Here is a 72,089-nt window from a genome sequence, read left to right as displayed (position 1 = left end):
GAATATCTTGAAACATCTTCGAACATACATTATGGTTATAATCAACATTTGATTCTCTTTTTATCCAATCGCACGAAAACGGCAAAATAAAACACTGTGGAACGGTTTATTCGATCGGTATGGTTTCTTCGACAATATTTTGAACAATAATTTTGTCCATTCGAAAAATTAACCAAGTGAAAAAAAAATTTAAAAAATATATTCAGAAAAATTTCTACTCTTGCATATTTTTATGTTCCACAAATTATCAATATTAAACATTACTCTCTTTGGGGCGTCCCGCAAATGCCGACAAACGCTATAGTAAACTAATTCAACCGCATTTCTCTATCATCAGACGCCATACAAAACAAAAAGTATTCTGTTCTAGGATTAATGCCAAATAGTCCAGTCAGCGTCTAATTTGTTAAAATTCCACGGCCAAATCTACAGATGGAAAAGTTATCAATATTTATCGTTAATTTGGATGATCGCTTCTTATCGATAATATCGTTGAATTTCGGCGCTAACAATAGTTGTTGATTTATCGCTGACGCTGTAATTTGGAGATGGTTGAGGTGAAAATATCTCCAAAAACATCGAAATTTGTCAAAAAACTTCTTTATTTTGGGAGATATAAAATAAAAATGTTCTGCATAAACATGCATTTTTGGATGACTGATAACTTTGTAGAAAGTCCCTTATATACATTTTCCTGAAATCCATCCACGCTCCAGTCTAGTCCCATTCCTTTCCATCCACATTCAACAAAACGGCAAGAACACGTCATAGACCTTGATTTTGGAATCATCAACTGAACCCCACACGAATCCGCCAGGACCTGAGAACCCGAGGCCTTTCGTGATATCTTGGCTTGAACAACAGCGAACAACAACAACGAACCATAACCAGCAACTGAACCCCGCACAATACTTCCAGGACCCGAGGATTACAAGCCCCTGTCCCAGCTCATAACATCGTGGCTTAGCAGAACAAATCCATACATGCTGCATATTCATGGCCATTCGACGATCATCAGACGACCATTCAACTACAAAACAATAATTGAAAAATATATGCTAGTTTTAAGATAGACTCAATTTCAGCTCGTAGTCGGCAGCGAGTATAAAAAATTTTCTTAAAGATTTTAAGTCATCAGATATAATTGGCGCCGTTAAACATTAAATTGTATTTGTGCCGTGTCAAATAAACGATAGGTGAAGAAAAAAAAACTTTGTAGAAAGTTTGAAAACTCGGAAAAATCTGAGAAAAAAGTTATAATGAAAATTGTGATTTTCAGTACCTCTTAATAAAAAACTTTATGTTGCTCATAATATGTAAGCGATAGAAACATGATGTCTTCAGCCAAGTTTCTTGTTTTTAGATCACCTAAAATTTTGCCGGAGACATCAAGCATCTATCTTAATCTGATGAAAAAGTAAATTTTCTATCTCACTTTTAGGTGGATTGATCACTCATCTTCCTTCATCGAAAGATGCATTTTTGAATATCTTGAAACATCTTCGAACATACATTATGGTTATAATCAACATTTGATTCTCTTTTTATCCAATCGCACGAAAACGGCAAAATAAAACACTGTGGAACGGTTTATTCGATCGGTATGGTTTCTTCGACAATATTTTGAACAATAATTTTGTCCATTTGAAAAATTAACCAAGTGAAAAAAAAATTTAAAAAATATATTCAGAAAAATTTCTACTCTTGCATATTTTTATGTTCCACAAATTATCAATATTAAACATTACTCTCTTTGAGGCGTCCCGCAAATGCCGACAAACGCTATAGTAAACTAATTCAACCGCATTTCTCTATCATCAGACGCCATACAAAACAAAAAGTATTCTGTTCTAGGATTAATGCCAAATAGTCCAGTCAGCGTCTAATTTGTTAAAATTCCACGGCCAAATCTACAGATGGAAAAGTTATCAATATTTATCGTTAATTTGGATGATCGCTTCTTATCGATAATATCGTTGAATTTCGGCGCTAACAATAGTTGTTGATTTATCGCTGACGCTGTAATTTGGAGATGGTTGAGGTGAAAATATCTCCAAAAATATCGAAATTTGTCAAAAAACTTCTTTATTTTGGGAGATATAAAATAAAAATGTTCTGCATAAACATGCATTTTTGGATGACTGATAACTTTGTAGAAAGTTTGAAAACTCGAAAAAATCTGAGAAAAAAGTTTTAATGAAAATTTGTGACTTTCAATGAATAAGATAAGTTTTGTAAGTATTTGAAATGAAATATTACCGCCGTGATGAATTTATGATTGGTAGGCAAAATGTTGACGTTTATAGGCCCCTGGTTATTACTAGATCCGCAAAAAATATGCGAAATACATCACAAACAAACATTTTGCCAACGCTGGCTAGTGACGGTCTTCAGAAATTGGCAACTGCCGGTGTGAAAAAGAAGTAGTGGAACTGGTAATCCCCATTAGCAACGACCGGTGCGAAAATCGGTTGCTATCCAAAATAGCAACGGCCAGCGTTGTGAAAATAGCAACTCAAATGGCAACTCACCGGTGCGCTTGCTCTAAGCAATCAAAAGTTCGAGGTTAACTTAACACACGAACTTAGAAGTTCACATAAAGTTCAGATTTGGTTCCGTGGAACTTTCTTGCTGAACAACAGGACACATTACTCACAAACCGAACTTCATTCTAAATAAAGTACTGTCAAAACCTGAAAGCAACTTAAAAGTTCATGAGAAGCTGCTTGTTCCCCTTTATTGGAACCTTAAAGTTCACAAAAAGTTCACACGTGAACTTCAAAACCCCCGGAAATTAAAGTTCGATTAGCATTTTATCCGTACTTTTAATCAGCACGAAAGTTCATAAGAAGCTGCTTTCTACTCTTCATTAGAACCTTAAAGGTCACATAAAGTTCACAGGTGAACTTCTAAGCCGCCGGAAATTAAAGTTCGGTTAGCATTTTATCCGTACTTTTAATCAGCACGAAAGTTCAGGAGAAGTCTATGTCGTACTTTATTTCCACTTTAATGTTCATGCTAAGTTCCGACTCGGCTTTGGCGAAAGTGAAGTTTGCTCCACGATTAGAGATGAAAAATGGGTTTTTCAAAAACAATAAAGAAAAGTGGTTTATTCTATCATCATCGGATTTTTTTTTCTAAATAAACGGCAAAAGGAAAACAAAGCTATAATTCCAATAGGTAATATTAGGGTGTTTAAAGGCTTTCTCTACCTAAACACTTTCTTTTGTTATCTTACAGGAAATCAATTATGAATTCGGATTAACAGACAAAATAAACCGGATGTAAGCTGTGAATTTCCGTTAGACACTTGTTTGCTTGTGATGTTTTTATCCCTTAGCATTTTGTCAAAATATTGGGTGTTTTTTACGTTCGGCCACAGCATGATGTTGCCGGTTCTGGAGGTCCGAATCCATTTCTCGGACACCACTGAGAGTTTTCTATGTCACCAACGACTCGTTTCGACTACGGCAAACAGCATATCTATTAATCTAAAAAGTTTTTATCGATTTTGATCATTTATCATATTTTGTATATACTGCTTACCAGAATAAATGTTCAACAAACGTTTAAAAGGAAAATATTGCGTACACAACCTTTTTCAATTACATTACCAACAAACTGCAGTCAAATCAAAACAAACTAGAGAACTGTCAGACTTAAGTTCAGATTGCGTTCCGCGTGTACTTTTTCTAAACTTGAAACATTTAGCATAACGAGGGGTGTTATCGCGAGGAAATTTCGTGGCACACATGCACAATTTTACACACTTTTTTCAGACCGTTTGTTCGTCGCCTGTTAGTCTGTTCTCTGTGCTGTAAGCATGCACATGTTTTTTGTTATTACCATGTTTAAACAACGTTTTTTGTTGTTGAATCGACCACCGACCATAATTTTACCATGAAAAACATTGTCAGTGACTTCTAAACGTATGGGGAAAGTGCCTGAAAAATTGGGTCCAAAGCTATACCAGTTTTTATATATCATTTGAAAAAGTCGCGTTTTCTGAGCAAAACGTGATTTTAAAAATGTTTATCGTTTTCCTTAGATTTTTAAATGAAGAATAAAAAACTGCTTGAATGGTCTTAGTGATGTCCGCCCAGCAAACAATTTTGTCGTATAACGGCTAATTAAGCTTTAGTACCACCAAAATCCACAGAATAGCAACTTAACAAGCTATAATTCAACAAAATTGGTTGTTGGGCGATTACATCTCAATTAATCGAGTTAATCAATTATCTATAAAAATAATCGAATAATTTTTAATCGATTAAGCGAAGCACCGATTATTAGATATTGTCGCTGCAGCACTACTCTGCAATTCGCTGGTGAGTCCAGCGTCGCGAAGATTTCTACAACGCATTTTGTATGATTATTTCTCGCACAGTACAATGCAGTTTTAATGCTCTTTGATTAAATTGACATAGTTTTGCGACTAGAAAACAATCAAAACTATTAGAAAATATTACGGTGGCATATTTCGGGACATTTTATGTTGAATCAAAGACTACATTATATTAATATACTACGAAATTCGCTGGAAAATCCTTGTCAGACGAGCGACTCGCCGCTTCCGATTTTTCTCTGCATGCACAATAATCGATTAGATGACCTCGAGTAATGTCCGATTGGTGAAAGAATTTATGCAATAAAACTAGTAAAACAATAAGAGCCAAGTGAAGCCCAGGTACTATATTCCAATCCTGAATACGACCTTTTGTTTTTTCCGACACAAACATACATGCGACACATGTGCGAAATTTGTGAATGTACAAGCACAGACTAACAGACGTAACACTTCGAACAAATCTTCAATGAAATCATCGTTTGGATGATTCCAGTACTTTACGTTAGTAACACTAGCACCATCTGCTGTCGTGTTCGCGCTGCGTCATGTATTTCGACATCAGCGCCAGCGTTACTGCATGTGTCAAATGGGGAACTACAAAATATGTATGAGATTGCATGACAGCGCCCCAGACGACGTTTTCGCGCGATGACTGTTATTCGCTTTAAAATTTGAAATGAACGTTTTTTGTGGCGATGGAGCTAGGTTCCAGTGTTACGTCTGTTAGTCTGTGGTACAAGGTAGTTACGATGCTACTTTTCAATTTCATTGACTCAAACGTTTCATCAACTTTGCAATTTCATTGACTCAAACGTTTCATCAACTAGACTCAAATACAAACTACGCAGAGAACCCATGAAAAACGCGTGAGCCACAACATTTACGTGAATACACGAAAATTCCGAAGCCTACATAAATTTTGAAAATAGCATACATTCTAGTATCCTGAACGACTTATAATATCCACAAACGAAAACTGCACATGTAAAACATTTTCATGAACCTTGCTAAACACTAAAAAAACAGATGAAGAGCTGAGTTTGCTTACAAATAGCAATAGAAGAAATGGTCTCCATTTATGAATCAAGGTAAAAACCAAGTAAAAAGTAAATAGTCAGGAAAAAATTGTCAGGGCGTCTAACCCTGAAAATCTTGAAATTATCTGCAATGCAAGTTTGTTTTTAAATAGAAAAGTCCGGGATTCAGAACACTCAGAAAATATTTGATGTTCGAAAAGCATTTTACCTTGATGATCTGATTTAAAATTGAACATATTTTTTAAATTTACTATTTCTATTTTTTTTCTCGCTCTCATCCTCCTGAGGCTTATATCCATATCTAGTATATTTAGAAATTTAAAGAATATCCAACGTCGGAAATAAAATTACAAACGAAACAGATATTTCAACCAATTTGACCGGAATACAGCATAAATTGAAATTAATGATGCCGACAAGAATCGATTCCAAACGCCAAATTAATCCAAGGTGAAAACTCTAGGTTACTAGAAACAGCCGGAATGACCAAATGCCGGAACCAGAATGACACGCAGAGGCCAAAAATCAACTTCACAACAAGAATATTTAAAATTATTTAAATAAAAAAATGGCCAGGATGAAGTTTGCTGGGTCAGCTAGTTATGTATAAAACTAAAAATAACATCAATGGATTTCTATTTCAATTCTGATTTGATCATTTTGCGCGAAGTAATTTTTGCTTGTAGAAGTTAATACGATACATTGCGTTATGTATAGGGTAACGGGGGTATTTTGGCCCACATGCATATTTTGACCCACCCGGTTACATTTTACGCATTTTATCTGATAAATTCAATGAATATTAGAAAACTATGCATGCAACGTTGAATGACACATCTAAGAATCATACTACACTATAATTTTCGGCGAAAAACTGGCTCTAGGTAGTGTTATTTTGAAATTAGCTCATACATATTCAAAGTCATGGCTGAGTCAACCCAAAGTCAAGAGGAAGTGGTAATATACAAGTCAACGTCCGGAAGCTATTGTAACAAATATGTATGCTTTTGAAACAATTCGTTGTTGTAGTAACATCAATAAAATTTCATAGAAACAGTTTGTATACTCTAACATGTTGGAAAAAGTTGAAAAAGTGGTTAAACGCATGGCCGAAATATGTTTGCCTCTTTCTGAAGCAAACATATTTTGGCCATGCCAAGTTTTGACATCTCTTTGGTTACCGTTTGGCCGTGGCACGTGAACAAAGAAGCAGCTTGTGACAATTTACAGGTAATTACTTCTTAATTTATCACATTTAACGACATGAATGTAGATGAGAATGCCTTACAAACCGCAATAAACCAAATCTTCTCATTTTTAGATGCCTAAAATTTACAAAAATTCACAGCAGAAAGATGTTCTCCTCAAACCCACTATTTTTGCTCCTAAAATACCGATGATGATCTTAAATATAATTTGTCTGAACTATTTCCATACACGTCTGTAGATATAAAGGTGGGTCAAAGTAAAAATTTGGTGGACCAAAATATGTTATTAGTACTTCGTAGAAATTTTTATATTTCTAGGATATTTTTCAATATATTGCATTGTTGAACGGTGTATATTAAAGTAGACACTCAGCTTTTAACATTGGTATAATAGAGAAGGTACTAATGTTGAAAAATTGTGTTTGTTTTTAATGAACTGTGCGAACATTTCCCAAAGCTGGCCAAAATACCCCCGTTACCCTACTTGTTAAACTGTTTACGATTCGCGTAAATTTTTCTTGTGAACTGCTTCACATCGATGAAACATTATTAATTGTACGAGCTTTTCAATCCTCCATGAAATGTGTTGATAATTAAAAGTGCACGTCGCGTTACGAAGAATTCCTAAATGCTTCGAAGTTTTCTCCAATTTTGGAAAGCGCCAACTCAAATGATTACTTTAATTAATCGATTACTTTACGTCAAATAATCGATGTCGGTTAGCTGTCGCCGGGAAAATAATCGATTAAGTAATAATCGATTAGTTGAAAAAATCGGACATCACTAGCCCATGTACGGTATATAAGCAGGGATGCCACATGAACAGATTAATCTGTATTTTACAGATTTTTGGCCGAAGTAACGATACAGAATCTGTATATACAGATATACAGATTTTTGTCGAAAAGCACAGATTTACAGATTTTTCGAAATAGACATTAATTTTTAAAAACAATCCAAATTTTATTTCATTAAATATTAAGCATATTGAACATATTTTCAACTCCTCACACGTTTTAAGCTAAAAATTTTGTTTTTGTACCATAAAACTTGAAAAATACAAAGTTCTTTAAGTTTAAACAATACAGATTTTTTTTTACAGATATTTTTGTTCCAGATACAGATGCTCAGATTTTTTCAAGGGAAAACACAGATTTAAATGTGGCAACCCTGTGTATGAGAGAACTGTCATTAAAGGCATTTCGAGCAGTTTTTTATCCTTCATTTAAAAATCGAAAAAAAAACGGAAAACATTTTTTTCAAATTACCTTTTGCTCAGAAAATTGCACTCTTCCAGCTGATATATAAAAAACAGAAAATTGTTCAAAACTTTAGGACCCCATCGCTGTTGGGGGTTCTTTAGCGGTGGTCTATTTTTGGAACAACTTTATACTAGATTTACTCCAGCGAAACCGGAATAGAACCAGATAATATAGACCAACTTTTCGTTCTCCGCACCGGTGTTGTATATCTTGTTGTTTTAAACCGCTGACATCTGTCACACTGTCAACAATTCAATACCCCATGCTATCAGTTTATGAGACTTGTTATAATAAAAAGCACTCAATATTTAACAAACGGAAATCCGATAATTGTTACGCACATCAAACGATTACTTTGAAAAGACACTCTATATCCACAAGGCTTTATGGATTTGGCGGTTTGACCCGAGCGTTTGTGGCATTTCTCACGATGGATTAGTATGATCAAAAAAAAAATTTGATCGCGTAGATGTTCGTCTTCCGTTTTCATCTCATCAATATTTCAAAATCTTGCAGTTCTTCAAACTTGGGTTGGGTTTTGAAAACATTGAAACAAGCCTGCATTTTGAACATTTTCAGTTCAGTGTCTTCGAGGAACATTTTTCTGGCTTCTTAAGGTCTCCTCTAGTCCCACTACAATTAAGGCGATTAACAAATACCCAACATGTTTGTCATCCTGGTGGCTGATGGTTGCAAACCAAGTAGTTGAACCTACGGTTAAGGTCTTCCAGAATTCCCCCTTTTGCTGATCGGTTTCCTTGAAGCCGAAAACGACAAACCTGTTCATTTTCTTCTTCAGAAAATCCACAAAAATGAATTGTGAATTGTGATAAAAAGCTTTGTTTTATTTTTTCCCCAACACTCGCAAAACGCTTATATGAAAATAGCTAAAAATGAGGTATTCAATTGAAATATGACATTTTACCCACCTATTGGTAGCGTACAAGAACGATCTATTTCTTGTTCCAAAAAGTGACAAAAATAGACCAAAACATATACCAGTTTCAATTTTTTTCAATTTAGAACTGGTATAAAACAAAATTTACACCACCGGTGCAGCAGTGAATTAGAGTTTGTTCCAAAAAAAATAGAACAAAACAACGATTTGGACCACCGATGAATTAATGATAAGTTCAAACACGATTAATTTATGGGTGGTCAAACTTCAAATGCTTATTACTCAAAACAATGTTTTTGGCGCTTGGCTCGGTCTGGTCGCACGCCGACCGAGTAGGAAAATTGTTCACGCCCATGAGTTGCTTTTCAAAAAGGCGTATACACTTTGGCATAGTCTTTATTCAAAGCATTGTCTCTCAGAAATCGTTGGTTGAATAGAAAAACTATCTGAGGATGAGTTGTAGTCTTGTAAAAAAAAAGTATACACCCAGAAAAAAATGTTTTTATCGACTAAAAATATTGGAAATTACCACTAAATTTGAATTAAAAAAAAAAGTCGTGTTATATTAACGATCGCTTTTGTGGCTGTATTGAGCGCTATAAAACTTTGATGAAACCGATATTTTTACTTGGGTAATGAGTTATAGTGTCTACAAATGAAGGGTTGTGAATTTCGTGAACCGGATTCAGCAGTTAGCAGAACGTGCCGAGTTAAGGTGGTAGTGTGTGGAAGCCACCACGTGGTCGACTACGAATTTTCAGCTTAACTAGACTCGGGAATAGTTAATGCGTTATCTATGGCTATTATATGTTTTTATCATCATAACAAACATGATTATATGTTTTTACAAGTGATGCATTAACTATTACCGAGTGGTGAGCATTTGAAAATTCGAAGTTAACCACGTGGTGTCTTAAAGTCGGCCATTTATGGCTTCGACGCACTTCCACCTTAAAAACCATACACAGCACACACACAAATCATTCCATATCATAGACACACACACATCATACCATATCATACAGACACATACACATCATACCATATCATACAGACACACACACATCATACCATATCATACAGACACACGCACACACACATATATCATATCATACACACACACATCATACCATATCATCATACCATACACACATCATACCATATCATACACACACAGCAAGCAAGCTACCAATCAGAGGACCTTATTTTTATTTCAACAAGGCTTGACAATTTTCAATAGTGCAATAGTATTTTATTTCTGTTGAATTAAGCGGTGATGATCCCAACGAAACATATCAATAAGCAATAGTTCGTAGATTCAAACAACATTTTTCTGCATTTGGGCAGATGCGTGTATGTTTTCCAATCGATTGCTGCAAGAATGAAGAAAATCGGTTGAAAACCAACCGACCTATAAGCATTAGAAAAGGGACAAATTTCGTCCCAGTTTTTCAGTTTGCATCCCTGTGTGGTATGCTAAAGTAAAACGTAGTTCTACGTCGAAAATTAATTTAAGGGGAACATTTAATCCTTTTTCTTGGCTTAATGTAAAATTTAGTGTTTATTTTCTAATTTTCTCAACTTATATACAAAATAACTTGAAAACGGATGCCTTTACGAAGAAAATTGTTATAAGCTTTTCTTTTTGAAGTGGCCTTCTTTAAAACAAAATAGAAAAAAACTCAACTCTTTTTTCTTAAATTGGTATTTGGTGTTGATTTTTTGATTTATTTTGGTCAAATCAATTTTTTTTCTACGCAGTATATTTTTAACAAGGCATAACTCATTCTCACAGTTGTTTTATACAACCAACAGTTTCTGGGCAACAATGCTTTAAATGTTTCAGAATGAAAGCCCATGCCAAATCACATACGCCCTTTTAGAAAATAACTCATAGGTCTAAAAAATTTCTTCATCTGTGGAAAATACTCAGTTTGCTAAGCCGAATACGTGTGTAAAGTTTCATTAAAAACAAAAATGGTCAGTTGTTTGTATGCGAGAGGCCGCCGCTTCCGACGACGGGTCGGCGGCCGGCTCGGACCGCGGGAACCACGGCGGCTTTGTGCCGCCTCGGTTCCTTGCCCTCGATTATGCGTCTTCGCCGCATGAATTGTTTTATGTTAATTATAATCAACAAGCCGTTGAGACTAGTGTAAGTTATACCTACCATCGAAAAATTTCTCTCCGCGATGCCGTGAGACTCTTTAGGATCTGAGCCAAACCAGTTTGCGCGTTTCGGATCTAATAATTAGGCTTGATTTGCACCTTCCATCAAAACTGGTCATTGCTTGTGACCAGTTATTATGTCTGGTTACCAAATAATATTAAATAATAAATGTAGAGTAGCAGCTTTGATACCGTGACCAGGATTCGCACCAATTTGCTCACGCACTTGGCTATCGTGAGTCAGGTTTTGCTACCAGTAATTCTGCCTTTCGTGCCCTTTGAAATTCTGCCTTTTGAAATATTCTGCCTTGTGTATACGGTCATAGAGTTCTGCCTTTCATGATTCTGCCTTTCGTGCTTCTGCCTTTCGTGCTTCTGCCTTTCGTGATTCTGCCTTCTGTGGCGAACCCAAACAAGCCTACGCCTCCTTTGGAAGACACAGCGAATTGATTCTGGAGGCTCCCCGACCAAAAGGTCGACGGGCAATTGGTGTTGAGCGCAAGCGCAACATATGAAAAACAATATATCCGGAGTACTTCGTGTTAAGGGCGAATCTAACAAACTGTAAACAAATAGAGATTTTACCGAAAACTTATGAAGTGAACTACTATCTACTTTCAAACTTCGAAAAAATAATGTATTTCTTTTCCAACTATTAAAAAGTACGATGTTTGTTGAGGGCGAAATCTACTTTATATCAAAACGAAATAGAATGAGGAATACGCCCTTTTTGTTGTTTACGTTAGTAAAAGGCGAAACTTGACTTCGTCTTGATGAATGGGCGAAATCAAAGTTGTCAACAAAATAAACATTAAAAGCAAAGGGCGTATTCCAATACAATAACGTAAACAGGGCGTATAGTAAAGGGCGATACTGTCGAGCAAATGAAAATAAGGCGGCATCCATAAATTACGTAACGCACATAGGGGGGAGGGGGGGTTTCCTAGAGCGTTACGATTTGTTACACAGGGGAGGGGGGGAGGCGAGTTCAGCGTTACGTAATAAAAATTCTCTGGAGAGACTCTCCAAAAACGAGCATTTTTATCGAGCAAATCCTTCTATAGCGTTACGAAATTTTTATGGGGGGGTAGGTGCTGGCGTTACGTTTCGTTACGTATAGGGGGGTGGGGGTCCAAAAATTGGCTTTTTTGCGTTACGTAATTTATGGATGTCGCCTAAGGCGCATAGTAAAAGGCGATACTGTCGAGCAAATCAAAATAAGGCGCATAGTAAAGGGCGATACTTTCGAGCAGATCTAAATAATGTGACGTAGTGACTTAAGCCTGTAGTACACTCTTTGTCTAATGGTCAAATATTTGACCTTCTGACATAATGGTCAAATTTATTTGACATCATGGTTGTTGTTTGCCCGTGTTTGCCCCATGTTAAAATTGGAGAGTGACAAATAATTATCTTTGACCAAATTTTTATCTGTCAAAAAGTTTCAAATATTTGACGCTCGGTCAAAGAGTGTACTACAGGCTTTACTAACACTAATATGTAGTCAGAATGATACACCTTATATGTACATTTACTTTGTAACGAATCAGTACAATAAATATATCCAGTTAGTTCTAACGCAACAGCAACAGTACACTTACATGGTGTCAGAAACTAAATCAAAATTTTTCGGTATTTACTAGTTTGGATGAGAATTGCACTACGGAAATGCAGATAAAACCGACGAGGCTTTACGAGAAGCAAAATATAAATAATAAACGCAAGTAAAAGTGACGAACGAAAAGGAATTTCGAAAGTTATATGAAGCGACAAAATGGCGTATGCAGCGGACTCAGTTGGCTCTGGGCTGAAACCACCAAAGCCGCTAGTACTCAGTGAAAACATGGCTGATCAATGGGCGAAATGGTTTCGCCAATTCAAATGGTTCTCAATAGCGACACAACTGTGTGAAACCGAAGGAAGTCCAGGCAGCTACACTATTGAGTGCAGTTGGTGCCGATTGCATTCGAATTTTCGATACTTTCGGGCTACGCGCAGATCAAGAAAAAGATCTAGATATTATTGTGGCTAAATTCACGGAGTACTTTACACCAAAATCTTGCATAACCTACGAGCGTTATCAATTTAATAAAATAGAACAAAACGAGGACGAATTGTTTGATGTTTTCGCCACGCGAGTACGCGAACAAGCCAACAAATGCTCGTTCAGTGTACTACACGAGTCATTGATTAAGGATAAGTTAATTGTCGGTACAAAATTCACAAAGCTAGTGCCTCAATTATTGAACGACGAGCACTCACTGCAGAAAACCATTGAAATGTGTCGCACATTCGAATTGACATCCATGCAATCTAAGGAGTTACACAACACGGCTAAAATAGAGGTGATTAAATCAGTGAAAAAAGTGGATGATGTCAAGCGAAATAGTGGAAGCATAGCGGAGGAAGTGTTAGATTGTAAACGTTGTGGACGTAGCACAAAAGAGGCTCCTGTCCGGCGTACAATAAGCCCTGCCACTTGTGTGGCACAAAAAGCCACTTTATGGTAATGTGTACAACAAAGAAGTGAACCGAGAGAAAGAAAGAAGATAAAAAAGTTTATGAGCTAAAACAAGTAAATGAATATGATGACTCTGACACTGCGGAGAAATTCTATGTGCACACAGTGGAACAAAAATCTGAAAGCGATCGGTTTGAGAATATATCAGTTGAAGGAATACAATTCATGGTAAAATTGGATACAGGTGCACAGTGTAACGTACTTCTAAAAAGTGCTCTTCGTGATATACCGGTTAATTTGAAACCCTCAAGCACAAAAAATCTGCTGACATACAATGGTCACAAAATACCCGTGCTTGGTGAAATTACACCGATTTGCATGGTCAAAGGTCAGCTCATTCCGATTTCGTTCAAAATAGTCGACGAGAATGTAACACCAGTGCTGGGACGAAAAGCATGCACTGAATTCCAACTAGTGGCTCGCGAGCACGCATTTGATGTGGGGGAGCGAAATCTGTATGATGGATTGGGGTGCTTGAAAAACTACGTTTATGATATTGACTTAGTAGATAACCCGAAATGGGATATACGTCCGTGCAGAAATGTACCCTACAGTATCAGAGATAATGTCAGAAAGGAATTGTTAAACATGGAGCAACTCGGCGTTATTGCAAAAATCCATGAGCCTACGCCAGTAGTAAACGCTATGGTCATAGTGAGGAAGCACGGAAAGTTACGGATATGTATAGATCCGTCACAAGTCAACCAAAACCTTTTGAGAAGACACTACCCTCTTACAACGATTGAGGAGATTGCTGCTCGTTTGAAAAATTCTAGTCGCTTTACTATTCTTGACTGTTGAAGAGGATTCTGGCAAATTAGAGTTACCGAGCGTACGCCAAAGTTTCTCACATTCAGTACACCGTGGGGTCGTTATTGTTGTAAAAGGCTGCCTTTCGGATTAGCGTCTGCACCTGAGATTTTCCAAAGCATAATGCAGAACATAATAGGTGATTTAGAAGGTGTCGAATGCTCTCCCATGTGTTACAAGAGACAACAAAACTGGTAGTCAGTCTACTGCAGGCGGCTGGATTAAAGCTAAATCGAGATAAATGCGTTTTCGATCGACCGTCAATAAAGTTTTTAGGCCATGTCGTCTCTAGTGAAGGCCTAAAAGCAGATGATGAAAAATTAGAAGTGATAAAAAATCCCCAACCACCAAAAAATAAGCAACAGTTGCAACGAGCACTGGGAATGGTTACATACCTTCGTAAGTTCATAAATAATTTATCAGAGATAACAGCTCCTCTGAGAATACTTTTGGGAAAAGGTGTAGATTGGGATTGGAATAAAGAACAACAAATGGCGTTTGACAAACAGTTGATGACTTCTCCCCCCATTCTAGCATTCTATGATGTCAATGCACCTGTTACTCTGTCGGTCGATGCGAGCTCCAAAGCCTTGGGAGCAGTGTTGCTGCAAAACGGTAAACCTATCGCATACGCCTCAAAAGCTCTTTCGCTAGCTGAATTAAATTATCCGCAAATAGAAAAGGAAGCAGCTGCCATTCGTTTTGGGTGCAAGAAGTTTCAGCAATATATATACGGCAAAAAGTTGAAGATAGAAAGCGATCATAAGCCGCTTGAATCGATTTTTCGCAAGCCGCTAGAACGTGCTCCTCCACGATCAAAGCGAATTAGATTGGATGTTGCACAGTACAACCCGCAGGTAGTATACGTAAAAGGGAAAAATATACCGATACCGGATTTACTCAGCCGAGATGTTTTGAACTCCACTGATACAGAGCGTGAAGAGGAACTAGAAGTGCACATTGTGTTGCAGATGTCTAAACATTCAGCTTAGGAACTACGAGAACACGTACGCGAAGATCAAGAACTGCAACTTCTGAGTGCAGTGATTATGGCTGGCTGGCCAGAAAACCGAGCTTTAGTTGAACCGATGATCAGAAAATACTGGCATTTCCGTGATGAACTTGCTGTGTACGAAGGACTGATTTTCAAAACTAACCAAGTGGTTAATCCTCATTCAATGAGACGAAAAATGTTAGCAGTGATACATAGCGGGCATCCGGGTTTGCAAAGTGGCATTAGACGTGCAAAACAAGTGATGTTCTGGATTAACATGGCCAAAGATATTCAGGATATGACTGACGCTTGTCAAATTTGTCAGAAACACATGCGTAGTAACGTAAAACACACAATAGTATCAAAAGAAATTCTGTTGTTGCCTTGTGATAGAGTAGCCACGGATCTGTTCCATTTCCGAGGAAAAGAGTTCATTTTGATTGTCGACTCTAGCTACTTAGATTTCAAGAAGTTATCCGATAAATCTTTTCGTAACATAATTCAGTGCCTAAAAGAATGGTTTTCTGTTCATGGGATACCCCGAGTGCTCGAATCAGACAATGGACCACAATTTTCGTCCCAAGAATTCAGAGATTTTGCAAAGATGTGGTGTTTCGATCATTGCACGTCTAGTCCGATATTCCCGAGAGCTAACGGGTTAGCAGAACGCTACGTACAAACGGCCAAAAATATTCTTAAAAAGTGTGCTGAGGATAAATCAGATGTTCAATTGGCTATGTTGCACGTAAGGGACACTCCACGTTCCGAAGGATTACCAGCATCCTGTGAGAGATTGATGGGTAGACTGCTCCGCTCTAACCTTCCTATTGCATTGGAAAAACTACAACCGAAGACAGTGACGGGAGTCACGGAAGCCCTCGATGCAGAACGGAATCTACAGAAATGTCATGCCGATCGCGGCGCTACCGTACCTAAACATTTTCAGCAAGGAGAATCAGTTCTACTTCAACAAAGTGATAGAACATGGAAACCAGCTACTGTGGTAAAAAGTTTCGATGAAAGATCGTATGCAGTTGATGATGGTGAAAAGGTGCTCAGAAGAAACGCGCACCATCTACGACCGACTACAGTGAAAAACGTTGCGGAATCGGAAGCAGTGCAGAGGGATGAAGTTATGTCAACCAACTACGTAAGAGAAAATCTGAGCGTCTCTCAACCAACACAGCCAGTATCTGGGTCGAATGATACTACACAGCAAACAACACGATCTGGTAGACTCGTCAAGCCTGCTTTGAGGAAAGATTTTGTGTATTACTAAACTTCAAAACAAGAGAGATGTGACGTAGTGACTTACTAACACTAATATGTAGTCAGAATGATACACCTTATATGTACATTTACTTTGTAACGAATCAGTACAATAAATATATCCAGTTAGGTTAGGGGGAGGGCGGATATCATCATTTTGTGGCAAGCTTTGACAAGGGGGGAGGGGGGGTTGTAGTAAAATCGACGTAGCATTTTTTTTAAAAGACTAATTTTTTTGCAGGAAAAATGTATTCTAAAAATACACTAAAACATTGCACAAAGTATTGCAGCGAGATCTGTCGAAATGTTTTTATCTGTGGCATTCTGAAATCTTCTAAAAGCTATGCTACATAAACAATCACTTGGATTTCCAAACACACAATCTGTTTTGAATACAAAAATCGTTGCTTTTTTGTGGTTTTTAATAGTGAAAATTATTAGATACTCGTTTCATTTCTGGAATAGTTTCTGTGTTTTCTGAATCATACTATATTGTTTGAACACCTTTACTTCTTGTACCAAAACGCAAGCCCTTCGAAGCAGAAGATGCAGTCACGAGTCTAAAAGTTGTAAATTAATTGAATTAGACACGGTTTTTTTTTCAAGTATTTTTTGTATGTATGTTACTACAGTCAGGTTTTTATTACGTACCTCGTAAAAAAACCGCGTTAATTCGAAAATCCACGTAAAAAAACGCGCAAATTCAAAAATCCGCGTAAAAAACCGCGTTACTCAAAAATCCGCGTAAAGTGAACCAGCAAGAAGGGCTTGGAAAAAACCCGAGACGCTCTAGAACCAGTATTTCAAATTGTCCTCTTTGACGGTCATTCCGGATCTTTCGGAGGGCGGTGGGTATTTTTTGAACTAAGTCTTCTACTAGATAAACACTTAAACGTTTCTGGTTCCAAACCCAATTTAATTCGAAAATTCGCGAAAAAGTTTTTGAATTAGCGCGGTATCGCGTAAAAAAAGCGCGTTAATTCAAAAATCCACGTTAATTCAAAAATCCGCGTAAAAAACTCGTAAAAAATTCCGCGAATAAAAAATCGCGTAAAAACCTGACGGCATGTATTTCTGTACGTTTTTTTTTCAGAAGCGGTGAGTGGGGGAGGGGGTATTCGAATGCTACGTTTTTTTTTTCAGGGGGGGTTTAGGTTTTGTGACCAAATGCTACGAGGGGGGAGGGGGGGCTTAAAAATCATGAAAAAAATGCTACGTCATTTAAGTATGTTCCCTGAGTTCTAACGCAACAGCAACAATACACTTACAAATAAGGCGTAAAGTAAAGGGCGATACTTTGGAGCAGATCGAAAAGGTTGCATAGTAAAGGGCATGGGCGTAGCCAGAATTTCGATTAGGAGGGGGGGCAAGTTCCTCAAAATTTTAGAAGTAAACAAATGGTATTATAAAAGTATAGAAATAAATACTACAAGTTAGTGATCTACACGGATTTGCCCGGTACTTTTGCCGCTGCAATGTCCTTAGTGGATCAACTGAAAAACCTGTGCAATTCCACGCAACATAGGCCAAGCATGTCAATCAATTATTTTTGATCTGGCTGATACTTTACACAAATGTTTCAATGGGCTAAAAATGTCGTTTTGTGCTAACGTTTGCGTTAAAAAAAATGGACTTTTTTCGGATGGTGGTGAAAAAATAACTAAGGCAGATAATTGAGTTTCATAAATTTCCTATGGAAGGTGATTATGTTAGCTTACTTGCAAAAAAATTTACGATTTGCGTGCGGCCTTCCGGCAGTTAACCGGAACATTCGCCATGGCGGACGAAAACATGCGTGTAGTCATGTTTTTCAATTCTTTTTTTGTTTTATTTATCAATTCCTCCTGAAATTTCGCGACAAAATTGTTGAAGTAGATCTTACTTCAGGCTTGCCAGAAATCCTCGATGAGACGCAACTTGGGAATGTTGGGCGGGTTCGCTAACTTGGGTATCACATCGACATTTAGCCGTTCCATCTCCTCAAACAATCGCCTCGAATAGTGAGCCGACTCCAGATCCAGCCAAAACACCGTGTCTTCGGCCTTTTTTAGTGAACGACGCAACTTCCGGTCGATACTTCGTACTAGTGCTGGGACTATCCAGATTAAAATATCCGGATATCCGGCATCGGATATCCGACAAATATCCAAAATCCGGATCAAACGGATATTCGGATATTATCCGACAGTCAGCCACCGTCTTGGGGAACTTGGTGTGGAATTTCACCTTAGTGCTTACTTCTTTCGTGGTGGAAGTAAAATACAAAGTGCCCTACCAGTCGTTGCCGTCCAGGGTAAGACAGGACTCGTCGTCCATCACCACCGCCACGTCGTGAATTGCTGGGAAAATCGATTTGACCATCTTATTCAGGCGCTGCCGCTGCTTCATTGTCTGCAGCTCCGAGACTAGTGAACGGGTATTGGCCGTCCATGTTCGCCTGACATGTATGTCCATGTTCGCCAAGCACTGTTTGATCGGTTGCACAGACCTCCAGGCCAAGCGCACGCAGCGATGTAGCCACTTTGCCCTCGGTCTTCCTCTTCAGTATCCTTTGGAGCTTCTTGTCGCTCATGGTCGGCGGCCATCCGGAACCGGGCCATGATGTTGTAGATGCCAGAATGGGCGTATCCGGTGTCCACGAACTGCCGCACGATGTCCGTTTTCGACGCGGCGGGGTACCGTTATTTAAACGCACAAATCAAATTTTGTCTGATGACTCATGGGTTAATATGATTGTTGCTGCATGCGTAGTTTCGTGAGTGCTTGTAAAGGTAAACTTATGAAAATTTGACAATTTTTGTCTATTTTTTTTTTAGCGCAAACGTTATTAGAGTTATTGAAAACCAAATTCTGCACCAATTTCAACAATTAGGGGGGGGGGGCAACGGCCCCCCCTGCCCCCCTCTGGCTACGCCTATGGTAAAGGGCGAAACTATAAATTCTCGAATATACAATGTAAAGCGACTGAAATTCAAATTTAAGGTTTACCATGTACGAAGCTTTAACAATTTTGCTTTTATTAGAGTATTTGGATGACAAATATATTGTTCCACCGTTATTTAGGATTTGCATTTTTGATTGAAAACTTTGTTTGTCTTTTTTGAGTTTTGTAAGATTCGCCCTAATCACGAAGTAGTCCGGATATGTCAACATGAGATTACTGAAGAGAAACAGTTTTGTTGGAAATAATAATAATCATAATAATAATAAAAAGACATCTACAAACTTGGTTGTGGTGATACTTCCTTCTTTTTATCTGCCTTGGTTCTGATGTTTGTTTGGATCGGTTATGGTTGGTTGTGTTGTCTCTTTATTTTATTTGCCTGTCCTGATTTAACGATTATCGGAGAAATTCATCCGTTACTGTTTCTAAGTGTGAATCTGTGAATGATGAATTGTTGCCTTTCACCGATATCGTACTTATTTTATCGTGTGAGAGATCAGAAAAAAATGGCAAGAGAAAATAAAAATAAAAAAAAGGAATAAAAATTTGTTTAAGTGTAACAGTATATGAAGAGAAAAAACAACACCTGTACGAAAGAAAGAGTAGAACTGACACATGAATACTAAAGCAAAACGTGATGCGCAAAGAGTGAGATCGAAAACTCTTGTAAAACCGTTGAATTGAGGCTGCAAAGAAAATAATCTCGAGCTTAATATTTCGTACAAAATATGTGTTGTACTTAGAATGCATTTTTTGAATCACACACAATTGTAGTTCAACGAAATTTCTTCAAGTTGTGGTCAATATTGCGAGTGAGGCATTGGAACTCAAACGTTGCGAGTACAAACCTAAAAATTTATTTATTCTCACAAAGTTCATGACACCTTCCAGTGCGTACTTGAAGTCATGCGAAGTTAAATCTGATTAGCAGAACTGTTCAAATAAAATAAAACATGGTTGCCGTGTTTAATACGCTGAGCAGTTCGAAAATGAAAACGGTCGAATTTCGCCTTATGTTTTGTTTACACTTCAGTTGATATCATATGATATCACGTATCTTGATATCAGAATCCAAACATCTAGTTTTTACGGAAAATTTGTAGTATGAAATTTGATATCAAGATTGGTGATATCACATGACATCCACTGTAGTGTGAACGGGTTAATAATCACGCCGCTTAAAAACAACAAAATCAATATCACAGAAATACACCTAGTATATGAGTTTCCTTGTATACGCATCGGCCCGGTATCCAGTTAAGTGTTTAAAAAGAATAAATTCAATGACCGCCCCCTCCTTGCGCTCACTAATGAGATGAATGAAGATTGAAATCATTCAAATACAATCGCTACTATAGCACTCTAGTACAAAATTTAATAGTTAGAAGTTTTTAAGTTTACAGAGAACGAATTTATCTGCCAACAAATAAATTAGACAAAAAATTCTGGAAGGCAGTTGAATGCGAGACCAGTTTCCAGTCAGTGATCGAGTCTTTGCTAGCTTTCCGTTCCCGTTTCATGACTTCCCGTCAACATTTTTATTCATACCTAACAGAATTCACCTACGTTATGAAAACCTACGTTATGAACGTGGGACTACAGGTTGCAAATAGCAGGCTCGATCAGCGTTGCCAACCCTCCAGTTTTTCCTGGATATCTCCAGTTTTTTTGAAGATCGTCAGCGAAACAGCTGAAGGTTGAATATTTCCAATTTTTGAAAATTGTTCCAGTTTTAACCAGTTTTCAGTATTTTGTGCATTCATGCGCCTCGGTTGTAAGATTTTATTCGAAATCTACTCAATTTCAAGTACGCCAGTGACTATAATCTCCATGTGTAAACAATTTTCTTTCAGCCTTTTTGGTTACATGCAATAACACGGTGCAGTATTTTTGAACCGAAAATCAAATAAATTTATGTAAAAGCTTCAAATTTATACATTCAGTTTTCTCCAGTTTTTTATTTTGAATTCTTCCAGCTTTTTATAAAAAAAAGGTTGGCATCGCTGGGCTCGATTAACTAATAAGATGTTTGCCAAAACTAAATTGGCGATACTAAAAGCACATACATAAGACATACGTAACACTCAGGAAGAAATCTTCCAAAAAAGTTGGTACAAAATGAACCACTCGAAAGTACCAACCTCTGTAAAAAAAACCTCTGTTTGAGTAGTTTTTGGAGGTTGTGTACCTGCGCAGCCCTGCATTTGTCTCGTTCCCACTCGAAAAATGCAGCATTGATTTTGTAAACAACTTTTTGACAGTTTCGTAAGGGATTTTGTTGAGGGCTCGAGTAGAGCCGCTATGAAGAAAATTCATTCCGTTCATTTTCGTCGAGCATTTCATATTGGTGTTGGTACCGGGTGATGTGGGGCAAAGAGTACCAAAAAAAAATCGCCAGTGTTACGTATGTCTAAGTATGTGCTAAAAGTATCTTAGACACAAACCATTCTAAATTAACAAATATGTTCAAATTCTTGAAGGAAGCTGACCTGTATGATAAACTTTATGATTTACCTAGAGTTGAATGCGGACAAACCAGCCTCATCACTAATATTAGTTTTTAAAATTATTGTATGTACACAATTATATCACATACATAAGACATACGTAACACTGGCGTTTTTTTCTGGAACACGTTGCCCCATAGTACTCCGTACCTCGTCCTGTCATACTGCTCGACAAATAATGAACAAAATGAATTTTCTTTTTCTCGGCTTTATCGAGCCCCAAAGAAAATCCCGTAAGGAACTGTCAAAAAGTTATTTACAAAATCAATGCAGCATTTTTCGAGTAGGAACGAGACAAATGCAGGGCAGCGCAGGTACACTGCCTTTAAAAACAACTCAAACAGTGATTTTATTCTGAGTGTGGTACCATTCGAGTAGTTCATTTTGTACCAACTTTTTTGGAAGATTTCTTCCTGAGTGTTACGTATGTCTTATGTATGTGCTACAACTGTTTATGTTCAGGTAATTCCTCGCCATTTGAACTGAATCTGTGTAAAATCTGTAAGCTCGAGACTCGATGTCGAATTCTTATGGTTTTTTTAAAGCTCACTTATTGGCAAGCCATCGAGAAATTCCTTTTTATGTTCAAAGACTGAATCAGACAACAACTTCGCCATTTTGATTTCTGTGTATTTTCGCACGAAGAGTTCACGCGATACTTTATTCTGTTTGACGTTGCCAACAGAGGGGATTCACTGCTGTCAAATTTCATATATGTGTGCGTTATCGCAGATCAGCTCTGGTCCGTGACGTTTGTTGGTCCGTGACGTTTGTAACTATGAACGATAATGAGGAAAAAAACACTACACAACACATTCATAAAAGTTTTCCGCGGTTTCTCGAGTTTTGATAAAAAAAACGTTCCAATTCTATAATATTTCACATCGATCAATTTCATAACCAAAAAGAACAAAAACCAAAACAAACACCATGTTGCCGAATATGTTGGTTACACGATGTTTGACAGATAGATCCCCCCTGGTTGCCAAGTTTACGTAGGTGCTACGTGATAAAACATAGTAAGCATGTGTTTTTCACGTAGATGTTATGTTTGTCACTTAAATCATGCAAAATGACAGAAAATGAATACGTATAGGAAATTTCACGTAACAATAATGTGAAAATTATTTAGAGTGTACACGATTGGAATCAATTGTACGCCCAAATCACAATTTACTCTGGTTTTATCAACTGATTACAAAGTATATCGATATTCATTGGCCACTATATCGATATCTATTTTCAATTCCAGTCTATGATACTAAGGAATCTAAATTATTTGATCTTGTGACCAGACCAGTTGTGTTTTCCGAACATTGGTTTTTGTGGCACTTCAAATTATTGAAAACGAGAATGTCGTCAAAAGATAGAATTCCAATTTTTCCTTCGCGAGGGTAGGTATTAATAAAACTGTTAAACCGATGTAAACATTTCTAAATTTATTTTAGTGCCCAGATGCAAATGAAAGCCCGTCTGGCTGGTGCCCATAAAGGTCACGGGTTGCTTAAGAAGAAAGCCGATGCACTCCAAATGAGATTTCGTATGATCCTTAGCAAGATAATTGAGGTAAATTTACTTATGAAAAACTAAATATTTGGAAAATATTCACATCAGTTTGTTCTCTAGACTAAAACTTTGATGGGGGAAGTTATGAAAGAGGCAGCTTTCTCCTTAGCGGAGGCCAAATTCCTTTCTGGAGACTTCAATCAGGTTGTATTGCAAAACGTTACCAAGGCCCAAATTAAAATTCGAACCAAAAAAGATAATGTTGCTGGTGTAACATTGCCAGTGTTCGAATCTTATCAGGATGGGAGTGATACGTATGAACTAACAGGTTTGGCCAAGGGTGGTCAGCAAATGCAGAAGCTGAAAAAAAATTACCAAAGTGCTGTCAAGTTATTGGTAGAGCTGGCTTCCCTTCAAACATCATTTGTCACTTTGGATGAAGTTATCAAAATCACCAATAGACGAGTTAATGCTATTGAACACGGTAAGTTGTGTAAATTGTTGGTATTTGCTTGAATTTTCAAAAAGAGATGTATATGTATTTAGATCTACATATGCAAATATTTTTTTATTTCAGTGATAATTCCAAGAATCGATCGCACATTAGCGTACATTATTTCAGAATTGGATGAACTTGAGAGAGAAGAATTTTACCGTTTAAAAAAAATACAGGTAAGTTCAAAACATTAAATTAAGCTTTTACAAATTTCGAATTCTTTTTATGTCCAAGGTAATTAAAGTTGGCCAACATTAAACACCGAGAAGAAAAAATCTTTAAAAAAATCTTTACCTAATGAAAATTTGTATGCAAGTTACGACGTTTGCATTCAAATGTTTAAATGTTGAACAATAACACTATTATTTTTAATCAATTGGTTTGCTTTTTAACGGCACTCATTGTCACTGGACTCGTTTGTTGCAATATTAAGCGTATACGCTGTCGAAAAACCATTAATATTAACAAAACGGCTTTAACCTTGTCTTCCTCGTCCGATTTCCAACATTTTTCAAGAGGTGGGGGGGATGGTTTCGTAACGGCATAAATTTATAGGTGAAAACTATGCAGGGATATCACATGGCTCCCGTCACATGTGCGCGAATATTTGTTTAAGATCTTCTTCCTAGAATATAATAAGAAAACCCAAAGTGTTTGGGGGCTTAAATCAAAATCTCGCTAGCATGCTTACTTGCTTGTTTTTGTTATATTTTGATATTGAATATGTTTGCATTTTTGAAAATAGAGTACCTGTGCAGTGCACATGTGGCACACAGGGTAGCGAAATCCTGGAAAAACCTGAAATATCATAAAAAACTTTTTACCGAGACGCGATTCTTTTTTAAACGGCTTTTTGATGGATTTTTTCAGCATAAAAGACCAATACGAAACCTCTTGTGTTTAATGTCGTATCCGATCGAATACTTTTTTTCATTAGGATATCAGTGTTGCATTCATCTAGAATGCATTTTTTTGTTCTAAATGCTGAAAAATCTCAGGAGAAATAAGGATATATTTCAGGGAATATAAGAAGAAGCAGCAGGGTGCTGAAAATCTGGGAAAAGCTGGAAAATTAGGGAAAGTCAGGGAGTTCATTTTTCGGTTTGAATAGAGCTGTCACAGCTGAATTTGAATCCATTGGACCCCAGCATTTGGGGATACATGCTAGGCAATCTGGGTGAAGTGACTCTGGACTTTTTCAACCCTGTAAAGATAGTCTGCGTCATTTTGTCTCCTGGCTTTCAGCAATATTGCCCGTGTTTATGCTGATAGTGCGTTGTTCTTTCCCGTTTGTTCCTAATCAATAAAAAAATATGATAACCTGAATCCTGGTGTTTGTTATTTACCGATGTGTTAACATCGTAATGACCATTAATTGATAATTTATGAAGAAAAATTTGTATTGTCAATTATTCAAAAATCGGGAGTCAATTTGAGCATGATTATCCTTTTATGCGGCCACAAATCCTCCGTACCTTCTCTCCTTTCCGGCAAAGCTCCTGGAGCACAACGATGTCGGAGTGGCGGGGTTCTAGCTGATATAGCAGAATCCGGTCGCCACCCTGGGCGTTCAGCGATCTACAATTCCATGTACCGAGCTTCCAATCGTCGTCCTTATTTCGTCGCCTAGGTCGTTGCCAATTCTTCCGGTCCGTATTCAATTCTTAATTGTTCGTAGTAGAGTGAAACCTCCAGGAGTCGATATCGAAGGGACCATCGTCTCAAGGAAATATCGACTCATAGAATAAGTTTTTGAAGACGTCAATTATTCATACAATAAATTGCATAAAGCTGTGTACACTATTTTTGTCATTTTAAACTCACAATATTATTCAATTTTAGTAGCAATAGGTGTCTAAAGTCAATACATGTTGCTTCGCAAATCGATCCCGACCGATTGTTTCCGATATAGCTGCGAATTTGTTTGATATTGATAGAGATTTTATTCTATGATATTGATTGATCATTCAAAATCACAATTCTGAAAAAATGATTCAAAAATGTCAATGTGTAAAATATAATATACTAAAAAATGAGTTTTATTGAAATACTGTAATCGGCAATGTTATATATAGTTAAATTGCAGAAAAAATATACCATGTAAAAGTAACTTTTCCTTTGACAGCAAAAGTTAAAAATAAAATATAAATCTAACATTTTTTGATAAGATTCAAAATTTGCAAATGTTAAAATTAGGAAAATGTAAGTTGTGAGCATGTAATATTTTTTTATTAGAGAGGTTTTTAGGTGATTCACCTCTGCTATTAAATGATTTCTTGCTGGATCCTAAATTTAGTTAGATAATGTTGAAGCAAGATTTTTTACTAACTGTAGAGCTTCCAGTATTATTGCCCTAGAGATTGTTGTTATGTCTAGTTTCGCTAACAAAAATAATCAAAATTCGATCTAGCCTATCACATTTTGACATCAGTCAGCACATTATTCCTTCATTTCTTAGTTTCCTTCATCTTCTGCGGGAATTGAGCTTTCATTCACTTTTTCACGTCAGAGGAACTTGGAATTTGACAACAACATCGGCTCATAGAAACTAAACAACTAGCATAGTTACCACACGGGAACATCGAGCGAAGGAAGCATCGAGTAATAGAAATATCGACTACTGGGAGTGAGTTTGTATGGGAAATCAAAGGGATGAAAATATCATCGAGTACAGGAAAATATCGACTCCTAGAACATCGACTCATGGAGGTTCGACTGTATTTTAATGTTACGGCATGCTGCCTTACTAGAGCTGCGGATGCCTAGTCTCGCGACGGGGCTGCCGTCTTGGGTGTAGCTGGCGAGACGCCGCATTTCATAATTCAGCCGTCCGCTCCGGATCAGACGCTGTTTGAGCCGCCCTAACATGGGGAACAGACGCTCGGACCAGCTGCCCTCCTAAGATAGCAGCTACCCCTTCCCTGTCAGCATACGACCAAGCTTCCAATCCATTCCCAACGTGGAGGTAGGGATAGGAGTTGCTGGGCATTATGCTTTGGACCACACTGGGGTCAATTCTATGCCAACTAGTACGGGTGTACTGCTGGTACGCACTGCCCAGCCGTTTACCAACCAGTACTACCAGAGCGGCGGCACAACCAATGAGCTGGGTACCGGCTTTATAGTGCTGGGCAGGATGCAGAGTCGTGTGATCAAGTGGCAGGCGATTAGCGACAGGATGTGTTTGTTGAGAATAAAAGGCCGGTTCTACAACTACACTACACACCACCTTTTAATAGCTGAAAATCAGCAGAATTTTGCTGATTTTTGGTGTGCTGTGTTTCCAGCATCTGTTCAGCAAAATGAAATTCGCTGATCATTCAGCAATGCTCAATTGCATAAAAGTGACATATCGTTTGCTGCATGTTCAGTAGAACAAAATACAACTTGCTGGTTGTCGGCAATTACAATTTGCTGCACATTCAGCAAAACGTAAATCAATTTGCTGGTTAACCAGTTAGTTTAAGGGAACATTGTTCCCTCAGGCAGCAGCTTTTATCCACCCATCGGATCATAGCCAAATTAATGTTGAACTTAAGATGTATGTTTATCATATCAACTTTTAAGTTCATCTAGCCCAACAGTAACTTTGCTATGGTCCCATAATCGCTATCAGGAACTTAGCGATGATCCCGTACCAGCTGCACAGCGGTTTGGCGCGTTTGACTAATGACAGCTTGACGTATAGTTTTTTGACATACCAATTCTTCCGCTGGATTCCAGCAAACATTCATTCACTGTTTTCTGTTCAGCAAATAGTTTTGCTGTATTTTTGCGAAGCACTGAATCGATTACTGGTCTTCAGTAAATTGGTCAATGGAATACTGGTTTACAGTAAAAATAAAATTACTGAACGAAATTCAGTAAATTGAAGAACTGAGTTTCAGTAACATTTTGAAAAAAAATGCTGTGAATCAGCAAACAAGTGGTTTGCTGATACGCTTTCAGCAATGTACTTTACTGAACCATGGAAAGAAATTTTGGTTATATCCTCAATGTGCACTGCCCTCACGAAGGAAAACCCGATGTAGAGAAAGAAGAGTTCTACGCACAGCTGGAGAAACTCTTCGATAGCTGCTCGCGTAGAGACATCAAGATCGTCATCGGGGACATGAACTCGCAGATCGGTAGGGAAGAAATGTACAAGCCGGGGATCGGCCCGCGAAGCCTGCACACCGTGACGAACGACAACGGCCAGCGATGCGTAAACTTCGCAGCTTTCCGAGGACCGGCAGTCCGAAGTACCTTCTTTCCCCGTAAGGACATCCACAAAACCACCTGGAGATCACCTGACTAACGTACAGCAAATCAAATTGACCATGTCTCATCGACGGCAGCTTCTACTCAGACATTACAAACGTACGTACCTATCGCGGTGTGGATATTGGCTCGGACCACTACCTAGTTGCGGTATCATTACGCTCAAAACTGTCGACCGTATACCACGCGCGACACCGCCAAACCTCGCGGTTTAACATTAAGCAGCTCCGGAACTCCCAGGCTGCGGAGGAATACGCGCAACAGCTTGAAGCGGTGCTACCCACAGCGGAGGGGCTGGGCGCATTGCCTCTTAAAGACGGCTGGTGCAGCATGCGCACAGCTATCGGTGAGACCGCAATGGCGACACTAGGAGTGGAAGCACCGAGTGGCAGAAACGACTGGTATGACGGGGTGTGCGAGGCAGCGGTGAATGAGAAGAACCGGACCTGGGCGATATACCTGGGCAGGTCAACGAGAGAGAACAAGGCCAATTACAAACGGGCACGGAACGACATGATCACGATTCTCAGACGAAAGAAACGCCAGCAAGAGGATCGTGAACATGAGGAGCTGGAGCAGCTGTACCGTGCCAGTGAAACGCGGAAATTCTATGAGAAGGTAAACCAGTCCCGCAGATGCTATGTGCCGCTAGCCGACATATGCAACGACGCGGATGGGAACCTTTTGCGGATGCCAGCGAGGTGGTCGACAGGTGGAAAGAGTACTTCGATGGACACCTGAATGGCGAAACAGTAAACAGAAGCGGAGCAAAAACTGACCTAGGAGCACCAGCAGCGGATGACCGAGTATCAGCCCCCGATATTCATGAAGTTCTTTGTGAGAGCGGGAAGCTGAAAAACAATAAAGCCGCAGGCAAAGGCGGACTGCCGAGCGAGCTCTTGAAACAGCGAAGAGAGGCGCTGGCATTTGTCATTTCCAGGATTTGGGAGGAGGAAAAACTGCCAGACGAGTGGATGGAGGGAGTCGTCTGTCCCATCTACAAGAAGGGCGACAAGCTGGAGTGCCGCAACTACCGCGGTATCTTGCTTATCAATGCCGCCTACAAAATACTCTCACAGATCCTGTTCCGTCGTCTATCACCTTTAACCAGGAGGTTCGTGGGTCAGTACCAAGCGGGTTTCATGGGAGCCCGTGCCACCACGGACCAGATCTACTCAATCCGACAGATCTTACAGAAATGTCGCGAGTACAACGTACCCACACATTACATCTTCATTTACTTCACGGCGGCCTATGATACAGTCGAACGAGAACAGGTATGGCAGATCATGCACGACTACGGATTTCCGGATAAACTGACTCGATTGATCAGAGCCACCATGGCGCAAGTGATGTGCTACGTGCGTGTTTCCGGGATACTCTCGAGTCCCTTTGAATCGCGCAGAGGGTTGAGACAAGGTGATGGACTTTCCTGTTTGCTGTTTAACACCGCCCTTGAGGGTGTGATCCGGAGAGCGGGCATCGACACGAGGGGCACAATTTTCACAAGGTCTGTTCAGCTTCTGGGCTTCGCGACTGGCGAAACACAGCCCAAAACCGAGCAACATGGCGACAAATTCTTGATACAGCACGAGCCACCACGGCTCTCGTCTGATTGGTAAGGTAAGGTATCCTTTTATGCATATCAAAATAAAACTATCTTTTTAGGGATAAGAAGATAACTTTGAGAAGCGTTTGCGCCCCGTACTCGAATGCAAAGGTGAAACATTTGAATTGAACTTGCGGTGCGCCCTATTCATGAGCCATTCTGGCATCCCTGATTCTCAGTCGCCGCAGTGAGAAATGAGCGTGAGAGAACTACCGTTAAACTTGTTCAAACAAGTTCGGGTTTTCTATCATTCCATTCTTGTAATCGACGCCAACCAGACGCCACAATAAAGTAGTTTTGTTAAGTTAGATACCATCCAGTGTTTCATTACACACACCTTAAACTCATTCAACTGCGACTTTACTACTCTACCATGATATTAATAAAAAAAAATTAAAAAACAACTATCTATTTCTATCATCTTACCTTTCTGGTCTTAATGAAGTGGGTTGGGTGGGGAAAAGTCCATCTGCGAAATTCGTTTAAATGCGCGTAAAAACCCCACCATCTTTTGATTGAACAATAACAGGGTGGCGACTACTGGGAAAAACCGGGAGAACCAGGGAATATCGGGGAACTAATTTTTAGATCAGGGAAATCAGGGAATTTAAAAAGTCATCAGGGCAAATTTCAGAAGCTTGGGATTTTTTCACGGAGTTAGTTCTGAATTGAATTTATTTCAGTGTATTCTATGTGGGCGCTCACCAGCAAACCTACACAACCCAATAATAATTTGGAAACTTATTTGCTTTTCCGACGCGAAAACGAAATAGTTCCATCGCTAAAAATTTCAAGTATATTTGTTAAACTGTAATCAAAGTTTAGATTTCAGTTAAATTCCCACAGGGAATGGATTAGAGCATTGTAACACGGGAACTTTGTACAGTAAAACTTTCTGCGAATGAATCGCAGGGAACTGATGATACCTTGTACAGGACTCGTAACGGTTAGATAATGTAGCAGTAGTGACTCGATTGACCAAAATATCAAGTAATAGGGCTTTAAATTTTTTTAAAGTATCCAAATATGTACTAACAAGTCATTAAGTAGGGCGCGCATTTTATGCTAATGACTACGTTTTTTTTTTCTTATGAAAACCAGTGGTTAGACAAGAATTTGTTCTCCGGTCTCTTCCACTTCATCATCATCACGTCCACAATTGCTTCCGAACTATTAACGCACCTTCTAACATCGCCTGAACAAGCTTCACTATTGCCATTGTCATATTCCAGTAATCAAAAAAGGTGATTACTTTCTTGCAACTGATTAACAAAAAACTCAAAGACTTGCTCAGTAGTTCGAGTGTGTTCATAACTCGAAATATGGTGAGTCTAATTAAAGACGAAGTCACACGTTAATGTTATCAAATTTATGCCCCGGAATATTCTACCAGCAGGATTAATTGAAACTAACTTTAATGAGATTAAATCTATTACTAAAATTTTCAAAAATATATAAGCACCTGGTGATGATGGGATTTTGAACATTTCAAAGTTCTTCTTGAGAAATTTTCAGAAATTGTTTCAAAATAAATATTTCGCCAAATTATGGAAAAATGCCAAAAATACACCAATTTTAAAGCCGGATAAGAATCCAGTTGAAGTTTCAAGTGCAGCTGCTACTCTATACATAAAAAAGCAATCGACAGTGTTTAGCATAAAGATTTCATTGCGAAATTGTGAATTTCTAATTTTCTAATTTTTACAGTCAAGATTCTTATAAAACAATTATTGAACTGATCCAACCAGAATTCCAAATCTGATTGATTTTCTTGTCCAAGCAGGTGTGTCTTAATTCACAACACTGTTTCTGTGAATTTTGGTACTCCTAGACGTTTCGGAAATGCCTTAAGTCTTCAGGAACTTCAATAAAAAAATTAATTTGAATTTGAATTAATTTGAAAAGTCAGGGAAAAAAATTTGAACATCAGGGAAATCGAGGAGTATCAAAGAATTTATTTTTGGAAATTGAGTCGCCACCCTGATTAACATTTTTAAACTAAGTCAAACAATAATATAGCATGAATAAAGTGTATCACTTTCACGGTGACACTCTGTACATAAGATTTTTGTGCTAATGATGGTGAATTTATTTTCATTTTGGGTATCGGTTCTATTATCGACAGGTTTGACCAATTATCGTATATTTTCGTCAGGTTTGTCCATTATCATCTTACATGATGGCTGTTCATATTGCAGAGCACTTTATTACAAAAGATTAGTTCTCTAGGGACTATCCATTTTTGATGTAACGCATTAAGAGGGGCGGAGGAAGGGTTTGTAAGGGGGTTTCGAAAAGATTTGGATTGCGAATTGATTGAAGAAGAGGAACTAAATATGGATGGTCTTTCAGAAATCAGCAATGATGCTGCAGTTACTGCCTCGGCTTTCTATGTCGTCGATATGCGACTCCATCAACAGAATCCTTGGACTAAGGATTAAACGCCTTTTCTAGTTATCTTTTATAATCTTTTCCTTTTTTAGTTTCAGTTTTTCGTTCTAATTTAAAAAAATGCGAATTTTTGCAATTTCCGCAATTTTTAGTCAATTATAACCAAAGAAGAGGGAGAGAGATATAAAAACGTAACGTAATTCGGGGAGTAGGAAGTTGTGACAGTTTGTGACAAAAGAAAGGGGGGAGTTATTTTTTCCAAATTTAATCCCTCGGACGATAATAGGACAAACCTGACGATAATAAAGCCGATACCCTATTTCTTAAATATGTGACAGTTATTTCGTACGATGGTCCTTATTACAAAAGTCGAGTAAGCTCGACTTGTCCATGTATGATGAGACAAGTTAGATGTCGAAGTTTCTGTAAAACGGCACAATATCTCGTAATTTCCAGAATTTCGTTGCCATATGACGCATGAATATTTTGCATGAATAAGTAGACGGAGAATTCTCTCAGTCCACAGTGGTTCGAATTTTATGGCAAGGGCGGTCATAAATCATATTTTTACAGTTTTGCTCTTGAAAATTACTGAAATCGACAGAATTAGGTGTTTTTCGACTAAAACAAACTTTTCTGGGACTGCCATCATCCAACTTGTTTAAATTCTCTGGCATTGCCATTATTATGCATGCATAAAAGGGTGCCAATCGAATACAGGGAAGAGTTTGACCATTGAATTTCAAAATACGGCAGCTTTCAAAAGTTTTGCCTTCTCGAAAAAAGTCCCTATGCAAAATTTGAGCACAATCTGGTTTCGTTAAGTGAACCCTCAAAGCGATTAAAGTTTGATTTTTCTTCTTTCACGTTATTCTTCTGGAATAACTTAAAAAAAATTGATATTTTTTAAAAAAAACTCCCGTATATCAACACCAAATATAAAAACTCGAATATAGACAAATGTTCAAGAACAAATTTGTAAATTTGAGCTGAATGTACCACAACCCTTCTAAGAAACTATGTAAAAAGTATGAAATTCAAACGAAAAAGTAACCATCTTTAGCCGCTTGTCATCGACTAAGATGCAAATATATGCAGCTGGAACCTTTAACAAATCTTTTTTATGTCCCAAATCTTTCGTTTGGTGGTAATTTGGTGATAGTATCTCGCGCGGAACCGGAGTTGCCAATAAAATTTGTATTTAAACTGTAAGAATGCTAAAGAAAAAACTGGATTTAAAAAAAAATTTAATGAATAGCATAAAAAATGCAATAGAGCTTAGAGCGTGATGGTAACAATCCAATGTTAGTTTTAAATATAGCAAAAAATCACTCATTTAAATCAGAACTGTCCTGTTTGGATTTCAAAAAAATTTGATGAATAGCATAAAAAATGCAATAGAGCTTAGAGCGTGATGGTTACAATCCAATGTTAGTTTTAAATATAGCAAAAAATCACTCATTTCAATCAGAACTGTTCTGTTTCTTTTAATTTTATTGTTATCTCCTAGAAAATTAAAAATTGCCTAATCAATTTATATCAAAATTAAGAAAATGAACTTTACTTTAACGTTTAACAAGAGTACTGATGCAACATTTTTAAAGGTTACATCTGTGAAGTTTAAGTTCCAATTATCTTTGACTTCGCCATGTTTTGGTATCTAATCATTCGAACATATTTTAAACGCAACAGAAATTATTCTGAAGAATGCCGCCTGTATATGACATGTTTGAGATCGATTGTTTTTATTTTTAAATAGGGTATCGAACGTCTTCGTTAGTGGTTTTCTTCGGCAGCTTTTCTGCCGCAATCTTATGCAAAAACCTGCCGAAGAAAACCACTGACGAAGACGTTCGATACCCTAACATATTAAGCTATTAAGCTATCACAGGAATTGATTTTTTCCACGATCTGGTAAAATCTATTTGTCAGTTTCTGAGTAAAGCTTATCTTACTTTCCTTTTTCATGCTATGTAGTTTATATTTTGGCCGTGTTTCGTGCGAGAAAATAGAATCGGCTGGAAACGTAGATAAGAATTGTTACAATGATTTAACATATTAAGCTATTAAGCTATCACAGGAATTGATTTTTTCCACGATCTGGTAAAATCTATTTGTCAGTTTCTGAGTAAAGCTTATCTTACTTTCCTTTTTCATGCTATGTAGTTTATATTTTGGCCGTGTTTCGTGCGAGAAAATAGAATCGGCTGGAAACGTAGATAAGAATTGTTACAATGATTTAACACTATACAACATTTACGTTCTAAAAATATTTCCGAAAACCAATCGGAGCTTGAGTACATAAAAAATCGGGATAAAACTGGGAAATAAACAAAAAACTGGAAGACTCTGGGATTAAACTGTTTGACTGGATCACTCAAAATAAACTGGAAGAATCCAGTTTAAACTGGAACATTGGCAACTCTGCGCGGAACACATTTCAAAGTTTACATGAATTTAAGTATGAGTGGTGCTCGCTGACTTCATTACTACGTTCCCTGTTACGACTAGTTCTGATTATAGTTTAACACATACCTATCCAATCAACACCGTAATAGCAAAACAAACCTGTTTTCTGAAGGCTCATGATGAAAATAAGCAGATGAAGCAATTGAATTTGTTCTACAGCGGATATGTACACAATGTAAAAAAAACGTCTGTTTAAGTTGATTTTGCAAGTGTCACACACCTTCCCTTGTCTCGTGCTCAAAAGTAAACTGTTTATAAAATAGGCCAACAAAAACAGCTTTTCTGCATTCTCAGGTCTATAACCGATCCATTTAATCAATAATAGCCAGAAAACAAAAAAACTTTTTTTTTATTTTTGGCCTATGGGCGAACCACTGTGCAGTCGTGAGTATTGGCAAGTTCTTCGTGTGAAGGTACGATTGGGACTGCCTGCCAGGGTTTGAAAGAAGACGCCGTGATAAACCATATAAATATGACATTACCGACACAGTCAAGTTGTAGAAGACCATTTGTTAGTCGGCAACTTTTTAACTTGGGACTGATGGCTAAAGATTTCTGGCTCGAGTCTAGGATGGCGTCACAAACAATAGTACAGTCGGTCGAAGTTAATGACAGGATTATTGCCTCCAGCATTTCCAAAAATTCTATATTGCTATATTTGCTGCAGTTTGGATGGCCCTGCGCCCGCAAGGTCACGAGATTTTTTTGATGATTGTACCCTTGCATTTCTATTTGATGACGCTATTTCAGTCAACCGTTGCCGTTGGTTTGCGATCTCACTTGAGCATAATCGGTGACATTGCAGTTTCGAACATCCTGCTCGTAAACGCTTTATGATATGATGTATACCAAATGTTCAGGGCCAAATTTAATTAGATTTTTCTTTTTCAGGATAAAAAACGTATTGCCAAAAAGAAAGAAGAAGCTCGGAAGGCAGCATTGCTGGAGAAAGGTATCGATGTTCGAAGTCAGGCAAACCTGCTCGATGAAGGTGATGATGATATTCTATTTTAAAAATCACACATGCTAAGCCTCCCCATAAAAAGTAAGGAGGTTTGAAAAGAAAAACAGTAAAAGGTTTTGAGTAAACACATGTAATATTATGTTACATAATAATATTGTTATTGTAAAATATTTTTAACTTCCCCTATGTTATGTCTGCGCAGTCAAAAGAGATATCCGCTTTTTTCGATAAGTTTCGCTTTATCAATAAAATAAAATATATATATATATATATATATATATATATATATATATATATATATATATATATATATATATATATATATATATATATATATATATATATATATATATATATATATATATATATATAAATTAATGTTGGGCTACTAAATACACCATCAAAACAGCATACATTTATTTTTTCTATCTTATAAAAGAACCTCAATGACCGACACCAGAATGAATAATGAATAAATGGAGCTGTATAAGACGAACAAAAGTCTCATAAAGTTCACACAGAAAAAGAATTTCTTTTAATTTATACTATTTTGTTCATAGGGTAATAGAAATGAATTCAGACACACTTTTTTTTTTTATCTAGATGGTTAAATAAAATAAATGAGTAAATGAATAAGGGGCCATCCACATACGACGTGGACAGCTTTGGGGGGGGGGGGGGGGGATTGGCTAATGTCCACGGTCCACACAATTTTTTTAGCATTTATATGAGCAGTTGTCCACGGAGGGGGAGGGGGGTCAAAATCATTAAAAATCTGTCCACGTGGTATGTGGATGGCCCCTAAAGGACTTTTTAAAATTCACAAAGAGTTTTGACGTAGGACTACGTCTATCTGGAAGTTAGGTACCTATATTTGAAAATCTAGTAATTCAACCAGGGAAAAGTGGTCAGGTTTTGAGCGCTTATATTTCATTCATATATAATCAGGTTATCGAGGTTTTGGCATCAAAAAGCAAAGCCTTGATGATACATTCTGATTCGGAACTTGACCTTCTGTTTATTATACACAGACTTCGCAGCCAACTGTTTAGAGTACAGGACAATTGCGGGGCTAGCGCTACGATCGCTAATTCAAATATTTTTCTTGTCATCACAAGCTACGAACAAATGCTTTTCTATTTGGGGCCATCAACATTTCACGTGGACAGCTTGGGGGGAGGGGTCTGTATAATGTACACGGTCCATACAAAAGTTTTAGAATTTATATGGGAGGTGAAAATCGTTAAAAATCTGTCCACGTGGAATGTGGATGACTCCTTTGAATATCTGCGAAGTGCAGATGCCATCATAAATAAGGTTTCGTTCATATATTTTATCTATATTAATTATTGTTCAAAGCGCTCTAATGTCTCAGCAAATAAAAATGCACTGCTACATAAATAAATATAGAAACATACCGTAGTCCTACGTCATGAGGTCGTGTTTTGACACCACCCTCCTACTATTTTATTATTCAAAGAATTTTAAATATTTATTCAAAATTAAGTAGATGTAAACAATATTAAAAAAGTTGGCAACAACAGCACAAAATAATGTTTAAATCTCAGCAAACTTTTTACGGATAACAAGTAAAATGTCTTCTTTTGATGGATAACAAAAGTATGGGGTCATCTCGCCCATGTTATACTGCCGAAGGGGGTAAGTTTTTCTCGACGATTACTTTCTGCCGCATTTTTAAGAACTTCTCTACATATAACACAGCGGTGATAACACCGCTTGCGTCGAATCTAGCATTAAAACTAAACCGTTAACAAAGAAAAATCAGCTGTCATTGCGAACCATACTGCCTCGTGTTTGGTAACCCATGCTGCCCCAATCATTAGTAGTTTAGTTTACGATTGTGATATTTATGTTTACTTTACATTTATTTATGCTAAAAGCATATTATTTGGTACATCATGAGCCAAATTGTAATCTGTAATGAAGGTTTACTTCAAATTATATAGCGTACGACGAGAGAACTCGTTTTTTCAAAAGTGTGAATCGCCTAAGAAACTTAGCGAAAAAATATTTTATTTATTAAAAACAAGCAATATGCAAATATGACCTCTGAGCACGTAATACATAGTCAAAAATACGTTACGCGTCATGCAAAACTAGTGTTATCACAAAAAAAAGTTATTTCAAGCTCAAAAACGGCACTGACCTATCTTGCCCCACCTTACACTATATTTTAAATTGTCATTTTAGATTGGGCTGAAGCTTTGCACAGAGGCCATTATAGGCCAAAGATATAATTCTGCACTATTGGCAATTTTTCAGAATGACAAATAATTTGAGAAAAGAGTTTACAAAAAAAGGATTTTTTCCTCTGTGTGGAATTATTACTGCGACCAGAGACATTTGTGTTATATTTTCCAGGTCTTTTCTATAGGGGGACGAGGGGCAAGATGGGCACCTCAAGCTTCTTATCAAATTGTTAGGGCAAAGTGAGCAAAAAGCTACTGAATACATGTTCACTACATAGAGTAAGAATAATACTCAAGAGTTGCTACATTGGAAATTGAAGAAAAAGGTTATTTGAATATTTATAAATAATTTCCTGAGCCACTAAAAAATATGATGCTGGTCGCGGTACGGGGTAAATTGGGCATACCTATGGGGCATAATGGACATGTTCATATTTTTCGATTTCAAGCAAACATTAAACAATGTATCAATGTATCGTACAATCGTAGGTACCGAAACAAAGTTTCCCTTTCCTGTTCAAACAGCTTACTTTTTAAGCCTTTTTCAATTTGAAAATTATCTATGAAACAGCCCGCATATAAAAACTACCGTGCGGTTGAAGAAATAATAAAACATGACAAAATTTAACTTTAGGTAACTTAATTTTAATTATTTTCAACAAAGGTTACATCATTGCATACATCCTGGGCACACATCTCTTTCGCATAAATGAAACCACACGTTACAGTTGGAACACATGTTCCATCCTTCGCCATCATGAGAGAAACTGAAGCAACAACCGCAAACATCGCATAGTGAATCCTTCACTTCGTCTCCGATTTTATTTTGATGCTTGCTTTTTGGTGGGTTTTCGGTATTTGTTCTGGTCAATCGTTTATTCATCCGCTTCACCTGCGAAATGTCTCTTTTAGCTTGTGATACTTTCAAAGCCGCAATATACGAATTCGCTGTTAACTTTGTAGCTTTTTGACGGGTAAAATGTTTGCCGACTTTTCGGTTTTTAACTTTGGGTAGTGGTTGGATTGACGTGGTTGAAATTTTAAATGCACTTCCATCCGTCATTGGATATCCATCATTGTTGATACTTTCGCTTATCACGTTAGCGGGTTTTGAGGCCTCAGCTACGACGTTTTCGGTATCTCGCAACAAGCTCTCCTGTCCTTGATCGTCAAATCCGAAAAAATCTGGTTCATCGCCATCCGAAGCATAAGGTCCGTAATTGAAAATATCGGTCACGTCTGCCGGAGCAAAATCATCATCTTGGAAAATAAACCGGTTGAACGGCACAATACCGGATTTTCTAAACCCATTGATAGCATTTGAAGAACTGGCTGAACGAATGAAAGCCTTTCCGAACAAGTGACTTACTTCATTGATGGTCACCACTTTTCCAGGATTTGGATTGAAGAATTCCTCAATGTTTTTAGAAAAAAAGATTTTAACGGTCCCATGAAGCTAATATCCAGCCGCTGCAACTTGTGACTGCAGTGTGGCGGAAAACTTATGACACTGACGTGATTTTTTCTAGCATTTTCAAGAAAAGCCAAGTTTTTTGTATGTGACACATGACCATCCAACAACAACAATACAGGATTCTCGAAGCTAGGCCTAGTGTGCCTCAAAAAATGGTCAAACCAATTTTTGAAATTATCAGTTGTCATCCAGCCGGAAGTATTGCAATTGAATAAAGTGTCCGGAGGAGCACCTTTTCTTAACCGGTCAGTCAACCGAACGCGCGGGAAAACCAACATCGGTGGCAGGAAACTTCCGGCTGCTTCCGGTGTTATTAAGGAAAGTTCAGGATGCCGCTTCCTGAATCCGTGAAGCCAGTCCAGCCCAGCTAGTTTTGTCGATTTGTTAAACGGATGAGGAATCTTTTTTTGCTCTGCCAGCTGATACGCCAAACTTCGTAGGTCCCGAAGAGTTACCCCATAGAATCGCTTCTCCATGCTCGAAACGTGCTGCACCAATTCTTTCTCCTGCTGGATCGAGAACACCGTTGCGTATCGCCCCAAGCTATGCTGCGACGAATCTGCTCGACGCAGCCTTAAAAGTCGGCTCAACGTTGAACGTGGAATGCCGTGTGCAATAGCTGCTCGGTTCACTGACATTCGATGTGAAATAACCGCGTCTATAGCAGTGGCCAATGATGACTGTGACCATATTTTGCGCCCCGACAACCGTTTGTAATTCCGAACCATTTTACTATTAACTGCTGCTAGAACGATGTTTACTTTTTTGACAGCACTTTCTAGTTTGTAGGTTATGTTTTCGTGCATAGGTATGGCAATTTTGCCCCTACCAGCAGTGCCCATTCTACCCCATGAGAAACACTTATGAGAAAGAGCTGTTTTTAGATGATGTTTCATTTGAAAACACTGCATTATTTATTGAAACTGTTTGAATATCAATAACGATTACCGAAAATAAACTTTCGAGCCCAAAACGACATATACGCATGCAAAAACCCTTATTTTTCACGCTTGTGAGCTATAATATTATACGCGAGAGATGCATGAATGATACAATTGTTTATTGTGTAAAAGCGAATTTGTTTTCTACAGTTATTTTGAAGAAAATTACATCTTTAGATTAATGTTAATGATTCAAATTTATAACAGTTCCAAAATTACTGCCAGAAACCTAGAAAAAACATATGCCCATTCTGCCCCGTATGGCCATCTTGCCCCTTGTTCCCCTACTTCTATACTACACCACATACATAAGACATACTCAGGAATGAATCTTTTAAAAAAGTTGGCACAAAATGAATTACTCGAATGGTACCATAATAAGATTATTTGGTCGGCGTGCGACCAGATCGAACCAAGCGCCAAAAACATTATTTAAAGTAATCGGGGTTCAAAGTTTTGCCACCCCGTTTGTTTTCTGCAAGCTACTGCAGCAAATTTTTATTATAATATCATCATGAACTGTTCAAACAATTTCATTTTTCATGAAAGATAGATCATTAATTTTCACAACCATTGGTGTTAAAAACTCAATTTTGAAAAAAATGGCGCTTGGTTCGGTATGGTCGCACGCCGACCATTTAGTCCCTAGATGAGTAATGTCGCTGGCATCGCTGGTTTTATACAGGTTATGTATAGAGTTGATTTGCTGGGTGAGTAATGTAAAATTTGTTTACATACTGTGTAGCAACGATCGAAGACAGCAAAAGTTTTCCTACGAACTGAAAGTTTATCTTTTTTGTTTTTCGTAATAATAAATTGATACTAAAAGCACAGACTAACAGACAAAAAACCTCGAACAAATCTTCAATAAAATCATCGTTCGGATGATTCCAGTACTTTACGTTAGTAACACCAGCACCATCTGCTACCGTGTTCGCGCTGCGTCGTGTATTTCGACATCAGCGCTAGCGTTACTGCATGTGTCAAATAGGGAACTACAAAATATGTATGGGATTGCATGACAACGCCCCAGACGGTGTTGTCGCGCGATGACTATTATCCGATTGGAAATTTGAAATGATCGTTTTTTGTGGCGATGGAGCTAGGTTCTAGTGTTACGTCTGTTTACTTTTTACTTTTACTTTCTAGGGCGACAGACAAATAATATCTTATCAACTGCGTCAACATCTACATCTGTTAAAAAAGTTGATTCAATATTGAGCAGAGCTAGGCATGAGAATCGATCCTGCGTGCTGACCTTGTAAGCCACCTTTTTAATAGCCTCGAGAAAAAAAGTAGGAAATACAATCATTCTATGAGAAATTCTAGGGGGGGGGGCTGATACACATCTAGGGGGGCCTATAGACCCCCCTAGCCCCCCCGTAGTTGCGCCCATGCTTAGGGGTAACTAGTTCTTACAACAAGATGGCTAATTTCCGTCGAATAGGTCCTCGAGGGGCCTTTCATTCTCGGTTCTAGCTCTACGCCTGAGGCGGTGTCATCCATAGTCAGAGGACAAAGAGTTTGAACCCGCCATTTTGTGGAACGCCAATCCATCGCATATATACCTTCGAAGTTGCTGGCTGGTCGCTATTGGTCCGGCACAACGATCGAGCACTGCCATTGAACGGAAAATCATCAACCGCCACGATGTTCGGGACGCCTACTCGTGTTTAGGTATATGGATCCGGAGGAACAGGAACAGTAAACCAAGTAACTTAGGTTAAGAAATAACATGTCGGGACAGGGGAAATAAATTAGTAATGTAAGCTAATGTAAGCTATCTATCGATTGTTTTTAAAGCGCGATTTCCCTTGGTTTCACACCTGGCTTTTTATTTCGTTTCGACGTTTTCTAATTTAGTTGTCGCTTAGGTGTTTTACAAAAGTCTCTCAGTTTGTCAGAGTCGTGTGGTAGCATGTTGGCCTGGTGGTTCACCCCTGTAAGTTGGTTTGTTTCCCGATGTGTTTTGTGTCGAATGAACTATAAAGTGGTGAATGAAGGCTAGCTGTGGGCTCGTTTCCAAACGTTGCATGACTCTTCCCTCACCCAACCCCCACTGAGCAAGCGAGAGGTTATCACACCCGAAACAATTCTGGTCATTTCTGAATACCAAACGCAAGGAAAGGGGTTCCCTACTTCTATGTTCCTGGGCATCAATGTAGCTAACAATGAAAATGAAAAATGCAACCTGTTTGCCGAGCAATTTCAGCAAATCTTTAACGAATCGGTGGCGTCCCCTGAACAAGTTCGTGAAGCCAGTAATGTAGTACCACGTGATGTATTATCATTCAGATTACCTCACATCAGTCCAGATGATGTAGTCGCTGCCTTGAATAAGCTAAATAGTTCAACCGCTGTTGGTCCGGATGGTATCCCTTCGGCGGCTACTCCGATCGCGAGGCTCTTCAATTTGTCCGTGCAGCAGTGTACATTCCTTCTTGGGGGGAAATGCAAAGTCCTAGGGCGACCGTCACTGATACCCATAGTGATGGAACGAACTGACAGTGCATATATATTAACGCGGAGTATACCACAATATATCTAGCTAATGGTAGCAGTGGTCATAAGCTCCTACAAGGAAAAAAAAATGAGCATTCCCTGACCGATGGAAATTTTCATATCTTTTCCCCATCTACTAAAAAGGAAACAATCGTGACATTTCCAATTACCGAGGGATCACATCTCTATGTGCTTGCTCAAAGTTGTTTGAGATTTTTATAAACGACGCATTGTTTACCAGCTCTAAACACTATATTGACGCCGACCAGCACGGTTTTTTCCCTCAACGATCTGCAGCCACTAATCTTATGCAGTTTGTTTCTCGCTGTTTGCAAAGCATGGGTTCTAGCTTACAAACCGATGCAATTTACCTGGATCTGAAAGCAGCGTTTGATCGGGTAGACCACGAGATACTGCTTAGTAAACTTGAACGACTCGGTGTCCAATCAGAATCCTTACGCTGGTTCAAATATCACTTGACTAGTCGAAGTGTATGCGTGAAAATAGGTTCAGCTGTTTCGAATTGTTTTTCAAACGTTTCAAGAGGTTCCTCAAGGTAGTAACTTGGGCCCGCTACTTTTCGCTATTTTTATAATCGACGCTTATCTCTTGTTGCCACCCAGATGTCGACTGTTTTATGCGGATGATACAAAAATATTCAAAATTATACATAGCCTACAAAATTGTGTTGCGCTACAGGAGCATCTGAAAACGTTCGTGAACTGGTGTGCAACAAACTGCTTAACATTGAGTGTTGAAAATTGCAACATAATTCCATTCAATAGAAAGCGTGTCCCTATCGAATACGATTATACCATATCGTCACAGCATCTTCTCCGTGTACAGTGCGTGAAAAATCTTGGAGTGTACTTTGCGTGTACGTAAGTTTTTGCGTTTTTTTATTATTCATTAAGACTTATCTTTGTCAAATGAAAGTAATTGTACAAATAAAAAAAAAATATGTTTGCGAAAAATGAGTTAACAAAAATAAAGTATACAACGCTTTGCTTCAGCCAAACGTAAATACGCCCTTTTCATAAGTCATAATGTCAACTAGTGTTCGACATACGTCTGAGCGTAACGGTATGCTGTGAGCTGGTGCGTTATTTACGTCAAAATGTAGTGTGAGATTCGCCAGATTGAAAATCGTTCGTTGAATACGTCATTTTGTTTGCGTCGTTCGGGTCGAGTAAAACATAAACATGGCCAACATGGTGTAAGTGATGGTCGAGCAATTTTTTTGTTTCGCGGCCAGTGCGTCTTGAGCTGCCCGACAGGTCAGACGTGTTTTCGGCATGGGCGCAACTACGGGGGGCTAGGGGGGGGGGGGTTGAAGCCCCCCTAGAACGTGTTTAGCCCCCCTAGAATTTCCCAGAGAATGATTGTATTCAATATATATACATTCCATACTACTTATCAGAGCATCAAAATCAACACAAATTGAGATGTCGTCATTCATTGGCTAAGAACTAGTTCTGCACCCAGGATCGATTCTCAACCCTTGCTCTCTTACTCACTTTACCAGTCAGACGAGAGCTGTAGTAACTCGTGCTGTATCAAGAAGTCGCCAGTTTACTCGGTTATGGGCTGTGTTTCACCAGTTCCCCAGACGTCTCATCACTCGCAAGTCTCTTTCGATCTGGTCGAGCCATCATGCACGCTGCGCCCCTTAATTTCTTGTGCCGGTAGGGTTGCTGAAAAGAAGTGATTTCACATGGTTGTCGTCCGGCATTCTTAAGATGTGACCGGCCCACCGCAACCTATTGTCTTTCGCCAGGTGTGCAATGGGGTTCTCTCCAAGCAGCGTTTGTAACTCATAGTTCATGCGCTGTAGCCATTATCCGTCGTCCGCTTGTGCTCCTCCGTAGATAGTCATCTTCTGTTCGCCGATAGGCACCTTCTGTTCGAAAACATCAAAAGGACTTCCATAGAGGACTACCGGTTATCAGGGTTTTGTAGTTTTTTGTATCGAAGTGGTCATGTCCGATCATCACCGTGATTGGTGCGTACGTTTGTAATGTCTGAGAAGAACGGGTCGTCGTTGAGAACGTGGTCAATTTGTTTTGCTGTACGTTGGTCGAGGAAAGAAGTGACTTTGGCTGTGCGGGCCGATAACCGGCTTATATAAGGCTATCCTTCCGTTCATGTCCCCAACGACGATCTTGATATCTCTACGCGAGCAGCTATCGTAGAGTTTCTCCAGCTGTGCGTAGAACGCTTCTTTCCCTGCATCAGGTCTTTCTTCGTGAGGGCAGTGCACATCGGGAATAGTGTAGTTGTGGAACCGGCTCTTAATTCTCAACAAACACAACCTGTCGCTGATTGCCTGCCGCTTTGGTGGTACTGTGCCTTGCGGCGTCAAATCCACCGTACCTTCTCTCCTTTCAGGCAAAGCTCCTGGAGCGCGACGATGTCGAAGTGGCGGGGTTCTAGCTGATCCAGCAGAATTCGGTCGACATCCGGGTCGATAAGCGATCTACTGTTACATGTACTGAGCTTCTAATCGTCGTCCTTATTTCGTCGGCTGGGTCATTGCCGATTGTTCCGGTTCGTTTTGAATTCTTGATTCTCCGTAGTATGTTTATTTTAGTATGCTGCCTCACTAGGGCTGCGATACCTAGTCTCGCGACGGAGCCGCCATGGATGTAGCTGGCGAGACACCGCATTCCATAGTTCAACCATCCGGTCCGGATCAGTCGCTGTTTGAGCCGCCCAGCCTGTGGGGTAGACGCGCAGACAAGCTGCTCTCTAGGAGAACAACTACCCCACCGGTTTACCGGTTTTTTCTTGGTTGCTCGTATCCCAGTTGGTACCACGTGGAGGTAGGAATAGGGCAATATGGAGTCTATTTTCTTCTAACTAGTACGGGTGAACTGTTAAAAAGCACTGCCCAGCCGTTTACCGAAACTAGCTCTCCTCAATATCGAATCATTGTTGCTGAAAGAGCTTGGCGTCGACGATGTGTTCAAGATATTCAGTACATCTTCGGAAATTCTAACCCGAAGTGATTTTTTTCTGCTTTTACGATACTATTTTAAGCGTTATTAAATAAGCATGTTCAAACTCTTTTTTCTCTTTTCTAAGTGACATACATGAAAACTAGCCCCCCCTAGAAATTTTCCTTAGTTGCGCCCATGGTTTTCGGTTAATTAAGGGCTGGTCTTTGACTGCATATAGCTTCAAATTTGTGTTTTGTCAGTGCGTCTTTTAGAGATTACCTGAAAGTTAACTTACATCAGTCTTTCTCAAGACTACCTATTTCTTTCTTTCTCAAGACTTGCAATTTGATATTATTTTTGAACTTTTTTCGTATCACCTGAAATGGCAGGACGAAAAAAGAAACCATGCATCGCTACGGGGAGTAAACGAGAGGCATCTCTTTCTGACACTAGCTTATGCAGTGACAATTTATTTGATATTCTGTCTGAGCAAGAAGCCGGCGAAATTGAAATGTTCGGAAGTAAAACTATTCAAAGTGAAATTTCTTTATAAAGGAGAAAGTTCCACCTATTGTGGTAACTATTACTTCTGAATTTAACATTTTTAAAAGAGAACTTTCTACGTTTTTCTCCGACGTCAAAGTTACTTATCAATTTGGCCGAAGAAGCGAATGCCGCTTACTGGCCCAAACATTGAAAGATTGGAATCGTCTTATTCAGTATTTATATGAAAAGATGTATAATTTTCTTACATATGACACTAGAGGCGCCAAGCCGTTCAAGGTCGTATTAAAAGGTCTCACCAACGATCAAACCGTTGATGAGATCAAACTTACTTCAACAGATCTACTTGGCATAGCCCCTACCCAAGTACCTAATTCTAATGAAACAAAAATCACGAGGTGAAAACAGTCAGAGAGCTGGAATTTCCCTTGTTAATTATTTAATTAATTTAAACCGCAGTGAGGTTAACAACTTATTTTTTTTTTTTTAAATGCACATGCTTTATATAATGTGCGTGTAAAGTGGGAAATTTATAGGAAGTTTGGCGGAGGAGAAAAGCATATCACCCAATGCCGTATTTGCCAACGTTATGCCCATGGTTCAAAATTGTAACATGGACCAAAAATGCCTTATTTGTGGAGACTCTTCTCACAAAAAGGACACATGTCCTGTGGAAGGGAGTAAAAATTTTCGCTGTGTGAATTGTAACGGGAACCGTATGTCAAATTTTTATCACTGCCCAGTTCGTTTAGCAATTGTTAAGGCAAGGCAAGGTAAACAAAATTCAATTTCCCAATCAAAACAAAATTCTCCAAGCGTACCAGTACCGCCCACTTTCTCAACTCCTTTGCATACTCGTTTAACATATGCACAGGTTACAGGTAGTTCGAACATTTTACCGCCTAATGTTGGTAGTTCGAAAATGACCGTTAATATGGGAGGTAAGCAAAACACAGTAGAAAATAAAAATACACCTATTACCCCAGTTAATATTGCTTTCGACAATATTTTTTCTAATGCCAACTGCCTGGGGCCTATTACGGCAGGTAAACTTTCTTTTCTGCAATAGGCAATGTTCGATCTTATGAGTGCCATGTTGCAGGCAAAATCCAAGTTTTAAGCCATCCGAATTGGAACAAATTTTACCATTACAATTGTTTCTAATTTAAAATTTAGCAATGATTTTAAATAAAACAATAAAAATTTTAAATTGGAATGCTCGCTCATTGAAGGCCAATGAGAATAAGCATTTTAATTTTTTAACAGTAAATAATGTGCACATTGCAATTATTGCTGAAACATTGTTGAAACCCAACATCAAATTAAAATATGATCCCAATTACGCGGTTCATAGATATGATAGGATTCAGGGTTCAGGCGGTGGAGTTGCAAATGTTATTTATCGCCGAATCAAACATCGTGCTCTTCCACATCTTGAGACGAAAGTTATTGAATCTTTGGGAATTGAAGTTCAAACTGAACTTGGAATTTTATTTATTGCCGCAGCATATTTACCATTCCAATGCACACGCGAGCACAAAAATTATTTTGAAGGTGATTTACAAAAACTCACCAGAAATCGTTCAAAATTTTTTATAATCGGCGATTTTAACACTAAACATCGTTCATGGAATCATTCTTAAAGTAATTCCAATGGCAAAATTTTAATCAATGATTGTTCCTTAGAATACTATTCTATATTGTCTCCGAATAGTCCTACTTGTTTTTCTTCTGTAAGAAATCCATCAACAATTGATTTGGTGCTAACAAATCAAAGTCATGTATGTAGTGATCACACATGCTGATTTTGATTCTGACCCTCTTCCAATAACCTTTTCCATATCACATGAATCAATTCTTAACCCTATAAGCTCTGTTTTTAATTATCGCAAGGCTAATTGGGAAAGATATGAAACTTATTTTGAAAATAATTTCAATAATGAGCTAGATTTGCAAAACGAAGTGAATATTGATACCGCCTTGGAAGCATTGAAATGTTCAATTATTGATGCCAGGAATTATTCTGTTTCGAAGGCTCAAGTGAAATTTGATTCACCAATAATTGCAAGGCTGGTAGCAGGTCTCTTTTTAGAGATTTGGTCTCTATTTTAAAGCTAGTCTCTAAAAAGTTTCTTCTTTCAACGAAAGGTCTTTAAAGTCTCTTTTTTCTTCTAAAATGGTCTCTTTTTCACCTAAAAGTCTCTATTTGATTTCTCGTTCAAAGTATCAGACAAGGTTGGAAGGAGTATCTGTTGTGCTACAGGAAATGACATCACAAATAAGGACGCCCGACAGAACTTGAGATAATATCCTGAAAAAGAAAGGCTCTCTCATCCCAAGTTATTTTTTCGAAGCGACCAAAAAAAGTAGTTGCCAGTGTGCTAGAAGTACGTTGCTTTTATGTGATGTGGAAGCAAATCCCAGGTACATTCCGTTTCGAAATTAAACCTTGTGTTTTTATTTGACACAGATTTCGCAGCCCACCGTCATGTTGTACAATACAATTGCGCCGGGAGCACTACGACAGTAAATGTCTCTCTTCCGAACTGGATTCAAACCTGCGACGACTGGATTTTTAGACCAGCAACATACCTCAAGACCAGCTGGGAGCCTTTTATGATGCAAACTCGGAAACTGAACATTCAAACAATTTGAAAATGCAGTAGTAACGTATGAGGAAAAAAATCCGAACAAACTTTCAATTCCAAATTAAAATCTTGCGCAACTTATTTTTCTATACTTGTTTGTTTATTCTAGTAATGTAACTCATTTACAAACCTCGTAGGAAAAACTCAGCTCCACATCGCGTTGATTTCCTGATACTCTGGGGTACTTGCTTTCTAGCTTCCTGAATTCCGGATGTTTCAATTGTTTTGAGCTCCTTCTTGATTTTTCTCTCAAACAATCGACGTTTTTTGCTCTGTAACCTTTATGGTAGAACATTCGCTTCAAATTTGCTCGGAAAATTTCAATAGACTGCAGCAGTGGCACATTTTGAGGATTGTTTTCTTTCGGAATAAATCCGATATTGCCTTGCTGCACATCCGCTAAAGTTGCATTAGCATAGTTTGACAATGCAAGGTCTGACCAAAACACTACTTTGTCATTTTTATAGTGCTTATATTTATAGTTTTAAACCCATTTTATGCAGATACTAGCTCATCCCTAGTAACAGTATTGGTTTTATCAAAGTTTTATAGCGCTTAATATTGCCAAAACAGCGCTATAAAACTTTGATAAAACCAGTTTTGTTACTTGGAATCGTTTTTTAATCAATCGGATATTTATTGCCCAGCTCACGATATGATTACGCCGACCAACCAGGCGTTTCCACCCTTAATTTCGCTCGAACTTTGCTCTCTTGCAAAGTGCATTTTCGTCCGGTACCACATTTTTTTTGAAGGTATTTCCATTCTCGAAGAGTTTTTCAATAATGTATATAAATGTTTTTGCCTTTCTCCTAGAAAGGTATAGCAATCACTTGCAAAACCGAAAGTATAAAAGTGCTCCAAAGGGCCGAATGGCATATATCACTCAACTCAGCTCGACGAGCTGAGCATTTTCTATGTGTGTGTGTGTGTATGTGCAGATTTTTATTCTCACTCACTTTTCTCAGAGATGGCTGGACCGATTTTCATGAAATTAATTGCAAATGAAAGGTCTTACTGTCCCATAAGGCCCTATCAAATTTCATTGTAATTGGATTTTTGGTTTAGAGGTTATGTATCAAAATGTAAAAATCATGAAACATCATTATCTCGAAAACTACACAACCGATTAGAACAAAATTGGTTTTAAAAGAACGGGCTACCTGAATCACCCTTAACTTTTGAGTTTTATAAAGATTGAATTTGTGGTTCAAATGTTATTAAAAGAAACGTGTTCTGAAGACTGTTTAATCTCACTCATGTTTCTCAGAGATGGCTGGACCGATTTTCATAAAATCAGTGTCAAAAGGAAGGTCTACTTGCCCCATAAGACCCTATTGATTTGTTTTGCAATCGGACAATAACTTTGCCTGTTATGTTTAAAAATGTGAAATCCAGCTATGAAAAGGAACATATTCTGAAGACAACTTGAACTCACTCACTTTTCTCAGAGATGGCTGACCCGATTTCCACAAAATTAGTGTCAATTATTTAGTCTAGATGCCTCATAACACCCCATTGAATTTTACTGTAATCGGACTGTAACTTCGTCTGTAATGTATCGAAATGTGAAAATCACGAAACTTTATTATTTTAGAAACTACACAACCGATTTGAACAATGTTGATACAGATGAACGGGCTAGTTAAGGGTTAACTGATGAATTATGATTGAACACGTGGTTTCAAAGTTTGGCTGCTCTATACGTTCCCTTTTCATTTGATTATAATCGAACTTAAGCAACCGTTATGTATTAAATTGTTAATAAAACAACGAATGTCTATTATCTCAAAGATTACATGACTTATTTGAACATAACTAGTGTCATACGAACGAGTCATCTCTCAAACTTACAAATAACAAACTTCATAACAATTTGATATGTGGCTCAAAAGTTATGGAAAGCAAAGAAATTCAAAGACTCTTTAAAACTAAACCAGCTTCGATCGATATATGTGGCCTCAACATAATTTAAATGTGGTATCGTACTATTTGAACGTTCCAAACTCATTGATTTCTTGCGATGTGTTGCAGACTGCAAATGCACGACGAATCGGCCATAGGATATGATCAAAGTCAAATAACAAATCGTTTGAAATGATTTGTTTTATCGAAATAACAACATCCTCGACTTTTGGCTTCTGTACATCACCTTATTTCTGAATATATTCATATTGGGTGGTGCTCGGCCATTTTCAGCAGATTTTCTGGCATCAATCTGACACCGGAAACACCCATATTGGGAGGTATTTAGTTATATTGGTTGTTTTCCAGAAACTAAAAGTGGTCGTCTTTAAATTCAAAATGGTGTCCAGGGTCAATGTATGGTTTCTATGCATCATCTCGATTACAGAAATATCCATATTGAGTATTATTCGGTCATTTTCGACTGTTTCCTAGAAGTTGCCATTTAGCAATTCAAAATGGTGCCTGAGGTCAATTGTTAGCTCATTGCATCATTCTGGTTCCAGAGATACTCATATTGGATGATATTTGGTTATTTTAGGCTGTTTTTCACAAACCGGAAGTCGCCATCTTGGATTTCAAAATGGTATTCAAGATAATTCCTGGCCTCTGAGCTTCGTTCTGGTTGAAGAAACACCCATATTGGGTGTTATTCGATCATTTTCGGCTGTTTCCCAGGAAGCGGAAATCGCCAACCTAGAATCTAAAATGGGGTCTGTGGTCGATTTCAGCTGCTGTGTATCATTCTAGATCCGGAGATACTCATGTTAGATAGAAATCGGCCTTTTTTGGCTGTTTTCCAGAAACCAGAAGTTGCCATCCTACAATTCATAATAGTGTCTGAGGTCAATTTTTGGCTTCTAGCAACATTCTGGCTCCGGAGATACTCATATTGGGTGGTATTTGGTCACTTTCTGTCATCTGGGCGTAATTCTGGTTCCGAAAACATTCGTATTGAATGGTATTTGGACATTTCCGGCTGTTTTCCAGAAACCGGAAGTTGCCAAATGTTGTCTGAAATCGATTTGTGGCTCCAGTGCATCATTATGATTCCGGAAATACCCATATTGGGTCGTATTTGGTCATTTGCCGCTGGTTTTCAGAAACCGGAAGTCGCCATTTTAGATATCATAATGGCATTTGGAGACAATTTCTGGATTTTGAACGTCATACTGGTTAAAGAAACACTTATATTGGGTGGTATTTGGTCATTTTCAGCTGTTTTTCAGAAACCGGAAGTCGCCATCTTAGATTTCAAAATGGTATCTGTGGTTGATTTTAGCTCCTGTGTATCATTCTAGTTCCGGATATTATAATATTGGGTGGAAATCGGCCATTATTTGTTACCACTAAAAATATTCACATGCCAAATATGGTTCCATTTAGTTGATTAGTTCGCGAGATGTGCAAAAATTTGTGCAGAAACATGTGCTTCCAGAAGAGGAAGGGTCGTCGAACCATTATGGACATATTTGTTACCCCTAAAAACATTCACATGCTAAATTTGGTTCCATTTACTCGGTTGTTTCTCGAGATGTGCAGAAATTTGTGTTTCATTTGTATGGAACTCTCTCTTCCAGAAAAGAGAGGGGCGTCCAACTATTATGGTAATTTGCAGAAATTTATGTTTCATTTGTATGGGACCCCTCCCTTCCAGAAGAGGAAGGGGTCTCAAACTATCATAGGAACCTTTATCGGTACCAAAAACCCCTACATACAAATTTTTACGTCGATCGGTTCGGTAGTTTTCGAGCCAATAAGGATCAGACAGAGGACTGCATTTTTATATGTATAGATTACAACATCAATATTTTAGAACCTAAAGAGTGAATATACATTCATTGGTTCGAAGCGTTCATGTAAATCTATTTTTACAAATAAAAGTTTGGATGAGAAAGGCTGGGTCTGACCGCTAGGTGGATTAATTTAGGTTTTTTCTATATCCAAGATCTTGTGAATAGTGGAACACTTCACTCATAGATTTTTCTTTATTTCGCTCACAAAAATGGCAAATCAATTTACGACGATCTTCTTTCGACCACAACTTTTTCCCAACCAAGCGTCGCTTGACAGAATCGACTAGTCGTGTTACCAGTTATATAAAAGTGGACCTTCATTTTGTGGAAAAGGATTTTACGATTTGTGCAGCACCTTGAAATCGTAGACCAATTTAAAAGTTGTTCGGATTTTTTTCCTCACACGTTAACCATGCGACCTAAGTAATAATTTACAGGGTGGCCACTTTCTCCAGCTTCATTTGCTAAACCATTACTGAAAAAAAACATCAACTTGAAAATCTGTGAGCCAATTGGCTCTTTGTTATAAAAAACCTGGTTGTTGGATTCAACCAAAATAGACAGCGGTTTAGTAGCTAGACCTGCGAAATCTAACTTAATTATCCGGATAAGCATCTTTTGCCGTTTCTTAACAGCTGTAAGCATCGGCGGGGATTGGGGGACAAAGCACTTTTTAAAATATTTGTCTATAGGGTAACGGGGGCATTCTGGCCCACATACGCATTTTATCTGATAAATTCAATGAATATTAGAAAACTATGCATGCAACATTGAATAACACACCTAAAAATCATACTACACTATAATTTTCGGCGAAAATCTGGCTCTAGGTAGTGTAATTTTGTACACACTTAGTTTCTTTTACCGAACTCAGCAATCTTTTTAACGAGTTCTCAACAGCTGAGCCATCAGTAATCTGTTCAGCAATTTATTTGCTTGACGAGTGCTCGGTAATTTTTCATTCTCGCTGAAACGTCAAACATAGAAGATAACTCAGTAAAAATTTACGAAGTGTTCATCAAAAATTGCTGCATGAGTCGGTATTTACAAAGCTGACTATTCGTCACGAATTACCGAGCGTTCTGTAAATTTACAAAGCTGACGATGCGTCACAAATTACCAAGCATTCTGTAAACGTAAAGTTTTTTCATGTTTACGAGAGAAATATGAACCATGCGCCTTTTTAAAGATAAACTCTAGTGAGATGGCGCTGCTGTGAAAAAAGTGTTGAGCAATTATGAATCTGTCAAATTCAGTGCAGAAATCTGTAAATATTAACTTGATCTGCATTCATCGCTTAGTGCACTCGTGTTTAACTTTAAAAAAAACTAAAAAATCGAAATAAAACATAAAATATGGTAAAGCAAAACTGCTAGTAAGTTACAAATTCACGTAAACTCTTAACAAAACTTATCTTCCAGGTAGCAAAACTGAAGAATGTTAAAATAACGTTGCGTAATTCATTCTTGCCGGACCCGAGCTCCAGTTTTGTATCCTGTACCTATGGAGATGCAAAAGATCCTAAAATTAGAGCGTAATCCAGCGCATCGGATATGCAGTAACCATTTTTCTCCAGATGATTTTATTACATATAAGCGATCAAAGTTAAACGCACAAGCAACACCAACGATAATTTCGGAAGGATGCATTGCCAAACAGATAGTTCCTAAAGAGGGATGCTGGGTGGTTGGATGCAATGTAAAAACCAAGAAGCGTTTGGTCAAAATTCCTCATAATGATGCCATTCGTAAAGCCTGTAGTACACTCTTTGACCGAGCGTCAAATATTTGTCACTTTTTGACAGATAAAAATTTGGTCAAAGATAATTATTTGTCACTCTCCAATTCAAACATGGGGCAAACACGGGCAAACAACAACCATGATGTCAAATATATTTGACCATTATGTCAGAAGGTCAAATATTTGACCATTAGACAAAGAGTGTACTACAGGCTTAAAAAATGGATTTCATCGCTAGAGCTTACCAACAATATTAAAGACAAAGTATTGCGTGAATTGATGATATGCCATAAACATTTTCGTGAAGATGATTGGTCGTTAGGTAAATTTTTATTTTCTAGTAATGCATAACTATTATTACGTATATTCTAGTATGTGTATGTTATTTATATATATTATAGTAACAACGAAGTACTTTAAGTCAACTGCTGTTCCTCGGCGAGCTATCGGTGCGAAGATCAAGAAACCTCTACACAAGGCCAAAATATATGTACACTCAAGCTGTAATGACGATAATGTCACACCGGAGCATGGATACTCTTTTCCATTTACACTTCCTCGCAGTAGAACTATGTGTTTTGTTACTGGTTGCACTGCAAAAGCTGGGAATGGAATAAAACTACTCAGTGCGTCTTGAACTGTCCTACAGATCAGACGTTTTTTCGGTTGCTTGTGGACTGGTCTTTGACTGCCTATAGCTTCAAAGTTTGTGTTTTGTCAGTGTGTCTTTTAAAGACTACCTGAAAGTTATTTCCCATCAGTCTTTCTCAAGACTACCTACTTTTAAATTAACATTTGTTTTAACTTTTTTCGTATCACCTGAAATGGCTGGACGGAAAAAGAAACCTCGCATCGCTGCGGGGAGGAAAAGAGAGGCATCTCTTTCTGACACATCGAGTGTCTGTAGTGACAATCCTTTTGATATTTTGCCTGAGCAAGAAGCTGGTGAAATGGAAGTTACCAATAATGAAACTATACAAAATATAAAATCTTTAAAAAAGGAGAAAGTTCCACCTATTGTGGTAACTATTTCTTCTGAATTTAATATATTCAAAAAGGAACTTTCAACGTTTGTTTCTGACGTTAAAGTTACCTATCAAATTGGCCGTAGAGGTGAATGCCGCTTATTAGCCGACTCAGTAAAGGGTCGTGATCGTCTTGTTCAGTATTTAACTGACAAGATGTACAAATTTTTTACATATGACACCAAGAACGCCAAGCCGTTCAAGGTTGTCTTGAAAGGTCTCACCAACGATCAAACCGTTGATGAGATCAAACTTACTTTAACAGAATTACTTGGCATAGCCCCTACCCAAGTAATTCTAATGAAACAAAAATCACGAGGCGAAAACAGTCAGAGAACTGGAATTTCCCTTGTTAATTATTTAATTCATTTTAACCGCAATGAGGTTAACAACTTAAATTTTTTTGAAAAAGCACATGCATTGTATAATGTGCGTGTAAAGTGGGAAATTTATAGGAAGTATGGCGGAGGTGAAAAGCATATCACCCAATGCCGTACTTGCCAACGTTATGGCCATGGTTCCAAATTCTGTAACATGGACCAAAAATGTCTTAATTGTGGAGACTCTTCTCACAAAAAGGACACATGTCCTGTGAAAGAGAGTAAAAATTTTCGCTGTGCGAATTGTAACGGCAACCATATGTCAAATTTTTATCAATGCCCAGTCCGTTTAGCAATTGTTAAGGCAAGGCAAGGTAAACAAAATTCAATTTCTCAATTAAAACCAACTTCAAAACAAAATTCTCCAAGCGTACCAGTGACGCATAGTTTACCTTCTCCTTTGCATACCCGTTTAACTTATGCACAGGTTACAGGTAGTTCGAACATTATACCGCCTAGTGTTGGTAGTTCGAAAATTACCGTTAATATGGGTAAGCAAAACACGCTAGAAAATAATTGTACACCTATTACTCCAGCTAATATTGCTGCCGAAAATATTTTTTCTAATGTCAACTGCCTGGGGCCTATTACGGCAGGTAAACTTTCTTTTTTGCAACAGGCAATGTTCGATCTTATGAACGCCATGTTGCAGGCAAAATCAATGTTTGAAGCCATTCAAATAGGCACAAATTTTACTATTAAAATTGTTTCTAATTTAAAATTTAGCAATGATTTTAAATAAAACAATTAAAATATTAAATTGGAATGCTCGCTCATTGAAGGCCAATGAGAATGAGCTTTTTAATTTTTTAACAGTAAATAATGTGCATATTGCAATTATTACTGAAACATTTTTGAAACCTAACATTAAATTAAAATATGATCCCAATTACGTGGTTCATAGATATGATAGGATTCAGGGTTCCGGCGGTGGAGTTGCAATTGTTATTCATCGCCGAATCAAACATCGTGCTCTTCCCCATCTTGAGACGAAAGTTATTGAAACTTTGGGAATTGAAGTTCAAACTGAACTTGGGATTTTATTTATTGCCGCAGCATATTTACCATTTCAATGCACACGCGAGCACAAAAATTATTTTGAAGGTGATTTACAAAAACTCACCAGAAATCGTTCGAAATTTTTCATAATCGGCGATTTTAACGCTAAACATCGTTCATGGAATAATTCTCAAAGTAATTCCAATGGCAAAATTTTATTCAATGATTGTTCTTCAGGATACTATTCTATTTTGTCTCCGAATAGTCCTACATGCTTTTCTTCTGTAAGAAACCCTTCAACAATTGATTTGGTGCTAACAGATCAAAGTCATGTATGTAGTGATTTGATCACACATGCTGACTTTGATTCTGACCATCTTCCAATAACTTTTTCTTTATCACATGAATCAGTTTCTCTGTTTTTAATTATAACAAGGCTAATTGGGAAAGATACAAAACTCATATTGAGAGAAATTTCAATAATGAGCTTGATTTGCAAAACGAAGTGAATATTGATTCCGCTTTGGAAGCATTAAAATGTGCAATTGTTGATGCCAGGAATTATTCTGTTCCAAAGGCTCAAGTGAAATTTGATTCATCAATAATTGACGAAAATCTTCAACTTCTAATTCGTTTGAAAAATGTCCGCAGACGTCAATATCAACGTTTTCGTGACCCTGTTTTTAAAACAATTTATAAAGATTTACAGAAAGAGATTAAACATAGATTTACTCTTCTGAGAAATCAAAATTTTGAGACTAAAGTTGAAAAATTGAAACCATTTTCAAAACCATTTTGGAAGCTGTCGAAGATTCTTAAGAAACCTTCAAAGCCTATTCCAGTTTTAAAAGATGGTGAACGTTTTCTTGTATCCAATGAACAAAAGGCTCAAAGACTTGCTCAGCAGTTTGAGAGTGTTCATAACTCAAATTTGAATTTTGTGAGTCCAATTGAAAATGATGTCACACGTCAATTTGATTTAATTTCTTCCCAGAATTTTTTACCTGCAGAAATAATTGAAACTAACTTGAATGAGATTAAATCAATTATTAAAAATTTCAAAAATATGAAAGCACCTGGTGACGATGGAATCTTTAATTTACTAATCAAACATCTCCCTGAGAGCACAATGGAATTTTTAGTAAAAATTTTCAATTGCTGCTTCAAAATTGCATATTTTCCCAAATTATGGAAAAATGCAAAAATTACTCCAATTTTAAAACCGGATAAGAACCCAGCAGAAGTTTCAAGTTATCGACCAATCAGTTTGCTTTCTTCAATAAGTAAACTGTTTGAGAGAATTATTCTTAACAGAATGATGTCACACATCAACGAAAATTCAATTTTTGCAAATGAACAGTTTGGATTTCGTCATGGGCATTCCACAACTCATCAATTGCTCAGAGTTACTAATATGATACGAGCTAACAAATCTGAAGGTTATTCCACTGGAGCTGCTCTTTTAGACATAGAAAAAGCATTCGACAGTGTTTGGCATAAAGGTTTGATTGTGAAATTGCAAACTTGTAATTTTCCAATTTTCCTAATCAAAATTTTAAAAAATTATCTTACTGATCGAACTCTGCAGGTTGTCTATCAGAATTCAAAATCTGATAGATTTCCTGTCAGAGCAGGTGTACCTCAAGGTTCAGTCTTGGGTCCAGTCCTGTACAACATATTCACTTCAGATCTTCCTGATTTGCCTCCAGGAAGCACAAAGTCATTGTTCTGCGATGACACAAGCATTTCCGTAAAAGGAAAAAGCCTTCGTGTCATATGCAGTCGATTACAGAAAAGTTTAGATATTTTTTCTTCCTACTTGCAAAAGTGGAAAATCTCTCCCAATGCTTCTAAAACTCAAATGATCATTTTTCCTCATAAGCCTAGGGCTTCTTTCCTCAAGCCAAACAATAATAACGTTGTCAAGATGAATGGGGTTATTTTAAGTTGGTCCGACAAGGTTAAGTACTTGGGACTAATTTATGATAAAAACTTATTTTCAAAGAGCACATTGAGAGTATACAAGCCAAGTGCATCAAATATACGAGATGTTTATATCCTCTTATTAACAGGAATTCTAAACTTTGTTTAAAGAACAAACTTTTGATTTACAAACAAATTTTTAGACCAGCAATGCTTTATGCTGTACCGATCTGGTCAAGTTGCTGTTCAACAAGGAAGAAACGCTTGCAATCCTCAATTGCTACGATAAGCTCTCTTTATAGCCAATAAGTTAGCAATTAAGTTAGTTGTAAGTTTACTTCCCCTTTTCTGACAAGTAGGTTTAAATCCCTACGAATGATAAGTCCTAATTGCGAAAGCAAACAAATCCTAACAATTAAAATTACAAATTTCTAACAGTGTTGAGAAGTCAACATTTGTGATTGGACACACATACTCATTATTTACTAATATTTATCATAAATACTTAAGCTACTAACAAATCCCCCCTTAAAAAAAAATAAAAAAAAAAAGGAATAAAACTACACATGTTTCCTTACAACGACAGAAATGTTTGTAAGCAATGGAAGCATGCAATCCGTAGAGTCACGACCCCGACGAAATATTCCAGAGTATGCAGCCGACACTTTTTACCCTCAGATTACAGAGCAGGTAAGATTACATGATATAAAACTCAGTAAAATTGCTCGTGTGTCTTGTAGGAGACGCTTCAACCATGATCTATCCCCTTCAGGCATACCTGATGATCTTCGATCGTTCAGAGATCTCAGCGGTAATGGCGATAGAGAATTAAAAGAACATTCGAGTACTTTGGATGGGTTTCTGGCTAATAATGCTTCGGATGCTGACCGCAACAGTTTTGCAATAAATGCTACGTGCAGCTCGAGTAATCCAACATTGAACGACGGTCAAATATATGCTGATGCCTATGGTGAAATAAGCCATGTTCACAACTCTAATGAACACATTCGTTGTTTTGCTTTCGTCTCGATTAGACGCAAATTGTTTATCTCCGCTTGATTCGCAAAATAACAATACACGAGTTATCGTACGGGTGTTTTTTTTCGATTAGTTCTTGTGTTGTGCGATAACAATAGCCTGCAGTTTATCGGCAGAAACATCTTCTGCACACTGGTAGGGGCAGGCTACCCCGCCAGTGATCTGATACGCAGCTGATATATCAGCAAGAATAATTCTCCCGCACCGCTATTACCCCGCCAGCAGCACGGACCATCATACGATCGAGCGAGTGGAAGTCAACTACAAGTGGCATCTACGAGGTCGCGTGTAGAATACGGCCACTGTTTCACAACACGAAGCTGGATCGTCATTGTTTGTTCTGCGGAGACACTCGATTGATCCTACTATCAGCCGTGAGGTCGTGACTTAGACGTTTGGTGAAGTATTCACTTTAGATTTTTTATCATTATTATTAATATTATTACTATCAATATTATTAATATTAATATTATTATTATTATTATTATTATTGTTGTTATTATTATTATAATTATAATTATTATTATTATTATTATTATTATTATTATTATTACTATTGTTATTAGTATTAGTATTACTGTCTTTTTTTATTTTGATCCCTTGTAGTTTGAAAAATTGTTTTTAAAATTTAATATCAACTATTTGAACCCCCCCACACATTCGAATATTTATCGTTTGGGTGCGGTAGAGCGTAACGCTCCCGCAAAATGGACGACATGCAGGTGCAACTTTTCCTGGATGTTGAAACAAATGGGGAAGAAATTGAAATTTCCCCCAGCAGTTCTCCTTTACCTTCCCCTGTACCACCCCCGCTACCTAGCCCCGTACCAAGGGTACCGGAAATACGGGTAAAAGCTTACCCAGATGCCGCTAGCGGTCCCTACGTTGTTTACTTCCGGCCCATAAAAAAACCTTTGAATATAATTCAAATAGGCAAAGACCTGGCAAAACAGTTTTCGGCCGTAACCGAGATTACGAAGGTGAGGCCGAACAAACTGCGAGTTGTCGTGAGCAGTGATGGAAACGAAACGAATATGATGCAATCGTCGTTTATTCATCATGTGTGCACTTTACGAAGAGTACAGGCCGCGACTAAACTCGAATCCTCTCAACCCATGATGAAATGATGATAGGGTGCATAGGTTTCTGGGAGAAAACAAACACATGACTAGACTACATCAGCTCTGAGAAGCGATTCGATCGTTGCGTTTGTCTCTCCATAGACCGATAGTTACGGGAAGAAAGGATAGCAACAGGAGAAAATCATGTCGCCTGAACAGCAGCAGAGGTTGGGTGCGGTGAGAGGGAATGTGTGGGGGAAGGGACTACTTCGGCAGCGGTTGAGTTTAAGCGAGAGTAGGAGGGCATACACTGTCATTTCCTTTCTTTTTCTGACAAAAAATCATATTCATGAGTCAAATGAATAAGGATATAACAAGTTCTGATCCCTCTGTGTAACAGAGAGGAATAACTTCATATACCGAGTTGTGCACATTGAGAACCACGTATTGTGGTTTACACTAATGAATAGGAATTTATCGTAAAGAGGAAAGCAAAAAGAGTGCACCAGCACCGATACTTTGTTTTTCGCATACTGACGACGATGTCGACGCATCCTAGGCTTGTTTTATATGTATTTATTAATCGCTAGAGGTGATTTTTTTCCTTCGCTGGTCGTGAGTAGCTTGAAGCAAGCAAACGAAATTGCTAGCTACGAGCTCTTTACAAGGGAGTACCGCGTGTACATCCCTGCCAAGGACATGGAGATCGACGGTGTGGTTACCGAAGGAAGCCTCATGGTCGATGACATTTTGCGTCACGGGGTTGGCTGCTTCAAAAACCCCCTGATTCAAGATGTAAAGATACTGGATGTCAAGCAATTGCATTCAGTATCCATCGAAGAAGGGAAGAAGAAATTCCTCCCTTTGGATTCCTTCCGTGTAACATTCGCCGGATCCGCACTGCCGAACTACATCTCTTTGGACAGGGTTCGTCTGCCTGTACGCTTGTTCGTACCGCGGGTCATGCATTGCCAAAACTGCAAGCAGTTAGGTCATACAGCCACCTACTGCTGCAACAAGGCACGCTGCAGTAAGTGCGGAGGCAATCATGCTGAGACCGCTTGCAGTGAGGATACTGAAAAGTGTCTTTACTGCGAGGGAACTCGGCATGACCTTTCGGCGTGTCCCGCGTACAAACAGCGCGAGGAGAAAATTAAGCGTTCCCTCAAGGAACGATCAAAGCGCTCTTTTGCAGAAATGCTTAAGAGGGCTTAGCCACCCTCGACAGGAAACATTTTTTCCTTTTTGCCAACCGATGAGGGTACCTCTGACGATCCCGTCGAAGGGTGTTCTTATGCCATGCCAGAAGGATCAAGGAAGAGGAGAATGATCAACTCTCCTAATCTTTCTCGCAAAGGCCGCAAGATAACCCCTTGCGGTATGACCAACACAAAAAGGAAGCGGTGAAGAAAAACCGAAGCAAGTACCTCCCGGTTTTAATTTTAAATCAAACCAGGAGTACCCACCGCTTCCTGGGGCACCAAAAACCCCTCGTGCACCCATTTCTCGATCAGAAGATAAAAAGAAACAGGGTTCATAAAATTTTCTGATATTGTGGACTGGATAGTTAAAACATTCAACATACCAGATCCCCTACAAAATATCCTTCTTGCCCTTCTTCCTACAGTGAAAACCTTTTTGAAGCAACTAGCAGCAACTTGGCCCCTCATTTCAGCTATTATATCTTTCGATGACTAATACGGCGAAAGAGATTAGGAATTTTATCACTGTATTACAGTGGAATTGCAGAAGTATCATCCCCAAATTCGATTTATTTTCTCATTTGTTGAATACATACAATTGTGACGCATTCGCGCTCTGTGAAACCTTTCTCAATTCAAACGATCAACTCAATTTCCACGATTTTAACATTATTCGTCGAGATCGAGACTCACACGGTGGAGGGGTACTTTTAGGGATTAAAAAGTGCTATTCCTTCTTCAGAATCAACCTCCCCTCGATCTCGAGTATTGAAGTCGTTGCCATTCAAGCCAATATGAATGGAAAAGATCTTTGCCTTGTTTCACTATATATACCTCCATCCGCGCGGATTGAACAGAAGCAACTTTCTGATATAGCAGAATTGCTTCCCGCACCTTTTCTGACAATGGGAGATTTTAACTCCCACTGTTCGCAATGGGGGTCGCTGTACGACGGCAACCGATCTTCGTTAATCTGTTCCTTAATCGATGACTTCAATATGACACTTTTGAATACTGGGGAAGCGACACGTGTACCTAACCCTCCAGCTCGTGAAAGCGTGCTTGACCTATCCCTTTGCTCGACATCACTAGCGTTAGATTGCCGGTGGAAAGTAATCAATGATCCCCACGGTAGTGATCACCTACCAATCGTTATCTCAATTGCTAATGGTTCAACTCCCCCGGACCCAAACAATATTTCATACGACCTTACTCGTAATATTGATTGGAAGTCATATGAGACGATCATAGCGGAATCCATCGAGTCTCACGAGGAACTTCCTCCAGAGGAAGAATACGCGTTCCCTTCTGGCTTGATCATCGACGCCGCGACTCAAGCTCAGACGAAACCGATACCCGGGGTAACGATTAGACAGCGTCCTCCCCACAAGTGGTGGGACAAAGAGTGCTCTGAACTGTACGCGCAAAGGTCCTCGGTGTATTTGGCCTACCGAAAACACGGTACTCTTGATCTGCTCCGAAAGTACGATGTACTGTATAGACAGATGACGAGTTTAATTAAAGCGAAAAAACGCTGATACTGGCGGCGGCTTGTAAACGCGTTGTCAAGGGAAACAGCGATGAGCACTCTTTGGGACACGGCCAGACGCATGCGGAATCGTAACGTTTCTAATGAGAGCGAGGAATATTCAGGCCGCTGGATACTCGATTTTGCCAAAAAGGTCTGCCCGGACTCTATACCGGAACAGATAACCTTTCGCGACGCGTTTTTAGTAGCTACTAGAGATGGTCGGGTACGGGTATTTTTACCCGAAACCCGTACCCGACCCGTACCCGACGGGTTCGGGTCGGGTTTCGGGTAACGCCAAAAAATATTCTACGGGTTCGGGTCGGGTACGGGTAATTAAAAAACCAAGGCTTCGGGTTCGGGTCGGGTACGGGTTTGAAAAATTCTCAATTGGTCGGGTACGGGTAATTCAATTTTCGTGCATTGTGAGAATTCAATTTTTATCATTTCAAGCCTGGGCGTTTTCTTAATGTCGATAATCGGTAAGATCGGAGAGAAAATCGCCCATCATCACTCAACGAGAGATCGCCCAATACCTATTCTGACAGTTGTCGGCAGTCTATGCACCAAGGGAATGACATCATGCTATCGCTTTCTAATGTTAGATTGAATAGTTCTTCCTGCAACGGTTTTGATTTAAATGGAGTTTTTGTCGGGCTTTTTTCATAACTGTCAGGAAAACCGCGGAGCATTGCATAGTGGGGCGACTTAATACAAATGCTTGCCAAGTAAAAAAAAGTGTCGATAAATACGACAAAAATATGGTATATACTTAATTTTGGGGTGCTGAACACGAATCTCCATTCCACTTTTTATTTGGAGACGTTCATAAAGCACGTGACTTAATTTTTCCTGATTTTTTAGCACTTCTCCCCTAACTTTTTTTTTAAACAGAATTACATAATCTTCAACCACAAGCAACGCCACAGGGCGTCCTCTTTTCAAAAACAGCTCACGTAGTTTTTGCACAACTCCTCAAATCAACCCAATTTCGCAAAAAAAATTCTTTTTATAAAAATTAAAACAATATTATATATTATAGGGTAACGGGGGTATTTTGGCCAGCTTTGGGAAGTGTTCTCACAGTTCATTAAAAACAAACACAACTTTACAACATAAATACCTACTCTATTATACCATTGGTAAAAGCAAAGTGTCTATTTTAATATACACCGTTTAACAATGCAATATATTGAAAAATGTCCTAGAAATATCAAAATTTCTACGAAGTACTAAAAACATATTTTGGTCCACCAAATTTTTAATTTGGCCCACCTTTATATCTACAGACGTGTATGGAAATAGTTCGGACTAATTATATTTAAGATCATCATCGGTATTTTTAGAGCAAAAATAGTGGGTTTGAGGAGAAAATCCTTCTGCTGTGAATTTTTGTAAACTTTAGGCATCTAAAAATGAAATGATTTGGCTTATAGCCATTCTCATCCAATTTCATATTGTTAAATGTGATAAATTGCGTAGTAATTATCTGTAAATTGTCACAAGCTACTTATTTGTTCACGTGCAACGGTCGAACGGTTATCGAAGAGATGGTAAAACTTGGCATGGCCAAAATATGTTGGCTTCAGAAAGAGGCAAACATATTTCGGTCATGCATTCTACCACTTTTTCAACTTTTTCCAACATGTTAGAGTATACAAACCGTTTCTTTGATATTTTATTGATGCTACTACAACAACGAAATGTTTTAAAAGCATACATATTTGTTACAATAGCTTCCGGACGTTGACTTGTATATTACCACTTCCTCTTGACTTTGGGTTGACTCAGCCATGACTTTGAATATGTATGAACTAATTCCAAAATAACACTACCTAGAGCCAGTTTTTTGCCGAAAATTATAGTGTAGTATGATTCTTAGGTGTGTTATTCAATGTTGCATGCATAGGTTTATAATATTCATTGAATTTATCAGAAAAAACGCGTAAAATGTTACCGGGTGGGCCAAAATATGCATGTGGGCCAAAATACCCCCGTTACCCTAACAGGTAATAAAAACTAACTACAAATCAACTTTTTCTTCGAGGCCAAAAAAAATCAAGCTATCATTGAAGCTGCAGAGCGTTTCAAAGTAATGATATATTTATTTTTAAATATGTCAAAAAACGTCAGTATGCCGAGTTTTGAAAAAATATAAAAAAATCAAATTCTATGATATTGCACTCATATTTTGGACTTAAGCACTTAAATATTTATTTATTTATTTATTTATTTATTTATTTAATATCTGTTTTTTACTGATTTTTAGAATTTATCAATGACACCGAATCTATACTCAAAATTACAGGTTTGCAGTGAATTATCAAATTTTTCTCAAGTTATAAACTATATTAATTTTGACCTTTTAAAATTAGTTTGACCCTTTAGTGTGTTTATAAAACTCGTCGTTTATTTTAAACTTTACCAGACATGCACTTTTCATAGTGGACCGATTTCTTATAGTGGACCACCCGCCTGAAACTCTGGGTTCATTATCATTCGTTCACACGCACACTCGGTTCTAGCCTGGCTCCGGCCATCATCTCGAGAAACCACATATGACAATCAGTGCATAAAATGTACGAGGTACCCAGGCATGTTGAACAAAAAAAAATTAAAAAAAAAAAACCAGGACGGGTCGGGTACGGGTCGGGTACCGGCAGTTTCGGCGTTTTTTTTCTATCGGGTACAGGTCGGGTACGGGTAGTTAGAATAGATATTTTTCGGGTTCGGGTCGGGTACGGGTATTTTAAACAAACCAGACTTCGGGTTCGGGTCGGGTACGGGTTTGAAAATTTTCGATGAGTCGGGTACGTAACAAATTTCCCATACCCGACCATCTCTAGTAGCTACGGAAGAGCCTCCATTTTCGATGGCTCTCCTCTCGTGCAACAATAAAGCTCCAGGGTTGGATAGAATCAAATTCAACTTGTTGAAGAATCTACCCGTCTCTGCAAAAAGACGCTTGTTGGACTTGTTCAACAAGTTTCTTGAGCTAAACATTGTTCCGCACGACTGGAGGGAGGTAAAAGTCATTGCTATTCAAAAACCCGGAAAACGTGCCTCTGACCACAATTCTTATAGGCCGATTGCTATGCTCTCTTGCCTCCGGAAATTAATGGAGAAAATGATCCTCTTACGGTTAGACAAATGGGTCGAAACAAATGGTTTACTTTCAGATACTCAATTTGGCTTTCGCCGGGGCAAAGGAACGAACGATTGCCTAGCGTTGCTTTCTACCGAAATTCAACTCGCCTTTGCTCGAAAAGAGCAAATGGCTTCTGCATTCTTGGACATTAAGGGGGCTTTTGACTCTGTCTCTGTTGAAGTTTTAACCGAGAAACTTCATTCGCAGGGACTTTCTCCAAATTTGAATAATTTTTTGCTCAATTTGTTGTCAGAAAAGCATATGTATTTCTCACATGGTGATTCGACAACTTCCCGAATTAGTTACAAGGGTCTTCCCCAGGGCTCATGTTTAAGCCCTCTCTTATATAATTTTTACGTCAATGACATCGATAAATGTCTTGCAAATTCATGCACGCTACGGCAACTTGCAGACGATAGCGTTGTATCCATTACTGGAAGCGAGGCTAACGATCTGCAAGGACCATTGCAAGATACCTTAGACAATTTGTCTGAATGGGCTCTTGAGCTTGGTATCGAATTCTCCCCGGAGAAAACTGAGTTGGTCGTTTTTTCTAGGAAGCATAACCCAGCTCAGCTGCAGCTCCTACTAACGGGTAAAACAATCACTCAGGTTTTAGTCGCTGAATATCTCGGGGTCTGGTTCGACTCTAAATGCACCTGGGCTTGCCATATTAGGTATCTGACACGAAAATACCAACAGAGGATTAATTTCCTTCGTACGATTACCGGAACCTGGTGAGGAGCCCACCCAGGAGACCTTCTAAGGCTTTACCAAACAACGATATTGTCTGTAATTGAGTACGGGTGTTTCTGCTTCCGCTCCGCAGCAAACACACATTTGATCAAACTGGAGCGAATACAATATCGTTGTTTGCGTATTGCCTTAGGTTGCATGCAGTCGACCTATACGATGAGTCTTGAAGTGCTAGCGGGTATTCTTCCATTGAAACATCGTTTTTGGAATCTCTCTTACCGGTTGCTAATTAGATGCACAGGTATGAACCCATTAGTAATTGAAAATTTCGAGAGGTTGGTCGACCTTCAATCTCAATCCAGATGTATGACTTTATATTTTGACTATATGGCTCAAGATATTAATCCTTCTTTATACGATTCCTCCAATGTCGCACTTTTAGATACTTCTAATAATGCTATATTCTTTGACACCACCATGAAACAAGACATTTCAGGTATCCCGGATCAATTGCGACCCCAAGAGATCCCTAAAATTTTTTCCAATAAGTTTAAACATGTTAGTTATGATAAAAGGTTTTACACTGACGGTTCTAATCTAGATGAGTCCACTGGCTTCGGTGTTTTCCACGAAAATTTTACCGCCACCTACAAACTCGATGCTCCTGCTTCCGTGTACGTCGCAGAACTTGCTGCCATTCAGTACTCTCTTGAAATCATCGAAACCCTCCCCATGACCACTACTTCATCTTCACAGACAGTCTCAGTGCCATTGAGGCTCTGCGATCGATGAAGACTGTGAAGCACACCCCGTATTTCCTGGGGAAAATACGGCGGGTTTTAACTTCTTTAACAGATAAAAATTACCGGGTTACCTTAGCGTGGGTCCCTTCTCATTGTTCCATTCCGGGCAATGAAAAGGCTGACGCTTTAGCTAAGGTGGGTGCTATTGATGGCGATATTTATGTAAGACCAATTGCTTATGATGAATTTTATAGCATTTTGCGTCAGAGAACACTCAACAGTTGGCAATCATCATGGAACTCAGATGAACTGGGACGGTGGCTACATTCCATTTTTCCTAAGGTATCGACGAAAGCATGGTTCAAGGGGTTGGATGTAGGTCGGGACTTCATTCGCGTGATGTCCAGACTTATGTCCAATCACTATACGTTAAACACGCATCTCTTTCGTATAGGGCTTGTAGACAGTAATCACTGCGTTTGTGGCGATGGCTACCATGACATCGAGCATGTTGTTTGGTCGTGTACCGAATACTGTGGTGTTAGGTTCGAGCTTATAGATTCCCTTCGGGCCCGAGGAAAACAACCGAACGTACCCGTTAGAGACATTCTGGGAAGCGGTGATCTCCAGTACATGACACAGCTATACGGGTTTATAAAAAATGCTGGCATTAAAATTTGATTTCTTTTATCTATTTGCTAGAATACAATTTCTGTCACAAACTGAAAGAGAATGATACACCCGGCTGGAGACACTAAAACGAAGACTCGGCATCTCTATGTTTACGCAGACACCTCAGACCAAAACTGCTCAAATAGAACATCACTGGTTAGCCACGTACAAATGAATACATTCTGTAATATAAAATAGTTAAAAACAAAATTGTAACACCCCTCCTCTCACCTTAAATTCCCACTAGCTCGTAGTCGGCCGCGAGAATAAAAAAAGCCTCCCTCTTTTCCCTGCTAACTTAGAATTTAAATAGTAGGAGGGTGGTATTCAAGACACGACCGCATGACGTTGACTACCGTATTCTTATATTCCATTGAAACAAATAGTGGAGGGAAATGTAACGCTTCTATTACAAAATTTCGAGGCACCAAAAGGTACCAGTTGCCGATTATTCTCGTTTACTGGTAGTCCGTTCAGAATTCCAGCCATTTTAGTATTTTGCAGTGCCATTTATTACTAACAGCCACCAGCATAACGGGTGAAACCGGCACGAGATGACCGGTACTCTCTTGTCTTTCCTCCTTTCAGCTGCTATCACCTAGCGTCCGCATATCGCTGGTGCAGTTTTGGAATCAAAATGATGGGGCGCCGGCCGCTGTCGTAAAATTAACACCAACAAAAAGATGCATATTTGCAAGATTTTATCCGCTAGCAGCAGCATTTTGTCAAACAGAAAATTCAATTAGCCGCTTCTGTAACAAAATTTCGAGGCACCAATAGGGGCCAGGTGCCGAATGTATCCTTGTTTTTGGTTAGTCCGTCCAGAATTCTTTCAAGATAGCGTCCGTATGTAGCCGGTACGGTTTAGTAATGAAACTGATGGGGTGAAATGTTCGAACGGTACGTTTTATACCAAGGCTTCGTCAGATAATTAAAAAGAAGGATGGAATGGTAAGGAAAAATTTATCTTGAAAGCTGCGCCGACCGCTGTCGTAATATTAACACCAACACAAACATGCATTTTTGCATGGTTTTTTCCGCTAGCAGCAGCATTTGGTAAAACAGAAAATTCAATTAGCCGCTTCTGTAACAAAATTTCGAGGCACCAAAAGGGGCCAGGTGCCGAATATATCCTTGTTTTTGGTTAGTCCGTCCAGAATTCCAGCCATTTTAGTATTTTGCAGTGCCATTTAGTACTAACAGCCACCAGCATAACGGGTGAAACCGGCACGAGATGACCGGTACTCTTTTGTCTTTCCTCCTTTCAGCTGCTATCACCTAGCGTCCGCATGTCACTGGTGCAGTTTTGGAATCAAAATGATGGGGCGCCGGCCGCTGTCGTAAAATTTGTTGGTGTTAATTTTAAAAGATGATTAAAAGATGCATATTTGCAAGGTTTTTTCCGCAAGCAGCAGCATAAACATCGGAAACAGAAAGTGACAACAACAATAACAACAAAGTCAGATCGATTGTATCCGTTAGTGTCGACTGTGCTTGGGAAGAGAGGTAGTGATTGGCTGCGCGGTATGATTTAGACAATCGATATTGATTACCAATTTTTCAATAGTTTATCTCAAAAAATGGTTTGTTTTTGTTACATAAATTTAACCGTAAAAGAATTTCTGATCGATTGATGTCAAAACCTCGAAAACCTGATTATAGATGTGTGCAAAATAAGCGCTCAAAACCTGACCACTTTTCCCTGGTTTTCCCTGGTTGAATTACTAGATTTTCAAATTCAGGGGCCTAACTTCGATGTAGACGTTAGTCAACGTCAAAAAAAAATGTACTTGGCTCAGTTAAACATAAATTGTATCGTGCCGTGTGAAATAAACTATTTAAAAAAAAACTCTAATGAACAGGATAAAATTTATATCGACGTTCAATATCAGCAGGACGATCCAGTACTCCACTATAATCCGATCGATTTCATTGAACAGGCTCGCGGAAAAAAATCCAAATTTAGCAAACAAGCCACACTCACGAGTCTAATTAAATCAGATCGGGACGCAAGTGTTTGGACAGGAGTGGCTTCACTGAAGCAATTAGATGCCATTTGTATATCTGTTAAAGCATTAGTAGATCAAGTATACCAGAAGCGGTTCAAGGCACACGCTGTTGACCGGGTTATCTTAACTTTATCGAAGCTAAAGCAAAACATCTCGTTTTCAGCACTGTCAACTCTGGTTGATATATCAGCAGCAACTGCTTCGTATTATTTTAAACATACTTTACAAGTTTTATCTCAAGTTTTGCGACAATTTATTTACTGGCCAAGCCGTGAAGAAATTGGTTATAATCAGTGGTGGGCACCGCTAACCGAAAATTTAGCGACGCTAATCGCTAAGTCGCTAGCCGGAAAATTTAGCTCGATAATCGCTAAACGCTAAACCCACATTAGCGGACCTTCGCTAATCGCTAATCGCTAACTTATTAATATGTAAATAGTCATATCGCTATATTTATTGCTCATGTTTTGTAAAATTTGGACCACTTTGATCTGTTTTGGTTAAATAAACTATAACAATTACTTTTTAAAGCTATTTACAGTAAGAGGTTCACGAAACGGTATTCATATTTGATTTTGTAAAAACAAGAATAACAAAAGTTATTTAGCTTGCATTGAAAATAGATACTCTTAGGAATGTTTTCATAAAAATTCAATTATCTGAATCGAAAAAATAGAACCAAAGTTGTCATAATTTCAAGCGCATTGCAATTCATCAAAGTTCTTGGTGTGCCAAAAATTCAATCTAGACCTTGTGCTTGTTTTTCAAAATGCTCCTGTGGCTTGTACGATAACTGGAACTCCATTCTAGGGTAAAAAAACTGACAAGAGCCATCAGCAATTCACAGTTTTTCTAAATAATTCTATTGTCGCTTCTCCACAAAATTTAGCGAATTAGCGATTAGCGTTTCGAAGGCCAAAATTTTAGCGGCGCTAACAGTTTCGCTAACCAGGTCAAAAATTAGCGAAATCGCTAAATCGCTAACTGAATTTTAGCGTCGCTAATTAGCGAATTAGCGAATTAGCGGAATGGTGCCCACCACTGGTTATAATATGCCACTATGTTTAAGAGCGGGTTTCGAAAATGTTCGATGTATTTTCGATTGCACAGAAATTCCTGTAGGGACACTCAAGTGTATCAACTGCCGTATCGCATGTTTCTCTAATTATAAAGCAAGAACAGTGAAATTTTTAATTGGAGTAACCCCTGCGGTAATGGTAAGTTTTGTTAGTGAAGCATACAGTGGAAAAGCTTCAGATAAACAGATATTCAATGAACAAAACTTTG

General features: G+C 38.4%; 2 protein-coding genes and 2 long non-coding RNA genes across 4 annotated transcripts; 2 read left to right on the top strand and 2 right to left on the bottom strand.

Moving 5' to 3' along the window:
• Positions 1–3,108: 3,108 nt before the first annotated feature.
• LOC129726112 (uncharacterized) lies at positions 3,109–3,646 on the bottom strand. The gene is made up of 2 exons (XR_008728244.1): positions 3,547–3,646; positions 3,109–3,491 (listed from the first exon to the last, which is right to left on the bottom strand). It is a non-coding gene; the product is annotated as an uncharacterized LOC129726112 (long non-coding RNA).
• An 11,653-nt stretch (positions 3,647–15,299) lies between these two features.
• LOC129720173 (uncharacterized protein K02A2.6-like) lies at positions 15,300–16,523 on the top strand. Its single transcript, XM_055671610.1, has one exon. It carries the CDS (start codon positions 15,300–15,302, stop codon positions 16,521–16,523), a length of 1,224 nt encoding a protein of 407 aa, XP_055527585.1.
• Positions 16,524–23,197: 6,674 nt separating this feature from the next.
• Positions 23,198–35,922, top strand: LOC129726110 (V-type proton ATPase subunit D 1). Its single transcript, XM_055682766.1, has 5 exons — positions 23,198–23,358; positions 23,413–23,530; positions 23,591–23,954; positions 24,048–24,142; positions 35,587–35,922. Exons 1-5 carry the CDS (start codon positions 23,318–23,320, stop codon positions 35,707–35,709), a joined length of 741 nt encoding a protein of 246 aa, XP_055538741.1. The 5' UTR covers positions 23,198–23,317; the 3' UTR covers positions 35,710–35,922.
• On the bottom strand, positions 24,023–34,867 carry LOC129726114 (uncharacterized). The gene is made up of 3 exons (XR_008728246.1): positions 34,795–34,867; positions 24,658–24,764; positions 24,023–24,591 (listed from the first exon to the last, which is right to left on the bottom strand). It is a non-coding gene; the product is annotated as an uncharacterized LOC129726114 (long non-coding RNA).
• Positions 35,923–72,089: the final 36,167 nt, after the last annotated feature.

The sequence above is a fragment of the Wyeomyia smithii genome, chromosome 2 (genome assembly GCF_029784165.1).
Source record: "Wyeomyia smithii strain HCP4-BCI-WySm-NY-G18 chromosome 2, ASM2978416v1, whole genome shotgun sequence".
Taxonomy (NCBI): domain Eukaryota; kingdom Metazoa; phylum Arthropoda; class Insecta; order Diptera; family Culicidae; genus Wyeomyia; species Wyeomyia smithii.
Note: the sequence above shows the minus strand (reverse complement) of the source record. Positions and strands in the feature narration are given on the sequence as shown.

Bases quoted from the DNA above. Each gene is read 5' to 3' on its own strand.
- LOC129720173 (XM_055671610.1), top strand. From the start codon at position 15,300: ATGGCTGGCTGGCCAGAAAACCGAGCTTTAGTTGAACCGATGATCAGA.
- LOC129726110 (XM_055682766.1), top strand. From the start codon at position 23,318: ATGTCGTCAAAAGATAGAATTCCAATTTTTCCTTCGCGAGG. The intron at 23,359-23,412 runs GTAGGTATTAAT...AATTTATTTTAG, and splicing joins CCAATTTTTCCTTCGCGAGG to TGCCCAGATGCAAATGAAAG. The intron at 23,955-24,047 runs GTAAGTTGTGTA...TTTTTATTTCAG, and splicing joins AGTTAATGCTATTGAACACG to TGATAATTCCAAGAATCGAT.